At 47.3% G+C, this 65,956-nt stretch overlaps 4 protein-coding genes and 1 pseudogene across 4 annotated transcripts; all 5 read left to right on the top strand.

The window, feature by feature from the left end:
- Positions 1 to 9,513: 9,513 nt before the first annotated feature.
- On the top strand, positions 9,514 to 16,105 carry LOC117658066 (olfactory receptor 52P1-like). Its single transcript, XM_034406194.3, has 2 exons — positions 9,514 to 9,523; positions 14,893 to 16,105. Exon 2 carries the CDS (start codon positions 14,910 to 14,912, stop codon positions 15,855 to 15,857), a length of 948 nt encoding a protein of 315 aa, XP_034262085.2. The 5' UTR covers positions 9,514 to 9,523; positions 14,893 to 14,909; the 3' UTR covers positions 15,858 to 16,105.
- A 5,403-nt stretch (positions 16,106 to 21,508) lies between these two features.
- LOC117656631 (olfactory receptor 52D1-like) lies at positions 21,509 to 27,757 on the top strand (annotated as a pseudogene).
- Positions 27,758 to 31,682: 3,925 nt separating this feature from the next.
- On the top strand, positions 31,683 to 32,658 carry LOC148113263 (olfactory receptor 52E4-like). The gene has a single exon (XM_087895647.1). The coding sequence runs from the start codon at positions 31,693 to 31,695 to the stop codon at positions 32,656 to 32,658; it is 966 nt and encodes a 321-aa protein (XP_087751773.1). The 5' UTR covers positions 31,683 to 31,692.
- Positions 32,659 to 45,722: 13,064 nt separating this feature from the next.
- On the top strand, positions 45,723 to 46,873 carry LOC148113262 (olfactory receptor 52P1-like). Its single transcript, XM_087894572.1, has one exon. It carries the CDS (start codon positions 45,754 to 45,756, stop codon positions 46,705 to 46,707), a length of 954 nt encoding a protein of 317 aa, XP_087750698.1. The 5' UTR covers positions 45,723 to 45,753; the 3' UTR covers positions 46,708 to 46,873.
- A 6,124-nt stretch (positions 46,874 to 52,997) lies between these two features.
- Positions 52,998 to 54,985, top strand: LOC148113261 (olfactory receptor 52E4-like). Its single transcript, XM_087895646.1, has one exon. It carries the CDS (start codon positions 54,020 to 54,022, stop codon positions 54,983 to 54,985), a length of 966 nt encoding a protein of 321 aa, XP_087751772.1. The 5' UTR covers positions 52,998 to 54,019.
- The last annotated feature ends 10,971 nt before the right edge of the window (positions 54,986 to 65,956 follow it).

Below are 65,956 nucleotides of genomic sequence, written 5' to 3'. Positions count from 1 at the left end.
TGAGGTTGTTCCTGTTATCACGAAGGGCCGAAGGCAAAACCTGAAGCAGGGAGGCCGGTGTGCCAGGAGGAGAAGGGAGGGAGGGAGGGAGGGGCTTAGTGAACAAGCTTTGGCTCCCCCCCACCCCACCCCCACACACTGGTTTTCTTTCCTCGTGCCTCGCTTTCTTTCACAGCCCTCCTTACTCTGAGTGGGAGCAGAGTGAGAAGGATGAAGATGTTAAGAGAAAGTTTCCTAGGGTCCAAAGGGGCAAAATTGGGACCTCCAATAGCTGATTCCCTTCAGTTTCTAAACTTTGCGTGTCAAATTGATTAATTGATAGTAAATACTTATTAATTATTAAATTAATTAATATGTTTTCTGGTTTTTTTTTCATGTAATGGTAACTTCTAATTATTTTGTCATCTCTGAGGCTGAAGATTCCAAATTCCAAATTCAGACAATTTTAGTAACTTTTTTTAAAGTTTTTTATTTTTTAGACAAACAAACATTTAATACACAGTTTTCTCTTCCCTGTGACATCTCGGTGTTATCGTCCAAAGTTCTTTCTTCTTCTGTATAGTTGTCATTACTTCTCTCTTGATCCTTATCCAGTCCACAATATCAATTCATCACTAATATAATATTCAACTCATCACATATTTTTACATACTTATATAATTAATCATTTATATCTCTTCTCCAACCAATAATAAAAATAAAAATATGATCCAATATGAGAAATTTATTCAGGACACTCTTATTTGTTGGGACATCAATTGTACATTTCCTTCCAATAATTTCCATTTTTAAATCCACTTTCAAATCCTATCCAGTAAAACGTGCTCCTCTCCCATAATGTTTTCCAAACACCATGTATCTATAATGGCAGATACTCTTAAAATTAACTTCTGGTTCCCTTGTTCCCAAATATCCTTCAATACATCCAGTGTTGCAGTATTGTCAATGATACAATCCAGCCAAAGTGGATTTGCTTTACAACAGTCATATACACTCAACAGCTGCTGCAAAACTGTAAAATCAGGCACATCCACTTGAAGACTCACTTATCCATCAAACTGCAGGCTCAGTTGAGGTTGTCAGTTGAGGACTCCCTGCAGTCCACTTGTATCTTTCCAAAATCAGAATTCTAATCAGCTTTTTACTCTTTATTCCCCTAAGAGAATTGGGTATTTCCCCAAGAGTCACGGAGCCTGGCCACCCAACAGCAGCTGCTGAGGCTTTCTCATACCCCCCACCCCACCGGCTGCTGGAATCTGCCTTCCTAAATGCCTCATTTGAACAGTTCCAGGAATGCTTTGTAATCCTGCAAGAATGTGGCAGGAGAGCCAGTTGCACTCACCACCCAGTGTGGCCAAAAGCAGGCCTTTCTCGCAAATCAGCATTTCCTTGACCTGGCAAGGTCTCCTCAGACCCTCTGCATCAGGGCTGACCAGGCAGAGCATTGGCCTGCAGAACTGGCAGCCAATCAGGAGACAGCAGGAGGCTTGTCAAGGTAAATGTCTAATCCTCCCAGGCAGGGGCTGGCACCTCCCCATATCCCATCATACCCCCTTACCTCAGACTCCTCCCCTAGTGTATAAAAGGGTCCTACACGTGGGCTTCCAGCAGTTCCAGATGTGTACCTGCAAAGACAAGACAGAGGTCAGTGACCTTTACCCTGAGTTGGGCCTAGGAGGATTCCAGGCCTAGAATAAAGAGTCAATGAAGAGATTCCATTGTCTCCTGTGAGTTATTGGGTTAGATCCATCCAGCATTAACAAGTTGGTAGCAGAGGATGGTTTCCAATAACTCTAAAGAATGACTGAACCAGCCGCTTACTCTGATAAGAAGAGCAGAGTGAACACCAGGGCATTCACCAAGAGGATGGCTGCTCAACTGACACCCAAAGGTGCCATGCCAAGAGCCACCCCAGCTGAAAGTAGGCAGGACATCGAGCCGGACCCACTCCTCTGTAAAGAGAGACCACAGGAGGAAGCAGATGACACGAGAGAGAAGAGCCACAAGAGGAAAACGAACTGAGAATGGCCCTGCTGAAAATGATGGAAGCGCCCATCAGCAATGGAGAGCTCATCAAGAAACTCCAAGGCCTCCTAGAAACCCATGGAGCAGCGATGAGCACCCAAGAACAAACCCAAGAGGACGCCAGCCCGGTAAGGGAAAGGGATTCCCTTGCAGAGGTACCGGACATAGACGGGCTCAGTTTCGCACCAATTTCCTGGCGGCCATCTTGGAATGGCCAGCAACCAATAGGAGGCCAGGATTTGAATTTAATGGCGGGAACCAGCCAAGGCCCTGAAATGAATGAGGGGCACCCCGAAAATAACTATGGGGAACAGACGCAATGCAACAGGAGCTCACCTACCGAGCTCGAAATAGAAAAAGCCATGGAGACCCTAGCGGCAGCATTCGGCCCCGCTTTCAGGCCTCCCACACCAGCCGCAGGCCGCAGGGAGGCCTCCAGCAACCAGGGAGATCCCAGGCCTGCCATCGAAGCCACAACACCAATCCTGCTGCTCACCAGAAGAGGGACACACCTACACGATGGACACGGGGCATCGACAGACCTCGCGGCAGGATTCGAACCCGCCACCCTTCCTACCGCCGGAACGGGACCCGAGAGAAGAAAATCAACCCAGCTACTCACCGCCGCTGCGACACCCGCCGGGCTTCCCTGCACCTCCAAGGACCACCGCTCACCAATCTGGACCAGCCGCCGCTGCCGCCATCATCGCCGAGCCGCCAATCTTTGGGAGTCCTTGGTTAACGACCACGAGGCCTCCGCAGCCTCCATCGACGTCCGCCAGGGATCCAGCCGCCCAGCAGCGATCCACGATGCCCAGTGAGGGACCCAGGCAGACCAGGGGTGAGTCCAGCACCCATCTGGCCGGCCTAGGCCTGGGCCTAGGAGCCATGACCGCGAGCTCCTCACCGAACAACTTCCAGAGACAAATGAGCCACGCGCATGCCCAATTTTCACCTACAGAGACAGAGGGAAGAAACATAGAGATACATCAATACAGAGTGGGAAGAAACATAGAGACACATCAGTACAGAGGAACAACATGCATACCCATGCCTTATTGTGAGTTCCCTCACTTACAAAACCATGGACAGCTACCCTCTGTAAGTAACCATTCTAACAATTCTGGGGCTTTACCTGTCAACTTTCCCAAACTACAAATAGATGGAAAAAATCTTCTAGAGTGGAGTCAGCAGCTGCAGATAATATTTATGAAAGAAAACTTACTTTTCCTAATATCAGACCCACCCCAGAAACCCTGGACTTTTGAAATTGACTGTAACCACCACAGGGCTTTTTGTATTTTGTTAACCAGTATTTCTCCCACTATGTACCCAAGCATAGGAAATCACATGACGGTGCATGAAGTGATACAAAAACTTTATAACCTTTTTAGAGCAACCACAACTAGAATTTCCAGAGAATTCCATTCTGCCAGACTTAGACCAGGGGTCCCCATGAGTGAACACCTGTTAAAACTTAAGGCAACCAGGACTGAATTAATGCATAGGGGCGAAGCAATCACTGAGGAGAGCATGATGAGTATAGTCATAAACTCTTTAGACAATAGCTGGGACAATTTTGTGATGCAGTTGGACAGCCTCAGTCTGGAACACTAAACATTAGACACACTCACTAACCGCCTCATTGCAGAGGATAATTTAAGGAGGGACCGCCACATATCAAGAAGGGACCCCAGACCTACCAAAAGGGTTGAGTTCCAGGACAGGGGAAAGGTTGCCCTCGAGTGTTTTTCCTGTGGGTCCAGGAATCATTTAAGGAGGGATTGCCCCAGAGGTGATAGGGACAGGGGATATAGAGAGAGACAGTCACCAGACCGCAGACATTTCAGGGAACCGGGACGTGGGTGGTCACCCAACCCTAGAAAAAACAGTGAACACAGGGATGCTTCCAGAGATAGCAACCCAGGGACCATGTACAGCTTCAGGCATGGTAAAGCAGGCCCCAAGCAGGGGACAGATGAGAACATGTGGCTTCTGGATTCAGGAGCCACTAACCACACAACCCACAACCCCAATCTATTCACCTCCCTTGTAGAGACAGACTTCAAGATCAGAATGGCTAACCAGAGCACAGCCAAGGTCATAGGGAGAGGGAATGTACATATACCAGGGGTTGGAAAAATAGAGGGGGTACTGTACGTACCAGAGATACCCCACAATGTTTTAGCAATCGCAAAGCTCACAACAGACACAGACACAGAGGTAACATTCAAGGAAGGCAGGGTACAGTTACTCAACCAAGGAAAAAGAGTTGGCAAGGTAACCACACATGATGGACTACCGTACTTTACACCCAATGAGAGCAGTAAGGGAAGTATAAACACAAGCATCACCCATGAGCAGGGGGGAGACACTGAAACTAGAGGGGGAGCCCAGGGGGAAACAAACACTGTGTCACCAGGCAAAAACAAGGTATCCGTAGGAAAACCCATCCACGACAATTGTGCCCACCTCCTTCACAGAAGGCTAGGACATATCAGTTTCCCGGTTGTAGAAAAAATGCTAGAATGTACAGAGGGTTTGAAAGTAAAGGACTGCAAAAATTATTTGGAGTGTTCAGTGTGTAAATCTTTGAAAATTAAGGTCAAAGCGAGGTCCAAAAGGTCAGAGCGCACAACTGACCACCCATTTCAGCTAGTACACATGGATTTAGTGGGACCACTGAGGCCTTCCATTGGACACAGGAAAAGGTTTTTCCTAACCATAGTAGACGACTACAGCAGGTATGGCTATGTGTACTCTCTCAAGCATAAAAATGAGACATTCCAAAGGTTCAAAGACTTTTATAAAAGGGTGGAACTGCAACATGGGGCAAGAATCAAACAGATAATGACTAACCGGGGTACAGAATTCATGGCCAAGGACTTTGCAAAATGGTTAAGGGAGAGGAGCATATTGCATTTTAGCTCCACCCCATTTTCTCCATTTCAGAATGGGGTCTCAGAACGAAAAAATGGTATACTCCAAACAATGATGAGGTGTGTTTTGGAGGACGCTGGAATGAGCCAATCATTCTGGTCAGAGGCATTACACTATTCAAATTACACACTAAACAGGTTGTGGTCAAGCTCAATCAATAAAACCCCATACGAACTAATGTACAATAGAAAGCCCAACCTAGCCCACCTACACGTATTTGGTGCCCCAGCTGACGTCCACATTCCCCGACAGCTAAGGAAAAAGGAGAAAAGGTGTCAAAAAGACTAAGGTTTGTGGGCTATGAGCCTGGGACAAAGGGCTTCAGATTTGTGGACTGCAATAACAAATTCATTGTATCCAGGTCTGCGGAATTCCATGAGCACTCAAATTGGTCAAAGCTCCACTGCAATGACATTTTCCTTGGCAGAGACATGCAACCACATAACCAAAGTGACAAAGAACTGACCACCAGAGGGCCAGAGGAAACTGAAACAGACAGACCCAAACACCAAGAACTGAGAGCCGAGGAATGAAAAGAAGGACATCACACACTGAACCTAGATAGCCTCACCGAAAAAGAAGCCGAATGCCTGCATGAAGCAGATACGCCTCCAGACAGACCAACTAGATCCAGTAGGAACAAGTTACCAAAGAGACTAGAGGACTATGTCATGTCCATACACACAGAGCATTTCACACCCATTCCAACGAAGAGATACTTGGCCTCCCCCAGGAAGAGAGGGAAAAGTGGAAACAAGCCATGGAAAAGGAGATGGAGAGCCTCCGAGACCTACAGGTATACTCGCCAGCTCAAGTATCTGAGAACAAAAAGCCAATTGGGACCAAGTGGGTGTTTAAAGTCAAAACACTCGAAGACAACAAAGCACTCTACAAGCGAGGTTGGTCGCGCAAGGCTTCGCCCAAAGGTACCCGGAAGACTACACGGCCACCTACTCCCCCACAATTAGGGCTGAGAGTGTCAAGAGTGCCCTAGTAATTGCCACCATCCTAGGGCTGGAAGTATTCCAATTCGACGTGCAAACTGCATATCTACATGCAGAATTGGATAAGGAAATCTATGTTAAGGCCCCACCAGGATACAATGATGGGAAGGACAACACATGGCTCCTGAACAAAAGTTTATATGGACTCAGTCTGGCAAGAGGTGGTATGATTGTCTAGCCAAAGCTCTCAACACCATGGGCTTCAAAGCCACTTCTGCAGACAAATGTTTTTTCACAAAGAGAGAGGGAGGAGCATTCAAAGGCATTCTTGTATATGTGGATGATATATTGTACATAGGGAAGCAAAAAACCAAATGCGATAAATTTGCCACTGAGTTAGGAAATCATTTCTCTCTGAAGTCAAGTAATTAAGACTGACAAGGGCTTCCGGATCTCACAAAGAGAGAAAATCATGGAACTGTTATCCAAATGCAACATGTCAGAGGCAAAACCCTGCGAGACACCCATGCAACCAGACTTCATAAGGAGCATGTACAATGAAGCTGAACCCTTCGTTGACAACAAGCTATACAGGTCAACAATAGGCTCGCTACTCTACATCGCCAACTGGACGAGATCTGACATCACTCTGGCTGTCAATCTACTGTCCAGACACGTGAGCAAGCCCACCGTCCTGCACTGGGATGCCATAAGAAGACTGCTCAGGTACCTGAAACACAGTGCTAACGCCCAGCTGTGCCTCGAACCAGACCTTTTCTGAGAAACCCAAGTTAACCTGCTATGCAGACGCTGACTGGGCCAGGGATACCAAAAGCAGAAAAAGCACTTCCGGGTACGTAGTCTTCTTAAACAATTGCCCTATACATTGGTATACGGGAAAACAGAAGCTGGTGGCCACTTCCACCACCAAAGCTGAATTCGTCTATCAAAAGCTGCAAATAACCTAGTGTGGTTTGATGATTTACTTACTGACATCTGGGCCGAGCCAACATATCCCATAGTCATACATGAAGACAACAAGGCGGCTATAGAAATATGAAAAGCAGATGTCGTGGGACAGAGATCGAGACACATAGACATAAAATATAAACACGTTAGGCAATTCTCAGAAATGGGATTCATTAAAGCCATATACTGTGACACTGAACAACAAACAGCAGACATACTTACAAAGCCACTACCTCAAAAGCAACACGCATATCTCACATCAAAAATATGTGTATATATGCAGATCATGTGTTTTATGTACCTAACATATACGTTCACAGATATCATATGTCCACCGTTAATTAGACATTTAGAGTGGGATTTGTCAGGGTAAATGTCTAATTCTCCCAGGCAGGGGCTGGCACCTCCCCATATCCCATCATACCCCCTTACCTCAGACTCCTTCCCTGGTGTATAAAAGGATCCTACACGTGGGCATCCAGCGGTTCCAGATGTGTACCTGCAAAGACAAGACAGAGGTCAGTGACCTTTACCCTGAATTGGGCCTAGGAGGATTCCAGGCCTAGAATAAAGAGTCAATGAAGAGATTCCATTGTCTCCTGTGAGTTATTGGGTTAGATCCATCCAGCATTAACAAGGCTCATAAGAACCTGAGCAGGTGGGACCAGATGAGGGCCAGATTTTGGCAGGGCACCCAGCCCAAGGTCACGGGGGCAGCTATGAAGACCTGAGCAAAGGCCATGGGCCCTTCGGCTTGAAAGGAAATAAGAATAGACATGGAAGGGACCTTGGGGGCCTTCTAGTCCAACCCCCTGCTCTAGTTTAGTTTAGTTTAGTTTAGTTTAGTTTAGTTTAGTTTAGTTTAGTTTAGTTTAGTTTAGTTTAGTTTAGTTTAGTTTAGTTTAGTTTAGTTTAGTTTTGCACCTCATACAATTAAATTAAATACCATCTTCCGTGTACATTATAACTATAAAAATAAAACAAAAAGGCATCCTTCACATTCTATACAATTGAACTGAAAACCTGATATTGCACTAATATTGCATTATACAGTAGAATTCAATATAGTTACTGCCCTGGCATAGAAGCTGTTTTTCAGCCTATTTGTCCTTGTTTTTATTATCCTGTACCGTCTGCCAGATGGTAATAGTTCAAAAAAAGGGTGCCCGGGATGAGATGGATCTTTGAGAATGTTTTGAACTTTCTTAAGACAGTGGGAGCTATAAAGCTCTTCCAAAGAGGGGAGGGGGCAACCAATGATCCTCTGGGCAATGAAGTTGACCCTCTGGAGCGCTGTCCTATCTGCCCCTGTGCAATTGGCAAACCAGACACAGGTGCAGGAAGTTAAAATACTCTCTATGGTGCAGCGGTAGAAGGTCACCAGCGGTTTTCCATTCAGTTGTTGTTTCCTGGGAAGTCTCAGGTAGTATAATCTCTGCTGGGCCCTTTTGACCAGTGCTGCAATGTGAGTGCTCCAGGTCAGCTCCTCTTTTAGGATAACACCCAGAAACTTAAAAGTGGCCACTTGCTCCACTTGGTCTCCATTGATAAGCAAGGGCTGGATGTCTGATCTGTTCCTTCTATAGTGCACTATAAGCTCCTCGGTCTTATTGGTGTTAAGGAACAAGTTATTCTTTCCACACCACGAAAGCCACCGGTCCACCTCATCTCAATAGGAAGACTCTGTCCCTCCCCAGGATGAGTCCCACCACTGTTGTATCATCTGCAAATTTAGTAATAGTATTACTAGCGTGAGTGGGAATGCAGTCATGCACTCTCTAGCAGGAGACCTTATAGAATTTCAGACAAATGGCTGTCCAATCTCTTCTTAAAAACCTCCAGTAATAAAGCACCTACAACTTCTGAAGGCAAGCCTTGTTCTAATTGTCAGGAATTTTCTCCTCAATTCCAGGTTGCTTCTCTCCTTGATTACTTTCCATCCATTGTTTCTTGACCTGCCTTCTGGTGCTTTGGAGAATAGCTTGACCCCCTTCTTTGGGGCAGCCCCTCAATCAGGGGTGGGCTGCTGGGGGTTTACAGGGGTTCGGGAGAACCTCTAGCTAAGATTCTGTGCAGTTCAGAGAACCCCCAAATCCCACTCTTGGCTCACCCCACCCCGACCCTCCCAGGAGTCCCCACGCGGCCCGTTTTGGATGCAGGTAAGTGCAGGGCACGTGCGGAGGCTCGGGGAGGGCAAACACCGGGCCTACCAGAAGTTCGGTAAACCCAGAAACGGGCCCGTTTCTGGCCTCCAGAGGGCCTCCAGAGCCTGGGGAGGCCATTTTCGCCCTCCCAGAGGCTCAAGGAAAGCCTCTGGAGCCAGGGGAGCGAAAACACCACCACCACCCTGTTGCCATGGTGCAGGAGGCCGACTAGGCCACACCCACCATAGCTGCACCCACCCAGCAACCGGACAGAGAACCCCTTGCTAAAATTTTTGAAGCCCACCCCTGCTCTCAATGTCATGAGAAATGTCAATGAGAGAGCAGCAATGTCCTTAACGAAGCCATGCCACCCCTGGGGCTATAAAAGAACAACCTCCTTGACCTTCTATGGAAGCAACTCTCTGACAACAGCCCAGGCTTGCAACAATGTTTGGAGCTAAATTAGTAACCAGAAGACCCCTAGCCTAAAACAGCGGCTAAGTAACAAAGGGGCTTTGGAATTTTTTTAAAACTGTAACTTTAAAGAACAAAAACCCGAGAAACAACTAATTTTGGAACAAGAACTAAGAGACTTAATTTAGAGCTATGGTAAAAGGACTAAACGCTTTAAAAATCTGAATTGGACTAAGGGAAAAAAAAAGAAGATTTGATACTTTTTTAACTAAAAGAAGAAAATAAAGTGGATGGTTATATAATAAGAAATAAAATGGAGTCTTGCATGACTAATGGGAAATGTGGATTATAGAGAGACACCATCTGGTGTAAAGAGGAACTTTGTAACCTCCCTTTGTTATGAGAACTTTACAAAAAAAAATTGCTGAACTGTGGAGGAGGATTTTTCTTTCCTGACTGCAAACAGCTGGACTTTGATGAAGAAAAGGAATTTACAATGGAACTCCTACAGTTGAACAAATAATAATTTGAATGTTGCCGCAGGAATAGAAGAAGGATTAAGCACAGCCTTAAAAGAAAGAAATTTGATACACTATATCCGGAATAAAATATGAAAAGAGATTTAATTGGACTTATGGAGAATAAAATTAAAAACTTGGAAAATGGAAGAAAATTTATGTTTGTAGACGAGGAAATGAAGATAATGTAATTAAAAATAAAATAAAGTAAAGATCATTGTAATAAGTTAAAGGGAGGCCTCTATAGAAATTAAAAATGTTAAATGAAACTAATTAATACATGTAAAGATATGTTTAATGCAAGGACTATGTTTTAATGGTAACATGTTAAGGTAAAGAATAAGGGTGAATATGATTAATTGAAAATGTTAAGAGGAATTTAAAAATATACTTAAAAATATGTTTTAAGCAAGAACCATGTCTCAAGGTTAAAATGTTATGAATGCTATGAAAAAGGATAAAGAAAAATATGATTAAATGAAAAGCAATGCATAGATGGACGGAAACAACAAAGAACTAAAGAAGCTTCTTGGATGAGAAACAAAACGTTTTCAAGGGAAAAAACCCAGGAAAGTCCAGCCACCTTTTAAAAAAGCACTTTTGGGACAACCATGACCCGGATGACTGAGAATCCCCATAGACATAAAGGAGAAGAGCACTTAAATTTGCCTTGGTATTACAGAATGAATCAAAATACTTCTGAAGGACGATGCCCGCAGAGGGAAGATGGTATGATGGGCTACAGTGAAAGTCCTAAAGAATTAGTCCAATGGTGAAATCCAATTTTTTTTACTACCGGTTCTGTGGGCGTGGCTTGGTGGGCGTGGCAGGGGAAGGATACTGCAAAATCCCCACTCCCTCCGCACTCCTGGGGGAAGGATATTGCAAAATCCCCATTCCCACCCCACTCTGGGGCCAGCCAGAGGTGGTATTTGCCGGTTTTCCAAACTGCTCAAAATTTCCACTACCGGTTCTCCAGAACCTGTCAGAACCTGCTGGATTTCGCCCCTGGTTTAGTCTGTCTATTGTGTGTAAAGAAATAAAGAGCTAAATTTTCACTGGATTGTTTCATTTTTTCCTGGGCTGGCCCTGACAATACTGCAACACTGGATGTATTGAAGGATATTTGGGAACAAGGGACCCAGAAGTTAGTTTTAAGAGTATCTGCCATTATATAGATACATGGTGCTTGGAAAAAATTATGGGAGAGGAGCACTTTTCATTGGATAGGATTTGAAAATGGAAATTAGAATAGAATAGAATAGAATAGAATAGAATAGAATAGAATAGAATAGAATAGAATAGAATAGAATAGAATAGAATAGAATAGAATAGAATTTTTTATTGGCCAAGTGTGATTGGACACACAAGGAATTTGTCTTTGGTGCATACGCTCTCAGTGTACATAAAAGACAAGATACATTCATCAAGAATCATAAGGTACAACACTTAATGATAGTCATAGGGTACAAATAAACAATCAAATCATACTAGGAAACAGTCAATATAAATCTTAAGGATACCAGTAACAAAGTTACAGTCATACAGTCATAAGTGGGAGGAGATGGATGATGGGAACGATGAGTGATTAATAGTAATAGTAATGCAGACTTAGTGAATAGCTTGACAGTGTTGAGGGAATTATCTGTTTAGCAGAGGGATGGAATTCGGGAAAAAACTATCCTTGTGTCTAGTTGTTCTGGTGTGCAGTGGTCCATAGTGTCATTTTCAGGGTAGGATTGAAATAGTTTATGTCCAGGATGTGAGGGGTCTGTAAATATTTTCACAGCCCTCTTTTTTGACTCGTGTAGTATACAGGTCCTCAATGGAAGGCAGGTTGGTAGCAATTGTTATTATTTTTATTATTATTACTATTATTATTATTATTATTATTATTACTATTATTATTATTATTATTTCTACTACTACAACTACTAGTAGTAGTAGTAGTAGTAGTACTATAAATTATTGGAAGGAGAGGCTGTACTGGATGCACAAACAATGTCTCAACAAAATAAAAGAATGACCTGGATAAATTTCTCATATTGGATTTACAAAAGACATTTGTTGAAGGTTTGAAGAATTTCTGAGTCTGGGCAAAGAAAAAATGAAAATAAACGAAAATCTAAGACATTATTTGAGGGAATTAAAAATCAAGATTATTAAATGTAAAGTGAAGGAATATAAAGTTGGTTTATTTATGTTGTTATTATGTTGTTATCACTTGTAATCTTTAATGGACTTCTGCAGATCAGGACTGAATGATCAGATTTTAAGGATTTGTTTATAGATAAGAGATGTGATATAGAAAGAAGAAATCATTTGTTGGATTTTAAGGGAAGGTGATAACTTCTCTTAAAGTTACTAAAATTGAATTCAGAAAAATGACATCTTCAGCCTCAGAGATGATAAAATAATTAGAAGTTACCATTACATTAAAAAAACCAGAAAGCATATAAATTAATTTAATAATTAATAAGTATTTACTATGAATTAATCAATTTGCCCCTTTGGACCCTAGGAAACTTTCTCTTAACATCTTCATCCTTCTCACTCTGCTCCCACTCAGAGTAAGGAGGGCTGTGAAAGAAAGCGAGGCACGAGGAAAGAAAACCAGTGTGTGGGGGTGGGGTGGGGGGGGAGCCAAAGCTTGTTCACTAAGCCCCTCCCTCCCTCCCTCCCTTCTCCTCCTGGCACACCGGCCTCCCTGCTTCAGGTTTTGCCTTCGGCCCTTCGTGATAACAGGAACAACCTCAGCAGGGACAGCAACAGCAACACTTTCCTCCCAGCATTCACACAGGTTGTGAGTATCAGCTGGAAACCCTCCTTGCTCCGCGATTGAAGGCAGATCGGTACTGTGGGAGATTGGATGCTGCGGCTGGGAGGGGGACCCTCCAAAGACACACACATCCCCGAGTTCACTCAGAGAACAAAACCTGAATTGGGGGTCTTGCGTAGCCCAGCAGCTTATTCCTGAGGGTGAGGGGATCAGGATTTGCGGCAGAGCTTTGGCCCTAGAGGCTAAAGCCCCTTCCCCTCCTTAATTCTGCAAGCGCCTGGAGTGCCTGCTGGGTATGAAGTGTCCAGGGAGCCCGGCCGCCTCCTTCTGGCTCTCGAGGGACAGAAGAGTCTGGGCTGCTACTGTAGGAAACCTGCAGGGAGCTCCTGGCTCTCCTTAAAGGAGCAACGTGGCTCTGGGAGCCTGCAGAGAATGGACCTTGCAGGCGGAGGCAGATGAGAGCTGCTGGCCAGGTGAGGAAAGGGAGGACCTGAAGGCAGGAATGGGCAGTTCTTCCGCATGGTTAGGATAGGCGGTCACTAGGTCTCCAAGCAGATGGGGAGACCGGCAGGTGGGCTCCCATGACTGCCTGTTTTGTGGGGTGTGGGTGCTCTTTGGCCTGGGAAGCCCTCTGGCTTTCTCTCCCGGCTGTTCTATGTGCAGAGGTGGAGCTGCACCTGGGCTCTCCTGCTGGGACTGAAGGCAGGCTGGCCCCTCTCAAAACTTGGTGAGACAGAGCCCACCGGCTACCCAGACAGAGCCCACCTCCTTTGCATCCACGTTGTTCCCACTGATTTATTTATGGTAAGTGGATTGATTGATTGAAGACGTTGATATAACCACCCATCTTATAACCAACTCCAGGTGGGTCCCAATCAAAAGTTAAATTGTCTGACCAGAGATATTAGAAGATTTAATCCTATACCTGGAATAATGGAAAGAGATATTCCTAGAGACATTTAGTCCAACAGTGAAGATTCCACTAGAACATTTCTGACAAATGACTCTCCGACCTCCTTTTCAAGAGACCCAGTCAAAGAGAGCTGGATTTTGTGCTTCTGTTGACATCCCTTCCCGGCCTCCCCCACTCCTCAAAATGTGCCTTTTTAGTAGCTGCATCACCCTGGGGGCTCATTGCCAGCTTGTGATCTACTAGCATATCCAGATGTTTGTCATCTGTGCTCCTTGCAAGCCACGTCTCTTGCAGCAGAAGAGACATTTGGATGTGAAACAAGGGTGAGCAAGGAGGCATGAAGGACACCTAAAATGATGCCTTGAATGGATGGGGTGGTGGGTGGTGGACAGGATCCCTCACGGTCATCTGATGGATCTGGAGCAGAGTGTCAAATGATCCAGAGGAAGGAGATTCAGAGCAGGCAACACAACATGTGCTTGCTCCCTTCTTTGCAGAAAACCATTTGATGCCCTCATGCCATAAGCAGAGCAGCTGAAGCAAAAGCGGCAACCAGAAATATTCAGCAGAACATTCAGCACTGGAGATCTGAAAAAAGCTGAAGCCCCTCGACCTCTTGACCTTGCACAGGAGGTCTGTGGGGATGGAAGGACCACCACCCAGTACATAATCACAAGGGAGACAGTCTTCAGGGCCAGGGTTGTTCTGTATAATATCAGCCTTAGGAGCAGCTACGTTGATGTCCTTCTCGTGGGCTTCCCATTGAGGAGTGTGGCCACCGGTCACCCTGGCAAAGAGCTTCTGGACAATGGAGATGGTCGAGCACCACCCAGCTGGGCAAGGTCCAGGAAGCAAGGAGGGCACTGATTTCACAGGAAGGTCTCATCTGGGGCTAAATGCAGAATCTTGGAAAGCTGACTGGACATTTTCACCTCAGACATTTTTTCAGAGGTTTCTCCCCTCTTGTTGCGGCTGTTTCTGAGATAAGCTCAGAACGGACTCACCACCATCACCTCTTGATTCCTTTCCCTGCTCCCCTCAATCCCTCTCAATCCCTTCTTATGTGCAGATGAAGCTCTTCATCTTGTAAAGATCATGTTGATGTAGGAGTGTTGAGATTGTGTGAACCGTTTCCATTGGTCTATTGGTCAGTGGTCAACTAGGATTGAGTGTAGATAGAAGATGAAGTGGTTCCTCAATTGCCTGGACATTGACTGACCACTTTCTATTGTCATTTCAGCCCAAGGGAACCTTCTGTCCATCATGACCCGGCCCAACCACACAGACATGGACAACCCTCCCTCCTTCTTCTTGGTGGGGATCCCAGGACTAGAGACTGCTTACTTCTTGCTGGCCTTTCCCTTTTGCCTGACCTATCTGCTGGCTCTCGCAGGGAATGGAATCATATTCCTTATCATCCAAATGGAGAACAGTCTCCATCAGCCCATGTATATGCTCCTAGCCATGCTGTCCATAGTGGACATGGGCCTGTCCAGCTCCACCATCCCCAAGATGCTCACCATCTTCTGGCTAGGTGCCCATGACATTGCCTTCAATGCTTGCTTGACCCAGATGTTCTTCATCCATGCCTTAGCCGCCCTGGAGTCTGGTCTTCTAGTGGCCATGGCCTTGGATCGCTACGTGGCTGTGTGTTGCCCCCTGCGATACACGGCTATCCTCACTGGCTTCACCATTGCTAAACTGGGCTTGGCCATCACTGCTCGGGCAGTGGTGCTCCTTGTCCCCTTAGTTCTAATGGTGATGCGTCTGCACTTTTGCCAAACACGGGTCATTGTCCACTCATATTGTGAGCATATGGCCGTGGTCAAGTTGGCCTGTGGGGACACCAAAATCAACAGTGCCTATGGCTTGGTGGTGGTTGCCATAGTCATTGGGTTTGACATAATGTTTGTTTCTTTCTCCTATTTCCTTATTCTTGGGACAGTCTTCCGGCTCCCATCAAAGGATGCCCGTTGGAAGACCCTCGGGACCTGCAGTTCCCACGTTTGTGTGATCCTGTTGTTCTATACCCCAGCTATCTTCTCCTTCCTCACCCACCGCTTTGGCCACGGAGTGGCTCCTTATATCCGTGTCCTGGTAGCCAGCCTCTACCTCTTAATCCCTCCAGCGCTGAATCCCATTGTGTATGCCTGGAGGACAAAGCCCATCAGAGAAAAAATCCTCAGGATCCTTCAGCTTTGCAAGACATGAGGGAAGAGCAGCAGAAGCCACTGATTATGGAATGTGACCACTGGAAGGGCCCACAGTTCTCATAACCCCCGTGAAAAGAGTGAGTTCTTTCCCTGCCTTTTCTTTTCTTCAGAGTGAGTGTCCCTCATCTCTGGGTAGCACAATTTGTCAGAAAGCAACTTGGATTGTAGGCAAGCCAAGGCTGTAAGTGGATTAGGGTTTAGCTGTCCAGCAAGAGAAGGTCTCTTTAGCTCCTGATGTCCATCACATCTCAGACGGCTTGAAGCTGGTAACACTTTTTTTTTTTTAATTTGATTTATATGCCGCCCTTCTCCGGAGACTCAGGGCGGCTTACAGTGCGTTAAGCAATAGCCTTCATATTTTTGTATTTTTTTATACAAAGTCAGCTTATTGCCCCCACAAACTGGGTCCTCAATTTACCTACCTTAGAAAGGATGGAAGGCTGAGTCTTGAGCCTGGCGAGATTCGATCTTACTTTAATTGCAGACAGCTGGTGTTAAATTACAGTGCTTAGTCTGTTGAGCTATCCAGGCTCCCTGACAGTTTACACTGACACTGGCGGTCAGTGTAAGCTCCTGGACTACGCAAGACCCCCAATTCAGGTTTTGTTCTCTAAGTGAACGCGGGGATGTGTGTGTCTTTGGAGGGTCCCCCTCCCAGCTGCAGCATCCAATCTCCCACAGTACCGATCTGCCTTCAATCGCGGAGCAAGGAGGGTTTCCAGCTGATACTCACAACCTGTGTGAATGCTGGGAGGAAAGTGTTGCTGTTGCTGTCCCTGCTGAGGTTGTTCCTGTTATCACGAAGGGCCGAAGGCAAAACCTGAAGCAGGGAGGCCGGTGTGCCAGGAGGAGAAGGGAGGGAGGGAGGGAGGGGCTTAGTGAACAAGCTTTGGCTCCCCCCCACCCCACCCCCACACACTGGTTTTCTTTCCTCGTGCCTCGCTTTCTTTCACAGCCCTCCTTACTCTGAGTGGGAGCAGAGTGAGAAGGATGAAGATGTTAAGAGAAAGTTTCCTAGGGTCCAAAGGGGCAAAATTGGGACCTCCAATAGCTGATTCCCTTCAGTTTCTAAACTTTGCGTGTCAAATTGATTAATTGATAGTAAATACTTATTAATTATTAAATTAATTAATATGTTTTCTGGGTTTTTTTTCATGTAATGGTAACTTCTAATTATTTTGTCATCTCTGAGGCTGAAGATTCCAAATTCCAAATTCAGACAATTTTAGTAACTTTTTTTAAAGTTTTTTATTTTTTAGACAAACAAACATTTAATACACAGTTTTCTCTTCCCTGTGACATCTCGGTGTTATCGTCCAAAGTTCTTTCTTCTTCTGTATAGTTGTCATTACTTCTCTCTTGATCCTTATCCAGTCCACAATATCAATTCAACACTAATATAATATTCAACTCATCACATATTTTTACATACTTATATAATTAATCATTTATATCTCTTCTCCAACCAATAATAAAAATAAAAATATGATCCAATATGAGAAATTTATTCAGGACACTCTTATTTGTTGGGACATCAATTGTACATTTCCTTCCAATAATTTCCATTCTTAAATCCACTTTCAAATCCTATCCAGTAAAACGTGCTCCTCTCCCATAATGTTTTCCAAACACCATGTATCTATAATGGCAGATGCTCTTAAAATTAACTTCTGGTTCCCTTGTTCCCAAATATCCTTCAATACATCCAGTGTTGCAGTATTGTCAATGATACAATCCAGCCAAAGTGGATTTGCTTTACAACAGTCATATACACTCAACGGCTGCTGCAAAACTGTAAAATCAGGCACATCCACTTGAAGACTCACTTATCCATCAAACTGCAGGCTCAGTTGAGGTTGTCAGTTGAGGACTCCCTGCAGTCCACTTGTATCTTTCCAAAATCAGAATTCTAATCAGCTTTTTACTCTTTATTCCCCTAAGAGAATTGGGTATTTCCCCAAGAGTCACGGAGCCTGGCCACCCAACAGCAGCTGCTGAGGCTTTCTCATACCCCCCACCCCACCGGCTGCTGGAATCTGCCTTCCTAAATGCCTCATTTGAACAGTTCCAGGAATGCTTTGTAATCCTGCAAGAATGTGGCAGGAGAGCCAGTTGCACTCACCACCCAGTGTGGCCAAAAGCAGGCCTTTCTCGCAAATCAGCATTTCCTTGACCTGGCAAGGTCTCCTCAGCCCCTCTGCATCAGGGCTGACCAGGCAGAGCATTGGCCTGCAGAACTGGCAGCCAATCAGGAGACAGCAGGAGGCTCATAAGAACCTGAGCAGGTGGGACCAGATGAGGGCCAGATTTTGGCAGGGCACCCAGCCCAAGGTCATGGGGGCAGCTATGAAGACCTGAGCAAAGGCCATGGGCCCTTCGGCTTGGAAGGGACCTTGGGGGCCTTCTAGTCCAACCCCTTGCTCTAGTTTAGTTTAGTTTAGTTTAGTTTAGTTTAGTTTAGTTTAGTTTAGTTTAGTTTAGTTTAGTTTAGTTTAGTTTAGTTTAGTTTAGTTTTGCACCTCATACAATTAAATTAAATGCCATCTTCCGTGTACATTATAACTATAAAAATAAAACACGAACACACATCCTTCACATTCTATACAATTGAACTGAAAACCTGATATTGCACTAATATTGCATTATACAGTAGAATTCAATATAGTTACTGCCCTGGCATAGAAGCTGTTTTTCAGCCTATTTGTCCTTGTTTTTATTATCCTGTACCGTCTGCCAGATGGTAATAGTTCAAAAAAAGGGTGCCCGGGATGAGATGGATCTTTGAGAATGTTTTGAACTTTCTTAAGAAAGTGGGAGCTATAAAGCTCTTCCAAAGAGGGGAGGGGGCAACCAATGATCCTCTGGGCAATGAAGTTGACCCTCTGGAGCGCTGTCCTATCTGCCCCTGTGCAATTGGCAAACCAGACACAGGTGCAGGAAGTTAAAATACTCTCTATGGTGCAGCGGTAGAAGGTCACCAGCGGTTTTCCATTCAGTTGTTGTTTCCTGGGAAGTCTCAGGTAGTATAATCTCTGCTGGGCCCTTTTGACCAGTGCTGCAATGTGAGTGCTCCAGGTCAGCTCCTCTTTTAGGATAACACCCAGAAACTTAAAAGTGGCCACTTGCTCCACTTGGTCTCCATTGATAAGCAAGGGCTGGATGTCTGATCTGTTCCTTCTATAGTGCACTATAAGCTCCTCGGTCTTATTGGTGTTAAGGAACAAGTTATTCTTTCCACACCACGAAAGCCACCGGTCCACCTCATCTCAATAGGAAGACTCTGTCCCTCCCCAGGATGAGTCCCACCACTGTTGTATCATCTGCAAATTTAGTAATAGTATTACTAGCGTGAGTGGGAATGCAGTCATGCACTCTCTAGCAGGAGACCTTATAGAATTTCAGACAAATGGCTGTCCAATCTCTTCTTAAAAACCTCCAGTAATAAAGCACCTACAACTTCTGAAGGCAAGCCTTGTTCTAATTGTCAGGAATTTTCTCCTCAATTCCAGGTTGCTTCTCTCCTTGATTACTTTCCATCCATTGTTTCTTGACCTGCCTTCTGGTGCTTTGGAGAATAGCTTGACCCCCTTCTTTGGGGCAGCCCCTCAATCAGGGGTGGGCTGCTGGGGGTTTACAGGGGTTCGGGAGAACCTCTAGCTAAGATTCTGTGCAGTTCAGAGAACCCCCAAATCCCACTCTTGGCTCACCCCACCCCGACCCTCCCAGGAGTCCCCACGCGGCCCGTTTTGGATGCAGGTAAGTGCAGGGCACGTGCAGAGGCTCGGGGAGGGCAAACACCGGGCCTACCAGAAGTTCGGTAAACCCAGAAACGGGCCCGTTTCTGGCCTCCAGAGGGCCTCCAGAGCCTGGGGAGGCCATTTTCGCCCTCCCAGAGGCTCAAGGAAAGCCTCTGGAGCCAGGGGAGCGAAAACACCACCACCACCCTGTTGCCATGGTGCAGGAGGCCGACTAGGCCACACCCACCATGGCCGCACCCACCCAGCAACCGGACAGAGAACCCCTTGCTAAAATTTTTGAAGCCCACCCCTGCTCTCAATGTCATGAGAAATGTCAATGAGAGAGCAGCAATGTCCTTAACGAAGCCATGCCACCCCTGGGGCTATAAAAGAACAACCTCCTTGACCTTCTATGGAAGCAACTCTCTGATGATGGGCATGTATGATTTTTGGATCTTTTTATTTATTTATTTATTTATTTATTTATTTATTTAATATAATTTGTATGCCGCCCTATCTCCGTAGGACTCAGGGCGGCTCACAACAAATAAAAACAAACCCAATAAAACATAAAATACATAAATATGCATACATAAAATACATAAATGTATAAATATATTTTATACATTTTTGCTCCTGGTCGTATTTCTAGACTCCTGGCTTGAGAAGATCAAACTTCTGCCATCCCCTCACTTCATAGGGTGGAGCTTCCAAGTTCTCCACCATCTTGGGCACTCTTCCCGGTTCCTTGGCGTCCTTCTTGTTAGCAGGAATCCACCTCTGCAGCCACAGCACTGGATTTGTTGGTTAGACTTGTGAAGACTGTTTCCATGACGGGAAATCCCTCAGGCAAGGGAGAAGGGCTGCTTGTGCAAAGGACGTTGGGATCCACAAGAGAGGCAGAAGCTCCCCAAGGCCACCCAAGTGACGAGGAAGGACCACTCATAAATTGCCTGGCTGTTGACTCCTGGATCCTCTTTGCAGGAAAAGCATCAGCCAGCAGCATGTCTGAGGGGGGCGGGACATCCTTGGGCACACAACTGGGCCCCAGTATTTCATGTGAGCTTCCTTCTCCTTCCCAGCCCGCCGTCTGCAAGCTGGGACCCTCCTTAGAAGCACAGAATTTAGAGGCACCAGGTCAGTCCACAGTGAGGTCACCCCTGTTGTTATGAGAGCTAGGCTTCCTGTCGTGAAGGTCATGCTATCGTTTGCCTTTCAAAAGCTTATGTACCATTTCAGGGGATCTATAGCCCATAACCTTGTAGGCTTTGGGGCTCTTCAGTGTTCCTTTGGTGAGGAGCCCTGATCACTGTGAGTTCCTTACTTGAGTGGGCATTTTCCGTACCACCCACAGGAACAAAATGACAAATGCAGCTCAAACTCTATTGTCTTTGGTTCCTGGCGATTAGATGGGCACTTCCAAGTACTGTTTTTTGCGAAATATGATGGATATTGTTTGCCATAGCCTTCTTCTGGGGTTTTGTAGATAAAGAATTCTCAAGGCAGCCTTATAGGTGCAGAAATTCTCACCCAACAGATATTAGAGCCAACCCACCAGACTCCACTAATATCTCTGTGTGTCTCTCTACCTATCCATATCTTTTTCTTTCTTTTTCTTCCTTTTTCTTTCTTTCTTTCTCTTTCTTTCTTTCCTTCCTTCCTTCCTTCCTTTTTTCTATATCTATCATGTCTATCTATTGATCTATCTATATTTATCTTTCTTTCTATTAGCTATTCATCTAACTATGTCTATGTCTATCATTATCTATCTTTCAATCTCTGCTATGTCACAGAGAGGTTGCTATGTCCACAGTCATGGCCACCCTCTGTGTTCCCCTCCCCCAATGTCATCTCCTTTCCTTCTGCCCAAGGGTCACTTTGACTGACGAGGCTCTGCAGATGAAGGTGCACCATGCAGCACATCATTTCTGGTGCCCCTGTGAATGCCACGGCCACGCTCCATGATGCCTTCACCCTCCTGGGCATCCCAGGGCTGGAATCCCTGCACAGCTGGCTCTCCATCCCTTTCTGCTCCATGTACCTGGTGGCTCTGCTGGGCAACGTTGGCCTCCTGCTGGTGATCAAGATGGAGCCCAGCCTACACGAGCCCATGTACCTCTTCCTGGGCATGCTCTCCCTCACAGACCTGGTGCTCTCCTCCTCCACCCTGCCCAAGCTGCTCGCCATCCTCTGGTTTGGCAAGAAGGACATCAGCTTCCACGCCTGTCTGGCCCAGATGTTCTTCATCCACTCCTTCACTTCCATGGAGTCTGGCTTATTCCTGGCCATGGCCTATGACCGCTACATGGCCATTTGTAACCCCCTGCACCCACACGGCTATCCTCACCAACGCCCTCCTGGCCAAGGTGGGGCTGGCCGTGGTGGTTAGGGGGCTGGTGCTGTTCCTCCCACACCCATTCTTGGTGGGGCGGCTGCCCTTCTGCAAGTCCAAGGTCATTGTCCACAGCTACTGCGAGTTCATGGCTCTGCTGAAGCTGGCTTGTGCAGATACAGCGGCCAGTGGGGGCTACAGCCTCACCGTGGCTTTCCTGATCGGGGGCTTCGATGTCTGCTTCATCAGCCTCTCCTATGGTCTGATCCTGCACACAGTGTTATGTCCTTATATGGGCACCCGCCGGGGATTGGCTAATCCTCCAGCGTGAGATTCAAATAACTGTCAGTGGGCGGCGAGTCTGCCGGAGCGTATAAAAGGAGCTCCGGCAGCCCAGCCGCTCGTCTTTTTTCCTGTGCTTGAATAAAGTACTGAACTGGACCAGAGCTGGTCGCGTCTTGCTTTCCCTGCGCCGATCTAACACTGGCGACGAAGGAACTGAACCAAGCAACGAACCTCGGGCACAAGCCAACCTCAGAGAGCTAAGTCACTGAGAACTGAGTCACCTTGTAGGGACTTCCAGAGGCATGGCATCAGCTGAAGTCACCTTGCCAGCCCTTGCTCCTTTCCGCCCAGGGAAGGACAAGTGGAAATCCTACGTGGTCAAATTTCGGCAATACCTGAGAGGAAACAACATCAGGGATGCCGATGATGACCGGAAAAAGGGCATCTTCTTGGCTAACTGTGGATCCGAAGTCCTCGATATGGCAATCGATCTCGTCGCACCACGAGACATCGAAGAAGTGCCATGGACGGACCTGCTACAGATCCTGGAAGAACACTATGCCCCAACTGGAACACCAGTGGCGAACCGTTTCACCTTCCATCAGAGGGATCAAAAGGAAGGTGAGACCGTCAAAGAATTCGTGGCTGCCCTGCGCCAAATCGCAGCCAGCTTGAGTTCGATCATGTGGACAACGCCATCGCTGACCGCGTGGTTTTCGGCATGAGGGACAGAGGCCTGCAAAAGAAATTCCTGAGCAGGAAGAAACTCGTGCTCAAGGATGTGGTGGAGGAAGCCACCGCATCCGAAATCTCGGAGAGAGCGGCTGCCGCAGTAAGCAGAGCAAAGGGAATCCACAAGATTCGCTCCACAACGCAATCATCAACTGAGGATTCCACAGCGGGATCAGAGTCGGAGGAGGAATCCACCGTACACAAGGTATCCAGACCCCCAAGGCGGGAAACCGCCCAAAAAAGTTACAAGGGGGAGTGCTGTGCCAGCTGCAGAGGGGACCACGCCAGAGCCAGCTGCAAATGGAGAGACGCAACCTGCCGGCGTTGCAACAGGAGAGGGCACATTGCAGAGGCGTGCAGAGCTGAGGAACCAGCCCCAGAGCCCTCCAGCCACCGCCCTCGCGAAAACCGGGAGGACAACGCGAGGGCATCCAAACGATCCTCCTACCAATCCAGACGGGGTGAGAGCGACGGGAACCGGAGGAGAGCAGTACACCAAACCACAATACACCTCTCCGACGACGACGCCACCGCCACCAAGTGCCACGCGACCGTGCTGCTCGAAGGGACCCCATGCTCCATGGAAGTAGACTCGGGCTCCATCTACTCAATCATGGATTGGAAAAACTTAAAACGCATCAAGCCAGACGTCCGCAAGAGAGACCTGAGACCCCTGCGCTCCAGGCTGGTGGATTTCGGAGGAAACCACATCGGAGTCCTGGGAAGAGCCTCGCTCCACGTGTCTTACCAAGAATTCCAAGGCAACCTCCCCATCACCATCGTCGAGGACGACCGCCTAACCCTGCTAGGCATGGAGTGGTTCAAGCCACTAGGGCTCGGAATAGTAGGAGTTAACCAAATTCGTCAGGACGAACTCGACACCCTCCTCGAAGAGTTCAAGGAAGTCTTCGACGGTAAGCTGGGGAAATTTGTGGGGAAGCCCATTTCCTTTAATCTTGATAAGACAATTACCCCCATTAGGCTTAAGCCCCGCAGAGTTCCGTTTGCCCTGAGGCCCAAAGTAGATGCTCAGCTAGATAAGCTGATAGCCCAGGGCGTGTTGGAACCAATCGATCATGCAGCATGGGAGACACCCATTGTGACCCCCATGAAGCATGATGGATCTGTGCGCATCTGCGCCGACTATAAATGTTCGATTAATAAGGCCCTGTCGCAGAGCGCATACCCAGTCCCAGTGGTGCAACATCTGCTGCATTCACTTGGGAGTGGGACAATATTTGCAAAACTGGACCTGGCCCAGGCTTACCAGCAATTGCCAGTGGATGAAAAAACTGCGGAGGCGCAAACGATTGTCACCCATAGGGGCGCATTTAAGTGCAACCGCCTCCAATTCGGAGTCAGCGCAGCCCCAGGCATTTTTCAATCAATGATGGAACGCCTTCTCCAAGGCATTCCAGGGGTGGTGCCGTACTTTGATGATGTGTTGATCTCCGGGCACTCAAAAACCCAGCTGCTTGAGCGACTTAAACAAGTTTTGCAGCGCTTCAAGGAGAAGGGTTTGAGAGTAAGGAGGGACAAATGCATCATTGGAGTCCAGGAGGTCGAGTTCCTGGGCTATCTCATAGATGGCACCGGCATCCACCCCACCAAAGCTAAAGTCAGGGCAATCCACGAAGCTCCAGCCCCCAAAAACAAAGCCGAGCTTCAGGCATTTTTGGGATTGCTAAATTTTTATGCGGTGTTCCTTAAACAGAAGGCAACAGCCGCTGAGCCACTCCATCGATTGCTGGGGAAAGCGGTCCCGTGGAGATGGGGAACAGAGGAAGAAAACGCCTTCAAAACCATCAAGGGGCTCCTATCCTCCGACAGCGTGCTGATCCAGTACCACGAGACGCTTCCTCTGCTGCTGACCTGCGACGCTTCACCATATGGGATTGGCGCAGTCCTCAGCCACCAGCTCCCCAACGGATCAGAGGCACCCATCGCCTACTTCTCTAAAACGATGTCCAGCACCGAGAGGAATTACAGCCAGCTGGACAAGGAAGCCTTGGCCATTGTGGCTGGAGTCAGACGTTTCCATGAGTACCTATATGGCCGGAACTTCACGGTCATCACGGACCATAAGCCACTCTTGGGACTATTAGCGGGTGACAAACCCACACCCGGCTACATGTCGCCCAGGATGACACGCTGGGCCATCTTCCTTGCCGGGTATTCATACAAACTCATTCATAAGCCCGGCAAAACCATCGGGAACGCAGATGCCCTGAGTAGGTGCCCATCCAAAGAGCCAGTAGAAGACCCCGCACCCACCATAAGCCTCCTCCACATCGACGCCGACAGAGACTGCCCAGTGACGTCAGCAGATGTGGCCACCCATACCCAGAGGGACCCCATACTCAGGCAAGTGAGATCCTGGGTCCTGCGAGGCTGGCCAGCAGAAAAACCGGCAGAAAAGTTCAGCCCTTTCGCACGGAAGCAACAGGAGCTGTCCACCATGAAAGGCTGTATCCTATGGGGAGACCGGGTGCTGATTCCCAGCGCTTTACAGAAGAAGACGCTCGAGACGCTCCACAACGGACACCCGGGCATCGTAAGGATGAAAGGACTGGCACGGAGTTACGTCTGGTGGCCATCCCTGGACAAGGACATTGAAGAGTGGGTCGCCAGATGTGACCCGTGCCAAGAGGTATGTCCCGCCCCCGCCCAAGCCCCAGTGTCAGAGTGGGAGATGCCCAGCAGCCCATGGGCACGGATCCATATTGACTTCGCGGGTCCAATGCAGGGGCACTACCTCTTAATCGTTGTGGACGCTTTCTCCAAGTGGCTAGAGGTCATCCCCATGGCATCTACCACTTCCGAAGCCACCATCAGGGCACTCAGGCGCCTATTCGCAACACACGGGCTGCCGGATGTCCTAGTCTCTGACAATGGCCCACAGTTAACATCCAAGGCCATGGAAGAGTTCCTGGCGGGACAGGGCATCCGCCACGCCCTCACCGCATTTTACAGGCCAGCCGGAAACGGTCAAGCGGAACGCATGGTGAGACTCACCAAGGAGACGCTCACCAAGATGGGTCCGGGCGACTGGCAAGAGAGGATCGACAACTTCCTCCTTACACAACACATCACCCCGCATGCCACCACCAAGAAGAGCCCAGCTGAGCTACTGATGGGCAGACGCCTGAGGTCACCGGCTGCACCCCCAGTATAACCCTGAAGTGACAGCAACGGCCAGCCGGCCGCTCCGCGCCTTCACCATAGGAGACCCGGTGTTTGCGCTTAACTTCAACGGCTCTCCGAAGTGGCTAAAGGGGAGAATAGAAAGCACAACCGGCCCGAAGTCCTACCGAGTCGAGCTGGAAGATGGACAGGTCTGTAGACGGCACATCGACCAGCTTCGGAAAAGGTGGAGGGGATCGGAAGGAAACCAGCCTGACGAGGTAGGCCTACCACACCCCGACGAGGTAGGCCTACAACACCCCGACGAGGTAGGCCTGCAACACCCCGGCAGAGCAGACCTACAGCACCCCGGCGAGGTAAGCCTACAACACCCCGACGAGGCAGGCCTACAACACCCAGGCGAGGCAGGCCACCGACACCCCGACGAGGCCGGCCAAGCACATTCCCATGCACTCACCCATCGGCGATCCAGAGCGGTAGACCGGGACCTGTCACAAGAGGGATGGCATCCCCAACCCGGCAAGGTGGGCATCTGCCACTCCATGGAGAGGGACCGCCACAACAGTCAAGGGGTAGACCGGGACCCACCCAGGGAGGGAGGATCGCACCCCTCCAGCGACGAGGACCAACAACGGCCCTGCCAGGGAGACCAACGCTCCAGGCAAGTAGACCGGGGACAACCACACGGGGGAGGCGCACAACACGCAACCCAAGCCGGCCAGCGACCGACCGGCAAGGGAGACCCCAACCAGCATCCAGACCGGGTCGACCAACACCAACCCTGCAAGGTCGACCAGCACCACTCCAGCAAGGAAGGCGCACACCACCCAGACCAGGTCGAACAGCACCACCCCAGCGAGGTCGGCCAGCACCAACCCTGCGAAGCCAACCAGCTCCAACCCAGCCGCGGAGATGAACACCACCCCGGCGAGGTCGACCACACGGGACAGCGACAGCGACGGGAGCCACGGAAGCCCAACGAGACACCAACGGACTTACCGGGTTTCGGACGGCACCCACCGGACAGCAGCGATGTCCTGCCGCGAGGTTCCAGATTCTCCAGGCGAGGGAAGGACCAGCGACTCCAGCGCGAACTTCCAGATGTTGCGGCCGGAGGTGCTGGGACGGATCCCGCACACTCGACGGCCGGAGCCCCGGCCACCCCCACCGGGGAGCCGGGAAGGACAGGAGCTTCGCCTGCACAGGCCGGCGGCGAAGCTCAGACTGAACTGCGCAGGTCATCTCGGGCAAGCAGGCGCCCCGCCTACTTGCGTGACTTCGTAACATATATTAACTGTGATGGACATTTTTCAGACTAAGGGGGGAGGAGTGTTATGTCCTTATATGGGCACCCGCCGGGGATTGGCTAATCCTCCGGCAGGAGATTCAAATAACTGTCAGTGGGCGGCGAGTCTGCCGGAGCGTATAAAAGGAGCTCCGGCAGCCCAGCCGCTCGTCTTTTTTCCTGTGCTTGAATAAAGAACTGAACTGGACCAGAGCTGGTCGCGTCTTGCTTTCCCTGCGCCGATCTAACACACAGTCTGCCACTTGCCCTCCAAAGAAGCCGGTTTCAAGGCCCTGGGCACCTGTAGCTCCCACATCTGCGTCATACTCATCTTCTACACTACGGCCTTCTTCTCCTTCCTCACCCTCAAGTCGTTCCACTGATTAATTGTTCTCAATGTCAGGAAATTTCCCCTTAATTCCAGGTTGCTTCTCTCCTGGATTAGTTTCCATTCATTGCGCCTTATTCTGCCTTCAGGTGCTTTGGAGACTAGGTTGACCCCACTCTTCTCTGTGACGGCCCCTCAAATATTGAAAGACAGCTGTCATGTCACCCCGGTCCTTCTTTTCATTAAACTAAACATACCCAATTCCAGCAACTGTTCTTTATATGTTTTATTCTCCAGTCCCCTCATCCTCTTTGTTGCTCTTCTCTGCACTCTTTCTAGAGTCTCAACTTCTTTTTATAATATGGTGACCAAAACTGGATGCAGGATTCTAACTGAATGTGGAAAGAATTACGATGTCAATTTAATGAGGAAAGAATGAGGATACGATTGTTTGCAACTGCTGTAAAGAAGATTGGAAATCACTTCTTTTCTTTTTTGACTATTTGTTTTTATATTCTCTTATTCAGTCATAGGGAGAGGGCAGGATCTCTCTCTCTCTCTCTCTCTCTCTCTCTCTCTCTCCTGTTGTCTCCCTATGACCCAGCCTCCTCAATGAACTTCTTCAGTGTCGATCAACCCCCTCTATATCCCTTTGTATATATAGGCCTGTGTGGGTGTAGGCAGAGGAAGAGAAGCCCAAGAAACTCCTGATTGGCTGGAGTTTAAAGAAACAGGTGGGAAAGCAATGCTGCACTACAAAAGCTGGAAGGAATGAGTTTTTGCTTTAATTATATTTCCTCCTTCTCTGCTGCCTTTCATTCTTGGCTTAGTCTTTGTTCTTTCCTTTCTGCACCACATACCTTGCCCTGAAAGGTAGTTACAGTAACAGTAACAGTAACAGAATAAGCAAAGTGGACAAGACCTTGGAGAGCTTCTAGTCCAACCCCTGCCCGAGGAGAAGGCCTTCTACTATTCTGGGCAAACGGCTGTCCAAACCTGTCTTGAAACTTTCCACTGGGGGAGCAGCCACACTTTCTGGAGAGCAGCCATTCCACTGATGAATTGTTCTCATCATCAAGAAATTCCTCCTTAGTTCCAGGTTGGATCTCCCTTGTGCTACTCCTTGCCCTGCCCTCGGGTGCTTTGGGGAATCGCTTGATGCCATCCTGTCTGCCACAGCTCCTCAAATATTAGGAGCCTGCTATCGAGCCGGCCTTACGCCTCCTTCACTAGGCCAGGCATTTTCAGTTCCTGCAACTCAATAGGATGATGGATTTTTTTTTTCCCCTCTTGCATATGTGAATGCCTGTATGGAGGCCGAGTCATGGCAACCGGATGTCTTTTCTCGCCTGACAGTGTCCAGACATTAATTCACACCCATCCTAAGTTTTCCCTTTGGCCTCTGTATGGTGGCCATGATTCTCCTGTCCTGGAGGGAAGGCCCAAGGCCTCCGGGGGGGACTTGAGTGCCAAGTGGCCTTGTGCAATCCTCTGTGCAACTCAGCAGCCCTGAGATCCCCGAGGGGAACTCCAGCGGGTGCCAGGCCATAAAAGCTGCTCCTTGTGCAGCCAGGTGGTGCAGACAGGAGGGAGCAGCCTTCCTGGTCTCCCTGGATGCAGCTGCGGGCAGACGCTCCCCTCTGGCAGGCCAGCTTCCCCTTCCCATGGCTGAGCCCACCTGGCAGGGACTCTTTCCAGGTGAGTGGGAGGGCGAGGGCTGGAGAGGCCGGGAGGGGTCCTGGCAAGGGCAGGGTCAGCTGCTGCAGGATAGGAGGACAAGTTTATTTGTTTATTTTTAAACTTATATGCTGCCCTCTCACCGGAGGTGACTCTAGTTGGCTAACATTCAATTAAAATGCAATATTAAGCATCAAAACAATAAATAGGGATCTTAATTTTAATTTTAAAATTCAGTTAAAGTTGCTGCTGATCACTTGGTTTGATCTTGAGCTCCCAGAGCAAACAAAAGATATATAAAAGATAAAAACCGAACAACCGAACTTTGGTGCCATGGTTAATGGTGCCATTCCTGAAGGCACATCTGTATCTTAAGGGCCAGGCTGAGGCAGTTGCTGAGTGATGGAAATGCTGTCCTTAGATTGTTCTGCTTTACGTCCACCTGGCACCTGGTCCAAAAATAAACAGGGAAGTTGTAAACTAAACTGGAAGGGGGAGGAAGATGGACCCAGATTCCTTGTGTATCGGGGATGTGGCTACACATGAGAATGGTGTGGGCAGGAAATGGTGCTCAGAAATTCTCAACATTACAAAGATGGTTAGGGGGCTGGAGGCTGAAACATATTTTGTTTCTTTGTTTGTTTTGTCAAGCCTGTAATAGGTAACAGGTATAAGTATAAACATAATTATGAATACATGAAATGGATACATATAAAAGGGAACATTAGGACAGGGATGATAGGCACACTGGTGCGCTTATGCATGCCCCTTAGAGACCTCTTAGGAATGGGTTGAGGTCGACAGTAGACGGTCTACGGTTAAAGTTATGGGGGTTAGGGGAAGAAACCACAGAGGAGCAGGGACTGGGCATGGCTAGATGAATGAAAAGAATGACTAAGGGGAACATAATAGCCCTCTTCCGGTATTTGAGGGGCTGCCACAAAGAAGACGGGGTCAAATTATTCTCCAAAGCCCCTGAAGGCAGGACAAGAAGCAACAGATGGAAATTAATCAAGGAGAGAAGCAACCTGGAACTAAGACGAAATTTCCTGGCAGGGTAACAATTAACCAGTGGAACGGAAGTTGCCTTCAGAGGTTGTGGCTGCTCCAACACTGGAGGTTTTTAAGAAGAGACTGGACCCCCATTTGTCTAAAATGGCATAGGGTCTCCTGCTTGAGCAGGGGGCTGGACTAGAAGACCTCCAAGGTCCCTTCCAAGGTCCCTTTTGTTACTCTGTAAGCCATGATAGTATGGACATCAGTAAATGATGAGATGCCTGATCTCCAGAACACACTGAGTATGGTTAGCAAACAGAAAGCACTAGAAATCCTGATTTGGGAACATAAATATGTCCATTCAGGTGTCAAATAATCCTGGTGAGTTGAGAACACATAACTGAAAGGACAGTTGAAAGAAGCCAACCTAACAAAAAAGTGGCTTGTTGGTGAAGAAGTCCTGGGCCCCCAAGAAGGTCAAGGTCTTAAATTTGGAAGCCCTCCTGTTGAAAGCCCCTGGGTCAGAGTAGAAGGAGGGGGAATCCAGGAGATGCCCTGGCACAGAATTTGGAATTGAAGGAATTGGGTATGTCTGGTCTAGTGAAAAGAAGGATTAGGGGTGATATGACAGCAGTCTTTTTTTTTTTTTTAATTTGATTTATATGCCACCCTTCTCCGGAGACTCAGGGCGGCTTACAATGCATTAAGCAATAGCCTTCATTCTTTTGTATATTTTATACAAAGTCAGCTTATTGCCCCCACAAACTGGGTCCTCATTTCACCTACCTTAGAAAGGATGGAAGGCTGAGTCAACCTTGAGCCTTGGAGAGATTCGAACCAGCAGAAATTGCAGGCAGCTGTGTTAATAACAGGGTGCACTAAACCACTGTACTATCAAGGCTCTTGTCTTCCAATATCTAAGGGGCAGCCACAAAGAAGAGGGGGTCAACCTATTCTCCAAAGCACCTGAAGGCAGGACAAGAAACAATGGATGGAAACCAATCAAGGAGAGAAGCAGCTTAGAACTAAGGAGAACTTTTCTAACAGTCAGGACAATTAACCACCCTCCCAAAATGTGGGTCTCCACTTTTTGAGGAGAGGCACGAGCTTCCCTCCTGGGCCTCCTGAGGTGCACATTCTCTGTCTTCTGCCTTTCCCTAATTGTTATTTCCTGTGGCTTCCAGGGCCCTTTTCACACCGGGCTGGTAGCTGCTGCTTTCCACAGCTGCCGCTCGTCCCCATCGGGGCCTAAAGTCCAGGGCTGGAACATGCTGGCCTCTCTTCCTTATCGGCAAACACAAGGTGCTTTTCCCTGGGATGATGCCCGCCTCTAATGCCTCCCACTTCTATTCTCCCTCCTGCACCTTGCTTGGCGTGCCAGGACTGGAAGCTCTGCACCCCTGGCTCTCCATCCCTCTGTGTGTTGGGTATGCAATCGCTCTTCTGGGGAACTTCACCATCCTCTCTGTTGTGAAGACCGAGGCCATCCTCCACCAGCCCATGTTCTACTTCCTCTGCCTGCTCTCCTTCGTCGACCTGGGCCTCTCCACCTCCACCCTGCCCAAGATGCTGGCCATCTTCTGGTTTGGCCTGGGGGAGATCACGTTTGACGCCTGCCTGGCCCAGATGTTCTTCATCCACACCTTCACGGGGATGGAATCCGTGGTGCTCCTGGCCATGGCCTTCGACCGATTTGTGGCCATCTGTGACCCTCTGAGGTACACCGTCATCCTGACCAAGGAGCGGGTGGCCTGGATGTGTGCCGGGGTGGTGTTGCGACCAACCCTTCTTGTGATTCCCATCACGCTGATGACTCTGCGCCTGCCCTTCTGCAAGCCCCACCTCACCATCGCCCACACGTACTGCGAGCACATGGGCATCGCCAAGCTGGCCTGCACAGACATCCGGGTGAACAGCATCTACGGCTTGTTCACCATCGCCTTCCTTATGCTGGACTTAGTCCTGATCTTTGGGTCCTACGTGCTGATCCTGAGGGCCGTTTTCCACCTGCCTTCCAGGGAGGCCCGGCTCAAATCCTTGGGCACCTGCAGCTCCCATGTCGCCGTGATTTTTGTCTTCTACACACCAGCCTTCTTCTCCTTCCTCACCCACCGCTTTGGACACAACATCCCCCTCTTCAGCCACATCCTCATCGCCAACCTCTACGTCATTCTGCCCCCGATGCTCAACCCGGTCATCTATGGCGTGAGGACCAGGGAGATCCGGAAAAGAATCCTGCGCTTGTTCAGCTCCGGAAGGGGGCTCTGGACTCACACTTCCTGATGGTTGGGGTGCACATGAAAAACACAGATATATAAAAATATAAAGAGAGGGCAAAACCACACACACACATATATATATAATATATATATGGCTTTAATATCTCTTTATGTTTTTAACTGTATATATAAAACCATAAGCTGCCCAGAGTTACCTATGGTAAGATGGGCAGCCAATACATTTTATAAATTATGTATATAATGTAATATGTACGTACGTACATAGTGTGTGTGTGTATTTATTTATATAGTACCTATAGATACATATGTATGTGTATATATACATACATATGTGTTTTTCTTCTAGCCAGGTTTTCCCTACGTAGCCAAGGTTTTTTTGTAGCTCCAGCTCAGTAGAATCACATCTACTCGGTTCTGGGCTTTTTTCCTTTCTAACACACATCTACTGAGCTGGAGCTAAGCTGCTGGGCTACGCAAGACCCCCAATTCAGGTTTTGTTCTCTGAGTGAACTCGGGGATGTGTGTGTCTTTGGAGGGTCCCCCTCCCAGCCGCAGCATCCAATCTCCCACAGTACCGATCTGCCTTCAATCGCGGAGCAAGGAGGGTTTCCAGCTGATACTCACAACCTGTGTGAATGCTGGGAGGAAAGTGTTGCTGTTGCTGTCCCTGCTGAGGTTGTTCCTGTTATCACGAAGGGCCGAAGGCAAAACCTGAAGCAGGGAGGCCGGTGTGCCAGGAGGAGAAGGGAGGGAGGGAGGGAGGGGCTTAGTGAACAAGCTTTGGCTCCCCCCCACCCCACCCCCACACACTGGTTTTCTTTCCTCGTGCCTCGCTTTCTTTCACAGCCCTCCTTACTCTGAGTGGGAGCAGAGTGAGAAGGATGAAGATGTTAAGAGAAAGTTTCCTAGGGTCCAAAGGGGCAAAATTGGGACCTCCAATAGCTGATTCCCTTCAGTTTCTAAACTTTGCGTGTCAAATTGATTAATTGATAGTAAATACTTATTAATTATTAAATTAATTAATATGTTTTCTGGTTTTTTTTTCATGTAATGGTAACTTCTAATTATTTTATCATCTCTGAGGCTGAAGATGTCATTTTTCTGAATTCAATTTTAGTAACTTTAAGAGAAGTTATCACCTTCCCTTAAAATCCAACAAATGATTTCTTCTTTCTATATCACATCTCTTATCTATAAACAAATCCTTAAAATCTGATCATTCAGTCCTGATCTGCAGAAGTCCATTAAAGATTACAAGTGATAACAACATAATAACAACATAAATAAACCAACTTTATATTCCTTCACTTTACATTTAATAATCTTGATTTTTAATTCCCTCAAATAATGTCCTAGATTTTGGTTTATTTTCATTTTTTCTTTGCCCGGACTCAGAAATTCTTCAAACCTTCAACAAATGTCTTTTGTAAATCCAAGATGAGAAATTTATCCAGGTCATTCTTTTATTTTGTTGAGACATTGTTTGTGCATCCAGTACAGCCTCTCCTTCCAATAATTTATAGTACTACTACTAGTAGTAGTAGTATTAGTAGAAATAATAATAATAATAATAATAATAATAATAATAATAATAAAAAATAATAAAAATAATAAAAATAATAAAAATAATAAAAATAATAAAAATAATAAAAATAACAATAATAACAATTGCTACCAACCTGCCTTCCATTGAGGACCTGTATACTACACGAGTCAAAAAAGAGGGCTGTGAAAATATTTACAGACCCCTCACATCCTGGACATAAACTATTTCAACTCCTACCCTGAAAATGACACTATGGACCACTGCACACCAGAACAACTAGACACAAAGATAGTTTTTTCCCAAATTCCATCCCTCTGCTAAACAGATAATTCCCTCAACACTGTCAAGCTATTCACTAAGTCTGCATTACTATTACTATTAATCACTCATCGTTCCCATCATCCATCTCCTCCCACTTATGACTGTATGACTGTAACTTTGTTACTGGTATCCTTAAGATTTATATTGACTGTTTCCTAGTATGATTTGATAGTTTATTTGTACCCTATGACTATCATTAAGTGTTGTACCTTATGATTCTTGATGAGTCTTTTCTTTTATGTACACCGAGAGCATATGCACCAAGACAAATTCCTTGTGTGTCCAATCACACTTGGCCAATAAAAAATTCTATTCTATTCTATTCTATTCTATTCTATTCTATTATTCTATTCTATTCTATTCTATTCTATTCTATTCTAATTTCCATTTTCAAATCCTATCCAATGAAACGTGCTCCTCTCCCATAATTTTTTCCAAGCACCATGTATCTATATAATGGCAGATACTCTTAAAACTAACTTCTGGGTCCCTTGTTCCCAAATATCCTTCAATACATCCAGTGTTGCAGTATTGTCAGGGCCAGCCCAGGAACAATGAAACAATCCAGTGAAAATTTAGCTCTTTATTTCTTTACACACAATAGACAGACTAAACCAGGGGTGAAATCCAGTGTTGCAGTATTGTCAATGATACAATCCAGCCAAAGTGGATTTGCTTTACAACAGTCATATACACTCAACGGCTGCTGCAAAACTGTAAAATCAGGCACATCCACTTGAAGACTCACTTATCCATCAAACTGCAGGCTCAGTTGAGGTTGTCAGTTGAGGACTCCCTGCAGTCCACTTGTATCTTTCCAAAATCAGAATTCTAATCAGCTTTTTACTCTTTATTCCCCTAAGAGAATTGGGTATTTCCCCAAGAGTCACGGAGCCTGGCCACCCAACAGCAGCTGCTGAGGCTTTCTCATACCCCCCACCCCACCGGCTGCTGGAATCTGCCTTCCTAAATGCCTCATTTGAACAGTTCCAGGAATGCTTTGTAATCCTGCAAGAATGTGGCAGGAGAGCCAGTTGCACTCACCACCCAGTGTGGCCAAAAGCAGGCCTTTCTCGCAAATCAGCATTTCCTTGACCTGGCAAGGTCTCCTCAGCCCCTCTGCATCAGGGCTGACCAGGCAGAGCATTGGCCTGCAGAACTGGCAGCCAATCAGGAGACAGCAGGAGGCTCATAAGAACCTGAGCAGGTGGGACCAGATGAGGGCCAGATTTTGGCAGGGCACCCAGCCCAAGGTCACGGGGGCAGCTATGAAGACCCGAGCAAAGGCCATGGGCCCTTCTGCTTGAAAGGAAATAAGAATAGAGATGGAAGGGACCTTGGGGTGTTAAAAGCTGGATCTAACCCAATAACTCGAAGACAGACTCCAATTCTTTTCTGTAGCTTTATTATAGATCTGATGGTACTGGAGGTCACTGACCTTGTACCTTTCTCTTTCAGGTATACATCTGGAATCATCTGTGGACCATGTGGTAGGACCTTTTGTACCCAGGAGGAGGGGCAAAGAGGTAAGGAGTGGTTACAGGGATTATGGGATATGTGGTTAGTTAACCCTTGAAGGTCCGGGTGATCAGGGAGATATAGTAGTTAGGCATTTATCATGACAAAAACCCCTCTAAATGCCTAACTGGGTACCTGGGGCAGTGTTTGTATACATACAGAGAATACACAAGTACAGGCACGAATTACAAGCAAACACGCATTTTTGACATGAGGTAAGCATGCTGTTTATGTGGCAGGGATTTAGTGAGAATATCTGCTGTTTGCTCCTCTGTGTCACAGTGTACTGCCTTAATGAAACCTATCTCTGAAAACTGCCTGACGTGTTTGTATTTAATGTCAATGTGCCTAGAACGCTGACCTATGGCATCGGCCCTAGAGATCTCTATCGCTGCCTTGTTGTCTTCGTGGATAACTATTGGATATGAGGGTTCAGCCCAGATGTCGCAGAGCAGGTCATCGAACCATGCTAAATTGTTTGCGGCCTTTGATAGGCAAACAAATTCTGCTTCCGTAGTTGATGTGGCCACCAGTTTTTGCTTTCCAGTGTACCAATGGATGGGGCAATTGTTGAGTAGTAGCACGTAGCCGGAGGTGCTTTTTCTGCACTCTATGTCCCCAGCCCAGTCAGCGTCAGCATAGCAGGTTAGCTTTGGTTTCTCGGATGTTTCTGGTTCTAGGCAGAGTAGGGCATCCGCGCTGAATTTTAAGTATCTAAGTAGTCTTTTGATGGCGTTCCAGTGTGTTACCGTGGGTTTGCTTACATGCCTGGACAGCAGATTGACGGCTAAGGCGATGTCGGGCCTGGTCCAGTTGGATATGTACAGCAGTGACCCTATCGTTGATCTATACAATTTGTTGTCTGTGAAAGGTTCAGATTCCTCGTACATGGTCTTCAGGAACTGAGGTTGCATGGGGGTCTCGCTGGGTTTTGCTTCGGACATGTTGCATTTGGACAGCAGCTCGATGATCTTTTCTCTCTGGGAGAGGCGGAAACCCTTGTTGGTTTTTATCACCTGGACCCCTAGGTATCTATCGATCTTTCCGAGTGACTTTAAGGAGAAGTGGCTACCCAGTTCAGTGGCGAACTTGTCACATCTGTCCTTGTGTTTGCTGATGTACAAGATGTCATCCACGTAAATGAGCACACCTTCGAATGTGTTGTTTTCTCTCCTCATAAAGAAGCATTTGTCGGCTGAGGTGGCCTCGAAGCCCATGGATCTGAGGGCCTTGGCTAGGCAGTCATACCACCTTTTGCCTGACTGCTTGAGCCCGTACAGGCTTTTGTTCAGCAGCCAGGTTTGGTTCTCACCTTCGTTGTACCCAGGCGGCGCTTTAACGTATATCTCTTTGTCCAACTCGGCGTGCAAGTACGCTGTTTGTACGTCGAATTGGAAGACCTCCAAGCCCAGGATGGTGGCCACCACCAGGGCGCTTTTGACGCTCTCCGCCCTGACGGTTGGCGAGTAGGTATCTGTATAGTCTTCGGGGTATCTTTGGGCGAAACCCTGCGCGACTAGTCTTGCCTTGTATAGGACCTTGTTGTCCTCTAATGTCTTAACCCTGAACACCCATTTGGTTCCTATTGGTTTTTTGTTCCCTGGGATTTGGGCAGGTGAGTATACCTGGAGGTTCCTTAGGCTCTCCATCTCCTTCTCCATGGCAGACATCCATTTCTCTTTCTTTTCCTGGGGGAGCCCGAGGATGTCCTCATATGAGCTGGGCGTGAAATGGGTGTTGTGGATGGCCATAACGTAGTCCTCTAACTTCTTTGGTAGCTTGTTTCTGGTTTCTCTGATTGGCCTGCTGGGGGTTGGCTCGGTTTCCTGCATGTTGTCTGCCTCTTTGTCTGTCAGGTCATCTATCTTCAGTGAAGGATGCCCTTCTTTCCAATCTTTGACGCTCGCCTTGCGATGGTTGGCTTTGTGCCCTGTGACCTCTCTGACCTCCCTTTCCCCTTGGTCATGCTCGAACGTGACCCCATTGGTTGGGATGTCATTGGAGTGTACCCTCGACCAGTTTGCGTTTTCGTGGAAACTGGCTGATCTGGAAACCACAAAACGGTTATTGTTGTCGACAAATCTGTAGCCCTTTGTGCCTGGTTCGTAACCCACGAACCTCAATCTTTTTGATAATTTCTCCCCTTTCTTTCTTAATTGTCTGGGAATGTGGACATCAGCTGGGGCGCTGAATATGTGTAAGTGTGCAATGTTGGGCTTTCTGTTGTATAGCATCTCGTATGGTGTCTTATTGATAGAGCTTGACCACAGTCTATTCAGGGTGTAATTAGCGTAGTGTAATGCCTCTGACCAGAAATGTTGCCCCATCCCAGCATCCTCCAGGGCGCATCTCATCATGGTTTGCAACACCCCGTTCTTTCTCTCTGAGACTCCATTTTGAAAGGGGGAGAAAGGTGAAGAGGTGTAATGCGCTATGCCCTGTTCCCTCAGCCACCTTGTGAATTCTTTGGCCATGAATTCTGAGCCCCTATCTGTCATTATCTGCCTTATTCTCATGTTATGTTGCATATCTACTCTTCTGTGGAATTCTTTAAACCTTTGGAACACTTCGTTTTTGTGTCTGAGGGAGTAGACATACCCGTATCTGGTGTAGTCATCCACAATCGTGAGGAAGAATCGCTTCCTATGTCCTACAGAGGGTTTCATTGGCCCTACCAAGTCCATATGCACCAATTGAAAGGGGTATTCCATGGTTCGTTTGGATCCCCTGGGGATGGCCTTAACCTTGATCTTAGAACTCTTACAGACCGAACACTCCAAGTAGTTTTCGCAGTTCTTTACTTTGAGACCCTCGGTACATTCCGTCATTTTCTTTACAATGGGGAAGCTTATGTGTCCCAGTCTCCTGTGGAGGAGGTGGGCGCAGTTATCATGCAATGGCTTGCCGATAGATACAGACTTGTTTGCCTTCTCATGGCTACATCCTGCCTCTTGCTGCACCCCCTCTATTTCTGGATACTTATCTACCTTGTGGTTCATGCTGGTATCAATGCCTTCTTCCTCCCTTGCATTGGGTGTGAAGTAGGGAAGTCCCTCATGTATGGTTACCTTTCCTATCTCTTTCCCTTGCTTGATCAAGTGTGCCTTTCCATCTTTAAATTTTATTTCTATGTTTGTGTCTCGTGTCAGCTTTGTGATGGCTAGCACGTTGTGGGGAATCTCTGGTACGTATAGTACCCCTTTTAAATCCCCTATCTGTGTGATGTGTACGTTTCCTTTCCCCACTACTTTGACCTTGCTTTGGTTTGCCACCTTTATTTCTGAGTCTATTTCTGTGAGTGAGTCTAGCAGCTCTGGGTTACAAGTAGTGTGACTTGTGGCCCCTGAATCCAGAAGCCATGAGTTTCTCTCTATCTTATGCTTGTCATTTGGGTCATCGTGCCTGATCCCGTACATGGAGCCAGAGTTACTGTCCCTGGAGTGGTCTCTGCGCTCGTGGTGTTTCCTGGGGTTGGGTGACCACTCTCGCCCTTTTTCTTTTGGGTACCTGCATTCAGGTGACCTCCCCCCTCTACTGTCGTGCTGTCCCCTGTCCCTATGATCCCTGGGGCAATCCCTCTTTAAGTGGTTCCTTGACCCACAAGAATAACATTCTGAGGCATCCCTGGCCCTATCCTGGAAATCCACCCTCTTCGTGGGTCTGGGATCCCTTTTGGATAGTTGGCGTTCCCTCCTCAGAGTGTCCTCTGCAACGAGCTGACTGGTCAGTGCGCTTAGTGTGAGGTATTGCAAGCTGAGGCTATTTAGTTGGGTTATGAAGCTGTCCCAGCTGCTATCAAGAGAGTTTATGATTATGCTTATCATGCTCTCTTCAGTGATGATTTCCCCCCTCTGCATGAGCTCTGCTCTTGCAGCATTCATCTTTAAGATGTGCTCACTCATGGGGACCCCTGCCTTGTGCTTGGTGGAGTGGAACTCCCTAGATAGTCTAGTGGTAGTGGCTCTGCTCTGGCTATAAAACAGGTTACATAGTTTTTGCATAATATCATAAACAGTTAGATTGTCCTCAATAGATGGATACATAGCAGATGGAATGGAGGTTAACATGATACAAAATGCCCTGTGATGAATGCAGTCAATTTCCAGTGACCAGGGCTTTTGGGGAGGTCTGTTAGCTAGGAACAGTGCATTCTCTCTCATGAGAGCAACCCTTAATTGTTGGCTCCATTCTATAATATTACCCCCATCTAACTGCAATTTTGGCAAATTGGTATAATTTGCCCCAGAAATGTTAGTAAGGTTACTTACTGGGGGGAGCTGTCCATGGTCCAAAGTGTGATTAAACTCACAATAAGGCTTTGGGATGTCTGTGGCCATTCTGTACTTGCTTGGATCTATGTAACTTGCTTCTCTTGTTACAGGCAGGTACTGGGCATGCGCGAAACTCATTCCGCGCTGGAGTCCATCGGGTGAGGTTCCTGTTGCTGGAGCTCCCAGGCCTAGGCCTAGGCCTGTCGGTGGGAGGCTGGGCCCGCCCCCGGTGGGTCCGAAGATTCCTCCTGAAGGTGGACACCACTGCTGGATGGCCGGATCCCCGGCGAAGAAGGGCAGAAGGTGAGGAGGCGACGCGGTCGCAAGTCGAGGACTTTCGCGGGTCGGCGGCGCGGCAGCAGCGGAGGTCGTAGGTTGAGGATTCCCTGCACCCAGCGGCTCGGCGGTAATGGCGGCGGCGGCGGCGGATCCTCCCTCATGGTCGCTGGTCCCTGGTCGCGTGGACTGGCCTGATGGATGTCGTGGCGTTGGTGAGTAGCCGGTTCTTCTCTTCTCCCTCGGGCCTCGCGTTGTTGGTGTAGTGGGTGGCGAGTTCGAGTCCTGCGGTTGATTCTTCCTGCAGGTGGGCGGTCTTTTGTGCCGGTTGTTGGTGTGCGCGGTGTTTTTAGTTGGCTGTGACTCGGTTGCCTGGTCTTTGTTGGTTGTCCTGGCCTTCTTGTGCTTTCCAGGATTTTTCTTTGATTTATTGAGTGCCGCAGGAGGCTCGAAAGCAGAGCCTAGGGCAGCGGTGATGGTCTCGATTGCCTTTTGCAATTCGAGATCGGTAGGTGTTTTTTTCTTAGTTATTGTGATCTCTTCGTGGTCGCTTTCAGAGCTAGGCTCTTCGTAGTCGCTATCTGAGTCCCCCTCGTCTGTTTCGGGGTTCGGGCATTTTCGCGCCAAGGGATTCAAATCCTGGCTTCCCATTGGCTGGTGCTCATCCCAAGATGGCCGCCGGGAAGGGGGCGCGAAAATGGATTCTGCCAGCTCAGGATCATCGGGTTGGGGTGGCTTGCCCTTTTTTGCTGGCTTTTCTCTCTCGGTGGTCTTTGGGGCTTCAATCGCTGCTTCTTGTTGCTCGAAGAGGCTTTGAAGGTCCGCGATGAGGTTTTCTTTGTCGCTGCTTGCCTCCATCAGTTTCAGGATGGAGAGTTTGAATTTGTTCATTTTCTGTGCTGTTTCTTCTTCCGGGGCGGTGATTTCCTTGGATGGCTCCTCTTCATCTGATTGTGAGTCCAGGCTGGAGTTCTGCCCGCTTCGAGCTTCTGCCTCCTCCATGGCTGCGGCTTTGGTTGCAAGTTTCTCAGCCATCTTCTTGGTAAGAGCTCTGGTCTGTGCTCTGTCTGCTTCTTCAGGGTAGGTGTTGGGTTCAGTCATTGTCTGGAGTTATGGGCAACCGACCTCTGCTACCATTTTGTTAAAAGCTGGATCTAGCCCAATAACTCAAAGACAGACTCCAATTCTTTTCTGTAGCTTTATTATAGATCTGATGGTACTGGAGGTCACTGACCTTGTACCTTTCTCTTTCAGGTATACATCTGGAATCATCTGTGGACCATGTGGTAGGACCTTTTGTACCCAGGAGGAGGGGCAAAGAGGTAAGGAGTGGTTACAGGGATTATGGGATATGTGGTTAGTTAACCCTTGAAGGTCCGGGTGATCAGGGAGATATAGTAGTTAGGCATTTATCATGACATGGGGGCCTTCTAGTCCAACCCCTTGCTCTAGTTTAGTTTAGTTTAGTTTAGTTTAGTTTAGTTTAGTTTAGTTTAGTTTAGTTTAGTTTAGTTTAGTTTAGTTTAGTTTAGTTTAGTTTAGTTTTGCACCTCATACAATGAAATTAAATACCATCTTCCGTGTACATTATAACTATAAAAATAAAACAAAAAGGCATCCTTCACATTCTATACAATTGAACTGAAAACCTGATATTGCACTAATATTGCATTATACAGTAGAATTCAATATAGTTACTGCCCTGGCATAGAAGCTGTTTTTCAGCCTATTTGTCCTTGTTTTTATTATCCTGTACCGTCTGCCAGATGGTAATAGTTCAAAAAAAGGGTGCCCGGGATGAGATGGATCTTTGAGAATGTTTTGAACTTTCTTAAGACAGCGGGAGCTATAAAGCTCTTCCAAAGAGGGGAGGGGGCAACCAATGATCCTCTGGGCAATGAAGTTGAACCTCTGGAGCGCTGTCCTATCTGCCCCTGTGCAATTGGCAAACCAGACACAGGTGCAGGAAGTTAAAATACTCTCTATGGTGCAGCGGTAGAAGGTCACCAGCGGTTTTCCATTCAGTTGTTGTTTCCTGGGAAGTCTCAGGTAGTATAATCTCTGCTGGGCCCTTTTGACCAGTGCTGCAATGTGAGCGCCCCAGGTCAGCTCCTCTTTTAGGATAACACCCAGAAACTTAAAAGTGGCCACTTGCTCCACTTGGTCTCCATTGATAAGCAAGGGCTGGATGTCTGATCTGTTCCTTCTATAGTGCACTATAAGCTCCTCGGTCTTATTGGTGTTAAGGAACAAGTTATTCTTTCCACACCACGAAAGCCACCGGTCCACCTCATCTCAATAGGAAGACTCTGTCCCTCCCCAGGATGAGTCTCACCACTGTTGTATCATCTGCAAATTTAGTAATAGTATTACTAGCGTGAGTGGGAATGCAGTCATGCACTCTCTAGCAGGAGACCTTATAGAATTTCAGACAAATGGCTGTCCAATCTCTTCTTAAAAACCTCCAGTAATAAAGCACCTACAACTTCTGAAGGCAAGCCTTGTTCTAATTGTCAGGAATTTTCTCCTCAATTCCAGGTTGCTTCTCTCCTTGATTACTTTCCATCCATTGTTTCTTGACCTGCCTTCTGGTGCTTTGGAGAATAGCTTGACCCCCTTCTTTGGGGCAGCCCCTCAATCAGGGGTGGGCTGCTGGGGGTTTACAGGGGTTCGGGAGAACCTCTAGCTAAGATTCTGTGCAGTTCAGAGAACCCCCAAATCCCACTCTTGGCTCACCCCACCCCGACCCTCCCAGGAGTCCCCACGCGGCCCGTTTTGGATGCAGGTAAGTGCAGGGCACGTGCGGAGGCTTGGGGAGGGCAAACACCGGGCCTACCAGAAGTTCGGTAAACCCAGAAACGGGCCCGTTTCTGGCCTCCAGAGGACCTCCAGAGCCTGGGGAGGCCATTTTCGCCCTCCCAGAGGCTCAAGGAAAGCCTCTGAAGCCAGGGGAGCGAAAACACCACCACCACCCTGTTGCCATGGTGCAGGAGCCGACTAGGCCACACCCACCATGGCCGCACCCACCCAGCAACCGGACAGAGAACCCCTTGCTAAAATTTTTGAAGCCCACCCCTGCTCTCAATGTTATGAGAAATGTCAATGAGAGAGCAGCAATGTCCTTAACGAAGCCATGCCACCCCTGGGGCTATAAAAGAACAACCTCCTTGACCTTCTATGGAAGCAACTCTCTGATGATGGGCATGTATGATTTTTGGATCTTTTTATTTATTTATTTATTTATTTATTTATTTATTTAATATAATTTGTATGCCGCCCTATCTCCGTAGGACTCAGGGCGGCTCACAACAAATAAAAACAAACCCAATAAAACATAAAATACATAAATATGCATACATAAAATACATAAATGTATAAATATATTTTATACATTTTTGCTCCTGGTCGTATTTTTAGACTCCTGGCTTGAGAAGGCAGATCAAACTTCTGCCATCCCCTCACTTCATAGGGTGGAGCTTCCAAGTTCTCCACCATCTTGGGCACTCTTCCCAGTTCCTTGGCGTCCTTCTTGTCAGCAGGAATCCACCTCTGCAGCCACAGCACTGGATTTGTTGGTTAGACTTGTGAAGACTGTTTCCATGACGGGAAATCCCTCAGGCAAGGGAGAAGGGCTGCTTGTGCAAAGGACGTTGGGATCCACAAGAGAGGCAGAAGCTCCCCAAGGCCACCCAAGTGACGAGGAAGGACCACTCATAAATTGCCTGGCTGTTGACTCCTGGATCCTCTTTGCAGGAAAAGCATCAGCCAGCAGCATGTCTGAGGGGGGCGGTGGATTGATCTCCCCACCCAAGGTCAGTCTCCTGGCGGAACGGTTCAGATCTTGCTAAGTGGGAGAGAAACAGAAGGGGGGAGCAGCAGTGGCTATGAGTAGGGCATGGGTCTGGGGTCCTCACCTACAAGTCCTTCTTCAATGAAAGGGCTCCGTTGTTTTTTGGTGTGGTATTTCTCGGCCATTCATTTATCCCTAGTTTTCCAGGCCACCGACTCAAAATCAACAAGGGGAAGGAAATACAATAAAAAGAGATTGACAGAACAAAATAAAGACCTCTCCCCACAGTTCTCAGGCTCTAGTAGATGCTGAGTCCGAAGCCGTGTTGGACCAGCCTGGCTCTGTCTGGGGCTATTCCCTAATGCGAGGGACCTGCTGCTCAGAAGGTCCCCTGCCGTCCATGGCTCCATGTAAAGTGGAGCTCAGGAAGCATCTCCTTGACAGATCCTCATATCTGTGGAAGGAAAAACTGTTCTGCCCAAATATCAACGTTTTTCTGCCATTCCAAAACCCACCAGGATGAGGCAGGGACATCCTTGGGCACACAACTGGGCCCCAGTATTTCATGTGAGCTTCCTTCTCCTTCCCAGCCCGCCGTCTGCAAGCTGGGACCCTCCTTAGAAGCACAGAATTTAGAGGCACCAGGTCAGTCCACAGTGAGGTCACCCCTGTTGTTATGAGAGCTAGGCTTCCTGTCGTGAAGGTCATGCTATCGTTTGCCTTTCAAAAGCTTATGTACCATTTCAGGGGATCTATAGCCCATAACCTTGTAGGCTTTGGGGCTCTTCAGTGTTCCTTTGGTGAGGAGCCCTGATCACTGTGAGTTCCTTACTTGAGTGGGCATTTTCCGTACCACCCACAGGAACAAAATGACAAATGCAGCTCAAACTCTATTGTCTTTGGTTCCTGGCGATTAGATGGGCACTTCCAAGTACTGTTTTTTGCAAAATATGATGGATATTGTTTGCCATAGCCTTCTTCTGGGGTTTTGTAGATAAAGAATTCTCAAGGCAGCCTTATAGGTGCAGAAATTCTCACCCAACAGATATTAGAGCCAACCCACCAGACTCCACTAATATCTCTGTGTGTCTCTCTACCTATCCATATCTTTTTCTTTCTTTTTCTTCCTTTTTCTTTCTTTCTTTCTCTTTCTTTCCTTCCTTCCTTCCTTCCTTTTTTCTATATCTATCATGTCTATCTATTGATCTATCTATATTTATCTTTCTCTCTATTAGCTATTCATCTAACTATGTCTATGTCTATCATTATCTATCTTTCAACCTCTGCTATGTCACAGAGAGGTTGCTATGTCCACAGTCATGGCCATCCTCTGTGTTCCCCTCCCCCAATGTCATCTCCTTTCCTTCTGCCCAAGGGTCACTTTGACTGACGAGGCTCTGCAGATGAAGGTGTGCCATGCAGCACATGATTTCTGGTGCCCCCATGAATGCCACGGCCACGCTCCATGATACCTTCACCCTCCTGGGCATCCCAGGGCTGGAGTCCCTGCACAGCTGGCTCTCCATCCCTTTCTGCTCCATGTACCTGGTGGCTCTGCTGGGCAACATTGGCCTCCTGCTGGTGATCAAGATGGAGCCCAGCCTACACAAGCCCATGTACCTCTTCCTGGGCATGCTCTCCCTCACAGACCTGGTGCTCTCCTCCTCCACCCTGCCCAAGCTGCTCGCCATCTTCTGGTTTGGCAAGAAGGACATCAGCTTCCACGCCTGTCTGGCCCAGATGTTCTTCATCCACTCCTTCACTTCCATGGAGTCTGGCTTCTTCCTGGCCATGGCCTATGACCGCTACATGGCCATTTGTAACCCCCTGCACCACACGGCTGTCCTCACCAACGCCCTCCTGGCCAAGGTGGGGCTGGCCGTGGTGGTTAGGGGGCTGGTGCTGTTCCTCCCACACCCATTCTTGGTGGGGCGGCTGCCCTTCTGCAAGTCCAAGGTCATTGTCCACAGCTACTGCGAGTTCATGGCTCTGCTGAAGCTGGCTTGTGCAGATACAGCGGCCAGTGGGGGCTACAGCCTCACCGTGGCTTTCCTGATTGGGGGCTTCGATGTCTGCTTCATCAGCCTCTCCTATGGTCTGATCCTGCACACAATCTGCCACTTGCCCTCCAAAGAAGCTGGTTTCAAGGCCCTGGGCACCTGTAGCTCCCACATCTGTGTCATACTCATCTTCTACACTACGGCCTTCTTCTCCTTCCTCACCCTCCGCTTTGGCCACAACGTCCCCCATTCTGTCCACATCCTCATTGCCAACGTCTACCTCATAGTTCCACCTGCACTGAACCCCATCATCTATGGCCTACGGACCAAGAAGATCCGGGACAGGGTGCTGGGACTCTTTTCTTCATGATGTCTCATGACCTTCCCAAGCACTGTTGCAGCGATGTGTCTCTTACCAGAGAAGATCTGCACACGTTGCAATGTCCAACCGAAGGAGAGGAAGGAGACTTTGCAGTTTAGGGTCGGTTTGGAGGAAGAAATATCTGCCTAGCCTCTGTTGGGTCTTTCTGGTGTCTCCCAAGGGAAGCCACACAGTCTGGCAATATTCTGTTAGGATATTTAAATTTAGTAGCTGGAACAGGGAAATGTGCAATGGGCCAGAACAGGTGTCCGTAGTTGATTGGCTGGAGAGCGCCACCTCCTGCGTGAGGCAATCTGTGCTATGACTGGTTGCTGTAGGTGTCGTTTCCCTTTCTGTGTGTGCTCTGTGTGCTGTCAGTGATTTTCCTCATGATGCTCCTGTTTGCCTGACCATCTTGTCTGCTGTACATGCAAATGTTAAATAAATGTACTTGTATAGCATTAGACGGTTCATGTCGATAACCTGGCCTCCTGCTGCATAATTTCTTGACGTTCTTATAATATAGGTGATCAACCATAAATATCTCCTTTGGCCAGGGGCTCGCAAGTGGTCCTGCCAGACAATCTGGGACCCCTAACAAGAGTTTTGCAGGTTCTCGTCTTCAGGTCCACCAGATATTCTAACCAACCAGTGAGGCCACAACTAACAAGCAGCTCACAACTCTTCCCTTGCAACCCATCTCCAGGTGAAGGTGCCTGTCAGTCCTGAAGGCCAGGGGTCCATATAACATGGAGCTCATCTCCCTCTTTTCTTCCCCCTCCTGGAGAAAGCCATAAAAGGGGAAGAATGGCTGCAGCTCTCCACAGCTGGCACCCTTTGTTGTCACCTGCTGCGTTTGTGGCCCTTCCACGGGCAGCCTATCAGTTGGGGAGAGCAGCTCAGGGTGATCTAGACCGGCAGCCCCCAACCTTTTGGGTGCCAGGGACCAATGGTGGTTGTTCCATGGATCAGGGAGCCACATGGTTTTGGGCACTGCCTGGATCCTGTGCATGCACAGATGGAGCTTATCTTGCTTGTGTGGCCAGTTCCTGGTGGGTCACAGGCCAGGGGTTGGGGGTCCCATCACTGGGGAGACACTCTTTGCCCACTGAGCAGAGGGGCCTGTCTTGGATTGGTCAGTAAAAGATGCCCCTCCATCATCGAACCCCCCTCACACTATTCATTGTTACCTGAGCATAAAAAAAAAAAAAGAACTACTAAGCCAAAGAAATTAAAAGCAGAATGGAATTTACACAAAGACCCTTCACTGTAATTCTCCCTCCCCTTCTGCTTTTATTTGATTCCATCCCCTCAGTTTTTTAATTGAATTTGGATTTAATTGGGTTGTTTTTAATATCTTGGGCCGAAATTATTTAATTGTTTTTTAAATTGTTTTTAAATTTTATATGCAATGTTTTATCTTGGCTGTACACCGCCCGGAGTCACGCAGGAGAAGGGCGGTATAGAAATAAAATAAAATACTTGCAAGACTAGCAAAGATGTTCCCCAATGCGCAGCCAAATTGTTGGAAATGTGGCCATGGTCATGGCACCTTCTTTCATACGTGGTGGACATGCCCCGAAGCAAAAAGGTACTGGAGCAAAATTCGGAGATGGTTGAAAGACATACTTAAAGAAGACATTGATCTGAATCCAGAAATATTTCTCCTGGGAATGGTAAAGAAAGGGTACGGAAAGGAAAAGGTCCACCTCCTAATACACATAACTACAGCTGCCAGACTAGCATACGCTCAATACCGGAAAAAGAAAGACCTACCACCAGATGACCTTATAATTAACAAAATATTAGAGTGTGCAGAGATAAGTAAATTAACTCACGAGATAAATGACGATGAAAATTCTGACTATGATACTGTGTGGGGAAGATGGTACGAATGGATAAATGATAGAATTAAGGAAGAAACAAAAGGTGCAGAAATTAATTAGAAATGTATAGTACAAATGACACCAGACACTTATTCATGTATATATGTATAAACACTGCGAATCCGATGTTAAACAGAATTGTTATTATATTTTATTTGTGTAAAAAAAATCAATAAAATTGTATATATAAAAAAAGAAATAAAATAAAAGAAATAAATAAAATAAATAAATAAATATTTGTCCCACGACCAGTTTTATTTTTACCTTCCAGCCCTTTGTGTCTTTTCTTCTTTCAATTTCTCACTTCTCTCTCTCTCCTTCTGTCTTTCATCTCATTAATTCCAGGCAACTAAGGTTTCCTGGTTTACCCCTTCCTCTTGACCCCTTCCCTCATCCTTCCATTTGTATTTTGATCCTTTCACCCTTTCACCTCTGTATGACTAAACCTTTTTTTTTAACCTTGTCACTTGCATTTGTCTTCAATCCAAAATCATTTACCACCAGCCATTCTTGCCCTGCCTCTCCTTTTAAGCCAATTGCACAACAGTCTCTGAAGGAGGGGATGGACAACCACCTCTTTCAAAGCAGATGGAACCAGCTCCTCCCACAGAGAAGCATTCGCCACCTGCCATGTGTTCCAAAGGTGGAAAAATGAATAGAGAAAGTATTATTAGATATGCAAATAACAGCAAATATAGCAGTGCAAAGAATGAATAGTTGTGAGGGGTCACTAGCTCTGGTGAGGTTCCCTAGTTTGGGTCATGAAACAAGTAAGCTCAGAGAGCACCAAGGACCCCTCGCGTCAAATATTCTCTTTTATGAATAGTTGTGGAAAGAAGCAAGAATAGCTCCATATAAATGCCATGGAAGAGCTTTTTGATAGGATAGAATCGAATAACAGAGTTGGAAGGGACCTTGGAGGTCTTCAAGTTCACCCCCCTGCACCATTTCAGACCAATGGGTGTCCAATCTCTTCTTTAAAACTTCCAGTGTTGGAGCCCTCACAACTTCTGGAGTCAAGTCGTTCCACTGATTAATTGTTCTCAATGTCAGGAAATTTCCCCTTAATTCCAGGTTGCTTCTCTCCTGGATTAGTTTCCATTCATTGCGCCTTATTCTGCCTTCAGGTGCTTTGGAGACTAGGTTTATTTTATTTTTATTTTATTTTATTTTATATTGGATTTCTATACCGCCCTTCTCCCTAAGGACTCAGGGCGGTGTACAGCCAGATTAAAAAAACATGCAGAACAAATATTAAAAACAATTAAAAGATATATAAATTTGGCCCAATTAAAACTCATTTACCAATTAAAAACGTTTAAAACATTTAAAAACAGTTAAAAAAGGTTGACCCCCCTCTTCTCTGTGACGGCCCCTCAAATATTGAAAGACAGCTGTCATGTCACCCCGGTCCTTCTTTTCATTAAACTAAACATACCCAATTCCAGCAACTGTTCTTTATATGTTTTATTCTCCAGTCCCCTCATCCTCTTTGTTGCTCTTCTCTGCACTCTTTCTAGAGTCTCAACTTCTTTTTATAATATGGTGACCAAAACTGGATGCAGGATTCTAACTGAATGTGGAAAGAATTACGATGTCAATTTAATGAGGAAAGAATGAGGATACGATTGTTTGCAACTGCTGTAAAGAAGATTGGAAATCACTTCTTTTCTTTTTTGACTATTTGTTTTTATATTCTCTTATTCAGTCATAGGGAGAGGGCAGGATCTCTCTCTCTCTCTCTCTCTCTCTCCTGTTGTCTCCCTATGACCCAGCCTCCTCAATGAACTTCTTCAGTGTCGATCAACCCCCTCTATATCCCTTTGTATATATAGGCCTGTGTGGGTGTAGGCAGAGGAAGAGAAGCCCAAGAAACTCCTGATTGGCTGGAGTTTAAAGAAACAGGTGGGAAAGCAATGCTGCACTACAAAAGAGCCTTGATAGTACAGTGGTTTAGTGCACCCTGTTATTAAGACCAGCTGCCTGCAATTTCTGCTGGTTCGAATCTCTCCAAGGCTCAAGGTTGACTCAGCCTTCCATCCTTTCTAAGGTAGGTGAAATGAGGACCCAGTTTGTGGGGGCAATAAGCTGACTTTGTATAAAATATACAAAAGAATGAAGGCTATTGCTTAACGCCTTGTAAGCCCCCCTGAGTCTCTGGAGAAGGGCGGCATATAAATCAAATAAATCAAATCAAATTAAATCAAAAGCTGGAAGGAATGAGTTTTTGCTTTAATTATATTTCCTCCTTCTCTGCTGCCTTTCATTCTTGGCTTAGTCTTTGTTCTTTCCTTTCTGCACCACATACCTTGCCCTGAAAGGTAGTTACAGTAACAGTAACAGTAACAGAATAAGCAAAGTGGACAAGACCTTGGAGAGCTTCTAGTCCAACCCCTGCCCGAGGAGAAGGCCTTCTACTATTCTGGGCAAACGGCTGTCCAAACCTGTCTTGAAACTTTCCACTGGTGGAGCAGCCACACTTTCTGGAGAGCAGCCATTCCACTGATGAATTGTTCTCATCATCAAGAAATTCCTCCTTAGTTCCAGGCTGGATCTCCCTTGTGCTACTCCTTGCCCTGCCCTCGGGTGCTTTGGGGAATCGCTTGATGCCATCCTGTCTGCCACAGCTCCTCAAATATTAGGAGCCTGCTATCGAGCCGGCCTTACGCCTCCTTCACTAGGCCAGGCATTTTCAGTTCCTGCAACTCAATAGGATGATGGATTTTTTTTCCCCCTCTTGCATATGTGAATGCCTGTATGGAGGCCGAGTCATGGCAACCGGATGTCTTTTCTCGCCTGACAGTGTCCAGACATTAATTCACACCCATCCTAAGTTTTCCCTTTGGCCTCTGTATGGTGGCCATGATTCTCCTGTCCTGGAGGGAAGGCCCAAGGCCTCCGGGGGGGACTTGAGTGCCAAGTGGCCTTGTGCAATCCTCTGTGCAACTCAGCAGCCCTGAGATCCCCGAGGGGAACTCCAGCGGGTGCCAGGCCATAAAAGCTGCTCCTTGTGCAGCCAGGTGGTGCAGACAGGAGGGAGCAGCCTTCCTGGTCTCCCTGGATGCAGCTGCGGGCAGACGCTCCCCTCTGGCAGGCCAGCTTCCCCTTCCCATGGCTGAGCCCACCTGGCAGGGACTCTTTCCAGGTGAGTGGGAGGGCGAGGGCTGGAGAGGCCGGGAGGGGTCCTGGCAAGGGCAGGGTCAGCTGCTGCAGGATAGGAGGACAAGTTTATTTGTTTATTTTTAAACTTATAGGCTGCCCTCTCACCGGAGGTGACTCTAGTTGGCTAACATTCAATTAAAATGCAATATTAAGCATCAAAACAATAAATAGGGATCTTAATTTTAATTTTAAAATTCAGTTAAAGTTGCTGCTGATCACTTGGTTTGATCTTGAGCTCCCAGAGCAAACAAAAGATATATAAAAGATAAAAACCGAACAACCGAACTTTGGTGCCATGGTTAATGGTGCCATTCCTGAAGGCACATCTGTATCTTAAGGGCCAGGCTGAGGCAGTTGCTGAGTGATGGAAATGCTGTCCTTAGATTGTTCTGCTTTACGTCCACCTGGCACCTGGTCCAAAAATAAACAGGGAAGTTGTAAACTAAACTGGAAGGGGGAGGAAGATGGACCCAGATTCCTTGTGTATCGGGGATGTGGCTACACATGAGAATGGTGTGGGCAGGAAATGGTGCTCAGAAATTCTCAACATTACAAAGATGGTTAGGGGGCTGGAGGCTGAAACATATTTTGTTTCTTTGTTTGTTTTGTCAAGCCTGTAATAGGTAACAGGTATAAGTATAAACATAATTATGAATACATGAAATGGATACATATAAAAGGGAACATTAGGACAGGGATGATAGGCACACTGGTGCGCTTATGCATGCCCCTTAGAGACCTCTTAGGAATGGGTTGAGGTCGACAGTAGACGGTCTACGGTTAAAGTTATGGGGGTTAGGGGAAGAAACCACAGAGGAGCAGGGACTGGGCATGGCTAGATGAATGAAAAGAATGACTAAGGGGAACATAATAGCCCTCTTCCGGTATTTGAGGGGCTGCCACAAAGAAGACGGGGTCAAATTATTCTCCAAAGCCCCTGAAGGCAGGACAAGAAGCAACAGATGGAAATTAATCAAGGAGAGAAGCAACCTGGAACTAAGACGAAATTTCCTGGCAGGGTAACAATTAACCAGTGGAACGGAAGTTGCCTTCAGAGGTTGTGGCTGCTCCAACACTGGAGGTTTTTAAGAAGAGACTGGACCCCCATTTGTCTAAAATGGCATAGGGTCTCCTGCTTGAGCAGGGGGCTGGACTAGAAGACCTCCAAGGTCCCTTCCAAGGTCCCTTTTGTTACTCTGTAAGCCATGATAGTATGGACATCAGTAAATGATGAGATGCCTGATCTCCAGAACACACTGAGTATGGTTAGCAAACAGAAAGCACTAGAAATCCTGATTTGGGAACATAAATATGTCCATTCAGGTGTCAAATAATCCTGGTGAGTTGAGAACACATAACTGAAAGGACAGTTGAAAGAAGCCAACCTAACAAAAAAGTGGCTTGTTGGTGAAGAAGTCCTGGGCCCCCAAGAAGGTCAAGGTCTTAAATTTGGAAGCCCTCCTGTTGAAAGCCTCTGGGTCAGAGTAGAAGGAGGGGGAATCCAGGAGATGCCCTGGCACAGAATTTGGAATTGAAGGAATTGGGTATGTCTGGTCTAGTGAAAAGAAGGATTAGGGGTGATATGACAGCAGTCTTTTTTTTTTTTAATTTGATTTATATGCCACCCTTCTCCGGAGACTCAGGGCGGCTTACAATGCATTAAGCAATAGCCTTCATTCTTTTGTATATTTTATACAAAGTCAGCTTATTGCCCCCACAAACTGGGTCCTCATTTCACCTACCTTAGAAAGGATGGAAGGCTGAGTCAACCTTGAGCCTTGGAGAGATTCGAACCAGCAGAAATTGCAGGCAGCTGTGTTAATAACAGGGTGCACTAAACCACTGTACTATCAAGGCTCTTGTCTTCCAATATCTAAGGGGCAGCCACAAAGAAGAGGGGGTCAACCTATTCTCCAAAGCACCTGAAGGCAGGACAAGAAACAATGGATGGAAACCAATCAAGGAGAGAAGCAGCTTAGAACTAAGGAGAACTTTTCTAACAGTCAGGACAATTAACCACCCTCCCAAAATGTGGGTCTCCACTTTTTGAGGAGAGGCACGAGCTTCCCTCCTGGGCCTCCTGAGGTGCACATTCTCTGTCTTCTGCCTTTCCCTAATTGTTATTTCCTGTGGCTTCCAGGGCCCTTTTCACACCGGGCTGGTAGCTGCTGCTTTCCACAGCTGCCGCTCGTCCCCATCGGGGCCTAAAGTCCAGGGCTGGAACATGCTGGCCTCTCTTCCTTATCGGCAAACACAAGGTGCTTTTCCCTGGGATGATGCCCGCCTCTAATGCCTCCCACTTCTATTCTCCCTCCTGCACCTTGCTTGGCGTGCCAGGACTGGAAGCTCTGCACCCCTGGCTCTCCATCCCTCTGTGTGTTGGGTATGCAATCGCTCTTCTGGGGAACTTCACCATCCTCTCTGTTGTGAAGACCGAGGCCATCCTCCACCAGCCCATGTTCTACTTCCTCTGCCTGCTCTCCTTCGTCGACCTGGGCCTCTCCACCTCCACCCTGCCCAAGATGCTGGCCATCTTCTGGTTTGGCCTGGGGGAGATCACGTTTGACGCCTGCCTGGCCCAGATGTTCTTCATCCACACCTTCACGGGGATGGAATCCGTGGTGCTCCTGGCCATGGCCTTCGACCGATTTGTGGCCATCTGTGACCCTCTGAGGTACACCGTCATCCTGACCAAGGAGCGGGTGGCCTGGATGTGTGCCGGGGTGGTGTTGCGACCAACCCTTCTTGTGATTCCCATCACGCTGATGACTCTGCGCCTGCCCTTCTGCAAGCCCCACCTCACCATCGCCCACACGTACTGCGAGCACATGGGCATCGCCAAGCTGGCCTGCACAGACATCCGGGTGAACAGCATCTACGGCTTGTTCACCATCGCCTTCCTTATGCTGGACTTAGTCCTGATCTTTGGGTCCTACGTGCTGATCCTGAGGGCCGTTTTCCACCTGCCTTCCAGGGAGGCCCGGCTCAAATCCTTGGGCACCTGCAGCTCCCATGTCGCCGTGATTTTTGTCTTCTACACACCAGCCTTCTTCTCCTTCCTCACCCACCGCTTTGGACACAACATCCCCCTCTTCGGCCACATCCTCATCGCCAACCTCTACGTCATTCTGCCCCCGATGCTCAACCCGGTCATCTATGGCGTGAGGACCAGGGAGATCCGGAAAAGAATCCTGCGCTTGTTCAGCTCCGGAAGGGGGCTCTGGACTCACACTTCCTGATGGTTGGGGTGCACATGAAAAACACAGATATATAAAAATATAAAGAGAGGGCAAAACCACACACACACATATATATATAATATATATATGGCTTTAATATCTCTTTATGTTTTTAACTGTATATATAAAACCATAAGCTGCCCAGAGTTACCCTATGGTAAGATGGGCAGCCAATACATTTTATAAATTATGTATATAATGTAATATGTACGTACGTACATAGTGTGTGTGTGTGTGTATTTATTTATATAGTACCTATAGATACATATGTATGTGTATATATACATACATATGTGTTTTTCTTCTAGCCAGGTTTTCCCTACGTAGCCAAGGTTTTTTTGTAGCTCCAGCTCAGTAGAATCACATCTACTCGGTTCTGGGCTTTTTTCCTTTCTAACACACATCTACTGAGCTGGAGCTAAGCTGCTGGGCTACGCAAGACCCCCAATTCAGGTTTTGTTCTCTGAGTGAACTCGGGGATGTGTGTGTCTTTGGAGGGTCCCCCTCCCAGCCGCAGCATCCAATCTCCCACAGTACCGATCTGCCTTCAATCGCGGAGCAAGGAGGGTTTCCAGCTGATACTCACAACCTGTGTGAATGCTGGGAGGAAAGTGTTGCTGTTGCTGTCCCTGCTGAGGTTGTTCCTGTTATCACGAAGGGCCGAAGGCAAAACCTGAAGCAGGGAGGCCGGTGTGCCAGGAGGAGAAGGGAGGGAGGGAGGGAGGGGCTTAGTGAACAAGCTTTGGCTCCCCCCCACCCCACCCCCACACACTGGTTTTCTTTCCTCGTGCCTCGCTTTCTTTCACAGCCCTCCTTACTCTGAGTGGGAGCAGAGTGAGAAGGATGAAGATGTTAAGAGAAAGTTTCCTAGGGTCCAAAGGGGCAAAATTGGGACCTCCAATAGCTGATTCCCTTCAGTTTCTAAACTTTGCGTGTCAAATTGATTAATTGATAGTAAATACTTATTAATTATTAAATTAATTAATATGTTTTCTGGTTTTTTTTTCATGTAATGGTAACTTCTAATTATTTTATCATCTCTGAGGCTGAAGATGTCATTTTTCTGAATTCAATTTTAGTAACTTTAAGAGAAGTTATCACCTTCCCTTAAAATCCAACAAATGATTTCTTCTTTCTATATCACATCTCTTATCTATAAACAAATCCTTAAAATCTGATCATTCAGTCCTGATCTGCAGAAGTCCATTAAAGATTACAAGTGATAACAACATAATAACAACATAAATAAACCAACTTTATATTCCTTCACTTTACATTTAATAATCTTGATTTTTAATTCCCTCAAATAATGTCCTAGATTTTGGTTTATTTTCATTTTTTCTTTGCCCGGACTCAGAAATTCTTCAAACCTTCAACAAATGTCTTTTGTAAATCCAAGATGAGAAATTTATCCAGGTCATTCTTTTATTTTGTTGAGACATTGTTTGTGCATCCAGTACAGCCTCTCCTTCCAATAATTTATAGTACTACTACTAGTAGTAGTAGTAGTAGTAGAAATAATAATAATAATAATAATAATAATAATAATAATAAAAATAATAAAAATAATAAAAATAATAAAAATAATAAAAATAATAAAAATAATAAAAATAATAAAAATAATAAAAATAAATAATAAAAATAAAAATAATAACAATTGCTACCAACCTGCCTTCCATTGAGGACCTGTATACTACACGAGTCAAAAAAGAGGGCTGTGAAAATATTTACAGACCCCTCACATCCTGGACATAAACTATTTCAACTCCTACCCTGAAAATGACACTATGGACCACTGCACACCAGAACAACTAGACACAAGGATAGTTTTTTCCCAAATTCCATCCCTCTGCTAAACAGATAATTCCCTCAACACTGTCAAGCTATTCACTAAGTCTGCATTACTATTACTATTAATCACTCATCGTTCCCATCATCCATCTCCTCCCACTTATGACTGTATGACTGTAACTTTGTTACTGGTATCCCTAAGATTTATATTGACTGTTTCCTAGTATGATTTGATTGTTTATTTGTACCCTATGACTATCATTAAGTGTTGTACCTTATGATTCTTGATGAGTCTTTTCTTTTATGTACACCGAGAGCATATGCACCAAGACAAATTCCTTGTGTGTCCAATCACACTTGGCCAATAAAAAATTCTATTCTATTCTATTCTATTCTATTCTATTCTATTCTATTCTATTCTATTCTATTCTATTCTATTATTCTATTCTATTCTATTCTATTCTATTCTATTCTATTCTATTCTATTCTAATTTCCATTTTCAAATCCTATCCAATGAAACGTGCTCCTCTCCCATAATTTTTTCCAAGCACTATGTATCTATATAATGGCAGATACTCTTAAAACTAACTTCTGGGTCCCTTGTTCCCAAATATCCTTCAATACATCCAGTGTTGCAGTATTGTCAGGGCCAGCCCAGGAACAATGAAACAATCCAGTGAAAATTTAGCTCTTTATTTCTTTACACACAATAGACAGACTAAACCAGGGGTGAAATCCAGTGTTGCAGTATTGTCAATGATACAATCCAGCCAAAGTGGATTTGCTTTACAACAGTCATATACACTCAACGGCTGCTGCAAAACTGTAAAATCAGGCACATCCACTTGAAGACTCACTTATCCATCAAACTGCAGGCTCAGTTGAGGTTGTCAGTTGAGGACTCCCTGCAGTCCACTTGTATCTTTCCAAAATCAGAATTCTAATCAGCTTTTTACTCTTTATTCCCCTAAGAGAATTGGGTATTTCCCCAAGAGTCACGGAGCCTGGCCACCCAACAGCAGTTGCTGAGGCTTTCTCATACCCCCCACCCCACCGGCTGCTGGAATCTGCCTTCCTAAATGCCTCATTTGAACAGTTCCAGGAATGCTTTGTAATCCTGCAAGAATGTGGCAGGAGAGCCAGTTGCACTCACCACCCAGTGTGGCCAAAAGCAGGCCTTTCTCGCAAATCAGCATTTCCTTGACCTGGCAAGGTCTCCTCAGCCCCTCTGCATCAGGGCTGACCAGGCAGAGCATTGGCCTGCAGAACTGGCAGCCAATCAGGAGACAGCAGGAGGCTCATAAGAACCTGAGCAGGTGGGACCAGATGAGGGCCAGATTTTGGCAGGGCACCCAGCCCAAGGTCACGGGGGCAGCTATGAAGACCTGAGCAAAGGCCATGGGCCCTTCGGCTTGAAAGGAAATAAGAATAGAGATGGAAGGGACCTTGGGGTGTTAAAAGCTGGATCTAACCCAATAACTCGAAGACAGACTCCAATTCTTTTCTGTAGCTTTATTATAGATCTGATGGTACTGGAGGTCACTGACCTTGTACCTTTCTCTTTCAGGTATACATCTGGAATCATCTGTGGACCATGTGGTAGGACCTTTTGTACCCAGGAGGAGGGGCAAAGAGGTAAGGAGTGGTTACAGGGATTATGGGATATGTGGTTAGTTAACCCTTGAAGGTCCGGGTGATCAGGGAGATATAGTAGTTAGGCATTTATCATGACAAAAACCCCTCTAAATGCCTAACTGGGTACCTGGGGCAGTGTTTGTATACATACAGAGAATACACAAGTACAGGCACGAATTACAAGCAAACACGCATTTTTGACATGAGGTAAGCATGCTGTTTATGTGGCAGGGATTTAGTGAGAATATCTGCTGTTTGCTCCTCTGTGTCACAGTGTACTGCCTTAATGAAACCTATCTCTGAAAACTGCCTGACGTGTTTGTATTTAATGTCAATGTGCCTAGAACGCTGACCTATGGCATCGGCCCTAGAGATCTCTATCGCTGCCTTGTTGTCTTCGTGGATAACTATTGGATATGAGGGTTCAGCCCAGATGTCGCAGAGCAGGTCATCGAACCATGCTAAATTGTTTGCGGCCTTTGATAGGCAAACAAATTCTGCTTCCGTAGTTGATGTGGCCACCAGTTTTTGCTTTCCAGTGTACCAATGGATGGGGCAATTGTTGAGTAGTAGCACGTAGCCGGAGGTGCTTTTTCTGCACTCTATGTCCCCAGCCCAGTCAGCGTCAGCATAGCAGGTTAGCTTTGGTTTCTCGGATGTTTCTGGTTCTAGGCAGAGTAGGGCATCCGCGCTGAATTTTAAGTATCTAAGTAGTCTTTTAATGGCGTTCCAGTGTGTTACCGTGGGTTTGCTTACATGCCTGGACAGCAGATTGACGGCTAAGGCGATGTCGGGCCTGGTCCAGTTGGATATGTACAGCAGTGACCCTATCGTTGATCTATACAATTTGTTGTCTGTGAAAGGTTCAGATTCCTCGTACATGGTCTTCAGGAACTGAGGTTGCATGGGGGTCTCGCTGGGTTTTGCTTCGGACATGTTGCATTTGGACAGCAGCTCGATGATCTTTTCTCTCTGGGAGAGGCGGAAACCCTTGTTGGTTTTTATCACCTGGACCCCTAGGTATCTATCGATCTTTCCGAGTGACTTTAAGGAGAAGTGGCTACCCAGTTCAGTGGCGAACTTGTCACATCTGTCCTTGTGTTTGCTGATGTACAAGATGTCATCCACGTAAATGAGCACACCTTCGAATGTGTTGTTTTCTCTCCTCATAAAGAAGCATTTGTCGGCTGAGGTGGCCTCGAAGCCCATGGATCTGAGGGCCTTGGCTAGGCAGTCATACCACCTTTTGCCTGACTGCTTGAGCCCGTACAGGCTTTTGTTCAGCAGCCAGGTTTGGTTCTCACCTTCGTTGTACCCAGGCGGCGCTTTAACGTATATCTCTTTGTCCAACTCGGCGTGCAAGTACACTGTTTGTACGTCGAATTGGAAGACCTCCAAGCCCAGGATGGTGGCCACCACCAGGGCGCTTTTGACGCTCTCCGCCCTGACGGTTGGCGAGTAGGTATCTGTATAGTCTTCGGGGTATCTTTGGGCGAAACCCTGCACGACTAGTCTTGCCTTGTATAGGACCTTGTTGTCCTCTAATGTCTTAACCCTGAACACCCATTTGGTTCCTATTGGTTTTTTGTTCCCTGGGATTTGGGCAGGTGAGTATACCTGGAGGTTCCTTAGGCTCTCCATCTCCTTCTCCATGGCAGACATCCATTTCTCTTTCTCTTCCTGGGGGAGCCCGAGGATGTCCTCATATGAGCTGGGCGTGAAATGGGTGTTGTGGATGGCCATAACGTAGTCCTCTAACTTCTTTGGTAGCTTGTTTCTGGTTTCTCTGATTGGCCTGCTGGGGGTTGGCTCGGTTTCCTGCATGTTGTCTGCCTCTTTGTCTGTCAGGTCATCTATCTTCAGTGAAGGATGCCCTTCTTTCCAATCTTTGACGCTCGCCTTGCGATGGTTGGCTTTGTGCCCTGTGACCTCTCTGACCTCCCTTTCCCCTTGGTCATGCTCGAACGTGACCCCATTGGTTGGGATGTCATTGGAGTGTACCCTCGACCAGTTTGCGTTTTCGTGGAAACTGGCTGATCTGGAAACCACAAAACGGTTATTGTTGTCGACAAATCTGTAGCCCTTTGTGCCTGGTTCGTAACCCACGAACCTCAATCTTTTTGATAATTTCTCCCCTTTCTTTCTTAATTGTCTGGGAATGTGGACATCAGCTGGGGCGCCGAATATGTGTAAGTGTGCAATGTTGGGCTTTCTGTTGTATAGCATCTCGTATGGTGTCTTATTGATAGAGCTTGACCACAGTCTATTCAGGGTGTAATTAGCGTAGTGTAATGCCTCTGACCAGAAATGTTGCCCCATCCCAGCATCCTCCAGGGCGCATCTCATCATGGTTTGCAACACCCCGTTCTTTCTCTCTGAGACTCCATTTTGAAAGGGGGAGAAAGGTGAAGAGGTGTAATGCGCTATGCCCTGTTCCCTCAGCCACCTTGTGAATTCTTTGGCCATGAATTCTGAGCCCCTATCTGTCATTATCTGCCTTATTCTCATGTTATGTTGCATATCTACTCTTCTGTGGAATTCTTTAAACCTTTGGAACACTTCGTTTTTGTGTCTGAGGGAGTAGACATACCCGTATCTGGTGTAGTCATCCACAATCGTGAGGAAGAATCGCTTCCTATGTCCTACAGAGGGTTTCATTGGCCCTACCAAGTCCATATGCACCAATTGAAAGGGGTATTCCATGGTTCGTTTGGATCCCCTGGGGATGGCCTTAACCTTGATCTTAGAACTCTTACAGACCGAACACTCCAAGTAGTTTTCGCAGTTCTTTACTTTGAGACCCTCGGTACATTCCGTCATTTTCTTTACAATGGGGAAGCTTATGTGTCCCAGTCTCCTGTGGAGGAGGTGGGCGCAGTTATCATGCAATGGCTTGCCGATAGATACAGACTTGTTTGCCTTCTCATGGCTACATCCTGCCTCTTGCTGCATCCCCTCTATTTCTGGATACTTATCTACCTTGTGGTTCATGCTGGTATCAATGCCTTCTTCCTCCCTCGCATTGGGTGTGAAGTAGGGAAGTCCCTCATGTATGGTTACCTTTCCTATCTCTTTCCCTTGCTTGATCAAGTGTGCCTTTCCATCTTTAAATTTTATTTCTATGTTTGTGTCTCGTGTCAGCTTTGTGATGGCTAGCACGTTGTGGGGAATCTCTGGTACGTATAGTACCCCTTTTAAATCCCCTATCTGTGTGATGTGTACGTTTCCTTTCCCCACTACTTTGACCTTGCTTTGGTTTGCCACCTTTATTTCTGAGTCTATTTCTGTGAGTGAGTCTAGCAGCTCTGGGTTACAAGTAGTGTGACTTGTGGCCCCTGAATCCAGAAGCCATGAGTTTCTCTCTATCTTATGCTTGTCATTTGGGTCATCGTGCCTGATCCCGTACATGGAGCCAGAGTTACTGTCCCTGGAGTGGTCTCTGCGCTCGTGGTGTTTCCTGGGGTTGGGTGACCACTCTCGCCCTTTTTCTTTTGGGTACCTGCGTTCAGGTGACCTCCCCCCTCTACTGTCGTGCTGTCCCCTGTCCCTATGATCCCTGGGGCAATCCCTCTTTAAGTGGTTCCTTGACCCACAAGAATAACATTCTGAGGCATCCCTGGCCCTATCCTGGAAATCCACCCTCTTCGTGGGTCTGGGATCCCTTTTGGATAGTTGGCGTTCCCTCCTCAGAGTGTCCTCTGCAACGAGCTGACTGGTCAGTGCGCTTAGTGTGAGGTATTGCAAGCTGAGGCTATTTAGTTGGGTTATGAAGCTGTCCCAGCTGCTATCAAGAGAGTTTATGATTATGCTTATCATGCTCTCTTCAGTGATGATTTCCCCCCTCTGCATGAGCTCTGCTCTTGCAGCATTCATCTTTAAGATGTGCTCACTCATGGGGACCCCTGCCTTGTGCTTGGTGGAGTGGAACTCCCTAGATAGTCTAGTGGTAGTGGCTCTGCTCTGGCTATAAAACAGGTTACATAGTTTTTGCATAATATCATAAACAGTTAGATTGTCCTCAATAGATGGATACATAGCAGATGGAATGGAGGTTAACATGATACAAAATGCCCTGTGATGAATGCAGTCAATTTCCAGTGACCAGGGCTTTTGGGGAGGTCTGTTAGCTAGGAACAGTGCATTCTCTCTCATGAGAGCAACCCTTAATTGTTGGCTCCATTCTATAATATTACCCCCATCTAACTGCAATTTTGGCAAATTGGTATAATTTGCCCCAGAAATGTTAGTAAGGTTACTTACTGGGGGGAGCTGTCCATGGTCCAAAGTGTGATTAAACTCACAATAAGGCTTTGGGATGTCTGTGGCCATTCTGTACTTGCTTGGATCTATGTAACTTGCTTCTCTTGTTACAGGCAGGTACTGGGCATGCGCGAAACTCATTCCGCGCTGGAGTCCATCGGGTGAGGTTCCTGTTGCTGGAGCTCCCAGGCCTAGGCCTAGGCCTGTCGGTGGGAGGCTGGGCCCGCCCCCGGTGGGTCCGAAGATTCCTCCTGAAGGTGGACACCACTGCTGGATGGCCGGATCCCCGGCGAAGAAGGGCAGAAGGTGAGGAGGCGACGCGGTCGCAAGTCGAGGACTTTCGCGGGTCGGCGGCGTGGCAGCAGCGGAGGTCGTAGGTTGAGGATTCCCTGCACCCAGCGGCTCGGCGGTAATGGCGGCGGCGGCGGCGGATCCTCCCTCATGGTCGCTGGTCCCTGGTCGCGTGGACTGGCCTGATGGATGTCGTGGCGTTGGTGAGTAGCCGGTTCTTCTCTTCTCCCTCGGGCCTCGGGTTGTTGGTGTAGTGGGTGGCGAGTTCGAGTCCTGCGGTTGATTCTTCCTGCAGGTGGGCGGTCTTTTGTGCCGGTTGTTGGTGTGCGCGGTGTTTTTAGTTGGCTGTGACTCGGTTGCCTGGTCTTTGTTGGTTGTCCTGGCCTTCTTGTGCTTTCCAGAATTTTTCTTTGATTTATTGAGTGCCACAGGAGGCTCGAAAGCAGAGCCTAGGGCAGCGGTGATGGTCTCGATTGCCTTTTGCAATTCGAGATCGGTAGGTGTTTTTTTCTTAGTTATTGTGATCTCTTTGTGGTCGCTTTCAGAGCTAGGCTCTTCGTAGTCGCTATCTGAGTCCCCCTCGTCTGTTTCGGGGTTCGGGCATTTTCGCGCCAAGGGATTCAAATCCTGGCTTCCCATTGGCTGGTGCTCATCCCAAGATGGCCGCCGGGAAGGGGGCGCGAAAATGGATTCTGCCAGCTCAGGATCATCGGGTTGGGGTGGCTTGCCCTTTTTTGCTGGCTTTTCTCTCTCGGTGGTCTTTGGGGCTTCAATCGCTGCTTCTTGTTGCTCGAAGAGGCTTTGAAGGTCCGCGATGAGGTTTTCTTTGTCGCTGCTTGCCTCCATCAGTTTCAGGATGGAGAGTTTGAATTTGTTCATTTTCTGTGCTGTTTCTTCTTCCGGGGCGGTGATTTCCTTGGATGGCTCCTCTTCATCTGATTGTGAGTCCAGGCTGGAGTTCTGCCCGCTTCGAGCTTCTGCCTCCTCCATGGCTGCGGCTTTGGTTGCAAGTTTCTCAGCCATCTTCTTGGTAAGAGCTCTGGTCTGTGCTCTGTCTGCTTCTTCAGGGTAGGTGTTGGGTTCAGTCATTGTCTGGAGTTATGGGCAACCGACCTCTGCTACCATTTTGTTAAAAGCTGGATCTAGCCCAATAACTCAAAGACAGACTCCAATTCTTTTCTGTAGCTTTATTATAGATCTGATGGTACTGGAGGTCACTGACCTTGTACCTTTCTCTTTCAGGTATACATCTGGAATCATCTGTGGACCATGTGGTAGGACCTTTTGTACCCAGGAGGAGGGGCAAAGAGGTAAGGAGTGGTTACAGGGATTATGGGATATGTGGTTAGTTAACCCTTGAAGGTCCGGGTGATCAGGGAGATATAGTAGTTAGGCATTTATCATGACATGGGGGCCTTCTAGTCCAACCCCTTGCTCTAGTTTAGTTTAGTTTAGTTTAGTTTAGTTTAGTTTAGTTTAGTTTAGTTTAGTTTAGTTTAGTTTAGTTTTGCACCTCATACAATGAAATTAAATACCATCTTCCGTGTACATTATAACTATAAAAATAAAACAAAAAGGCATCCTTCACATTCTATACAATTGAACTGAAAACCTGATATTGCACTAATATTGCATTATACAGTAGAATTCAATATAGTTACTGCCCTGGCATAGAAGCTGTTTTTCAGCCTATTTGTCCTTGTTTTTATTATCCTGTACCGTCTGCCAGATGGTAATAGTTCAAAAAAAGGGTGCCCGGGATGAGATGGATCTTTGAGAATGTTTTGAACTTTCTTAAGACAGTGGGAGCTATAAAGCTCTTCCAAAGAGGGGAGGGGGCAACCAATGATCCTCTGGGCAATGAAGTTGAACCTCTGGAGCGCTGTCCTATCTGCCCCTGTGCAATTGGCAAACCAGACACAGGTGCAGGAAGTTAAAATACTCTCTATGGTGCAGCGGTAGAAGGTCACCAGCGGTTTTCCATTCAGTTGTTGTTTCCTGGGAAGTCTCAGGTAGTATAATCTCTGCTGGGCCCTTTTGACCAGTGCTGCAATGTGAGCGCCCCAGGTCAGCTCCTCTTTTAGGATAACACCCAGAAACTTAAAAGTGGCCACTTGCTCCACTTGGTCTCCATTGATAAGCAAGGGCTGGATGTCTGATCTGTTCCTTCTATAGTGCACTATAAGCTCCTCGGTCTTATTGGTGTTAAGGAACAAGTTATTCTTTCCACACCACGAAAGCCACCGGTCCACCTCATCTCAATAGGAAGACTCTGTCCCTCCCCAGGATGAGTCTCACCACTGTTGTATCATCTGCAAATTTAGTAATAGTATTACTAGCGTGAGTGGGAATGCAGTCATGCACTCTCTAGCAGGAGACCTTATAGAATTTCAGACAAATGGCTGTCCAATCTCTTCTTAAAAACCTCCAGTAATAAAGCACCTACAACTTCTGAAGGCAAGCCTTGTTCTAATTGTCAGGAATTTTCTCCTCAATTCCAGGTTGCTTCTCTCCTTGATTACTTTCCATCCATTGTTTCTTGACCTGCCTTCTGGTGCTTTGGAGAATAGCTTGACCCCCTTCTTTGGGGCAGCCCCTCAATCAGGGGTGGGCTGCTGGGGGTTTACAGGGGTTCGGGAGAACCTCTAGCTAAGATTCTGTGCAGTTCAGAGAACCCCCAAATCCCACTCTTGGCTCACCCCACCCCGACCCTCCCAGGAGTCCCCACGCGGCCCGTTTTGGATGCAGGTAAGTGCAGGGCACGTGCGGAGGCTCGGGGAGGGCAAACACCGGGCCTACCAGAAGTTCGGTAAACCCAGAAACGGGCCCGTTTCTGGCCTCCAGAGGACCTCCAGAGCCTGGGGAGGCCATTTTCGCCCTCCCAGAGGCTCAAGGAAAGCCTCTGAAGCCAGGGGAGCGAAAACACCACCACCACCCTGTTGCCATGGTGCAGGAGGCCGACTAGGCCACACCCACCATGGCTGCACCCACCC

Source organism: Pantherophis guttatus, chromosome 5 (assembly GCF_059756535.1).
Source record: "Pantherophis guttatus breed Tessera chromosome 5, ASM5975653v1, whole genome shotgun sequence".
NCBI lineage: Eukaryota > Metazoa > Chordata > Lepidosauria > Squamata > Colubridae > Pantherophis > Pantherophis guttatus.
This window is presented reverse-complemented; position numbering and strand designations above follow the sequence as displayed.

Bases quoted from the DNA above. Each gene is read 5' to 3' on its own strand.
- LOC117658066 (XM_034406194.3), top strand. From the start codon at position 14,910: ATGACCCGGCCCAACCACACAGACATGGACAACCCTCCCTCCTTCTTC.
- LOC148113263 (XM_087895647.1), top strand. From the start codon at position 31,693: ATGATGCCCGCCTCTAATGCCTCCCACTTCTATTCTCCCTCCTGCACC.
- LOC148113262 (XM_087894572.1), top strand. From the start codon at position 45,754: ATGCAGCACATGATTTCTGGTGCCCCCATGAATGCCACGGCCACGCTC.
- LOC148113261 (XM_087895646.1), top strand. From the start codon at position 54,020: ATGATGCCCGCCTCTAATGCCTCCCACTTCTATTCTCCCTCCTGCACC.